The following is a 64,331-nucleotide window of genomic DNA, read 5'->3' as shown; positions in this document are numbered from 1 at the left end:
TACAGTATATTCGGACTATCGAACCTTATCATCTGTTAGGACTTTCGAACCTTATTGTCGATTCGGACTATCGCACCATATCGTCTATTCGGACTATCGGATTAATTAACCCTATTCTATTTTCGGACTAATGACCCTTCGGGCTATAGAACCTTCGGACTATCAAACCTTTGGACTATTGGGCTGTAACCATTAGTCCGATGATTCGTTAGTCAGAAGGTTCAATAGTCCAAAGGTTCGATAGTCCCAAGGTTCGATAGTCCAAAGGGCCCATTAGTCCGAAAACAGAAGAAGGTTAAATAGTCCAAAGGTTCGATAGTCCGAAAGACGATCGGGTTCGATAGTCCGAATCGACAATAAGGTCCGACAGGCCGAATGGACGATAAGGTTTGATAGTCCGAATGGACAAAAAGCTTCGATAGTCCGAATTTAAAATGGGATCTTATTGTCGATTCAGCCTATCGGACCTTATTTTCAATTCGGAATAATGACCTTCGGAGTAGAGACATTTTTTTCGGTTCGGACATTGAACCTTCGGACTAATAACCTTATTCTAAATTCGGACAAATGAACCTTCGGACTAATGAACCTTCGGACTATTGCTTCAAATGTTCGGATTAAGAAACCTTATTTCATTTTTGGACTAACAAATTCCCTCTTTTGGGAATTTTGTGCATTCGGAATATCGGACCTTCGTACTAAAGAACCTTCGGACTATCGAACCTTCGGACTATCGGGCGGATCCGATGAAAACGGGGATGCGCAGCTACCAGCCAATAATCCAGAACTAGACAATGTATGTCATTTGTCAAGCAAAGTGAGTGACGGTATCATTGCAAAATGAATCAGCCACAGTCGCAATTAGTTGCTGAATGCTGGGGTTTGGGTCCGCAATGAAGGGCTTAAACATTATCATCAGCGCGTGAAGCAGACAACACTTGTATAACAGGTCACACAGTGCAGTTGCTAATAACAGTCAGATTCAAAGTTCAGGCCTATAAAATCGGAAAGGTTTCTTTGAAAACATAGAACAAACAGCCCTCCGTCGACGAAGAACACTAAACGACCCACACGTACCGCTCTCAATGCAGACTGTGCGCTTACAGGACGTTAAATGCAACACTAGTAAATCAACGAAAGCCGGCGCAAACTAATGTGTTTGCAGATAGAAATCAATTTGTACGGCATGAGGAAGGATGTATAACTCATATTTCATTAAAAAGAAATTTTTGGAGAAAACAATCCTTGAGTTCGATATCTGGCCTTGAAAATAACACCTCCGTTTGTGGCTGCCTTGCTGTAGGTCGCCCCCAACGGGAGTTCATTGAATTCCAGCTCCTTTCCACCCCCAAATCACCCCCCCCCCCCCTTTCGCTCGATATTTCTGTAATCTGATGACGGTCTATCGGCCCCCTGCAGATTCGGGTGCATTTGTTGCGGAACCGCCAGTGGAAACCCCTTTCAAACGCTAACCACCTCCAGGTCAGGTCCCCCTGAAAAACCACTGTCGTGGAATATAAAGCGCATGCGGACCGCTATTTTGACAACGAACATGGAAGACGCCATTTTGAAATTACAAAGAAGCGAGGTTTTCAAAAATTCTGTACGGCATGAGGAAGGATGTATAACTCATATTTTCATTAAAACAAATTGGGAGAAAAAATCACTGAGTTCGTTATCTGGTCTGAAAACGACACCTCCATTTGCGGCTGCCTTGCTTTAGGGCGCCCACAACGGGAGCTAATTGAATTCCAGCTCCTTTCCTACCCCAAATCACCACCCCCCCCCCTTTTGCTTGATATTTCTGTAATCGGATGACGGTTTATCGGCCCCCTGCAGATTTTGGGCGCCCCCTGAAAAACCACTGTCGCGGAATATAAAGCGCATGCGCACCGCTATTTGGACAACAAACTTGGAAGACGCCATTTTGAAATTACAGGTTGCAGACCAGTAAATAAACTTCCATTGACCACAATGATAAATGTTCCCACTTCAGGAATTCGGGCAAAATACTCTTAACTCTCCAGGGTGTTCGAGACACACATCATATTAAAGCTTATTTCATCATCCTTCATTTTCTTTTCAATTTACGGGGGTCAACTGATGACTTTTAGGAGAAATTTCCATCTGAAGAAAATCACGCTTTAAATTAGTCCTGAAGCCCATCACCATTTTGAAAAAACGATGCATACACTCCAGTACAAGAAAGAGCGCTATTAAGGCCCCAATTTCATCCAAATTAAACGGAACTACGAGCTCACAGTCCTGTGCACGGCTTCCACCCATATTTTTTTTACAAACCCTCTAGTTCATGGCCCACACTATGCTCAAATAATGAAGATTCTGAGGACATGCAAATTGTGATTGGGACGGCGTAGGCAATTTTGGACCGATTTACTGGTCTGCATGCACCCATAGTGATTCACGTACAGTGTACTTAAAGTGCGCCCTCGGGTGTTACACATGTTAAAAACCAGGCTTCCAACATGGCTGAATAAACCAGGTGAGATCGTTCCAAATTATATGTCAGAACCCACTCAATATCTCACAAAACCCAAGCTGAAATGCTCATTGAGAATTCAACAATTAGTCAACAGTTTGCCTTTTTCTCCCCTGTACCACAACTGATCAAGATAATACCCACCAAACAGTGCGCAATAGCCGTTCATAAAAATAGGATATTATGTTAAATATGCCCCAAAGGAAAATTTCCGCTCAAAAAGTTCCCCGACATTGATGGAAGGATCAAGAACTAGTTTCACTGTAGACCTCAGATTAATCGCACACATTTTTCCCCGAAGGAATAATTGTTGAATTTCAAGTGAGCATTCAGTTGGGGTTCTCCCTTGCCTAGCGTGTCCGAAGACTGGATTTGGATATTACTGACCATTAATAATACAGCCCGTGATCATATCCGGTGTTTGGAACTTCTACATGCAGCGCTACCCAGGAAATTCTGAGCATACCTCACGCGTGCTGTATTCAAACTAATGCATGCGCGTGAGATGTGCTTGGAATTTCCTGGGTAGCGCTGCCGACATTCCAAAGACTGAATTGATCACTGATCTTTATACTGACTGGGCATATAACGTATGCCCGTCATGTCGTGGTATCATCTTCCAATGAGGGCGCTGTTCAAATCCGACGATCATGCACACTATAGCACAATAGTGTGCAAATACATGTACCCCTTTCCTCGCTGGCTGCGCCTCTGTGTCCGAGTGTTGGTGACAGGCGGACATTATAGATTATTATAATTACTATAGGTTTTGCCGGCTATTTAAAAAAAAAAATCAAATTCACCTAATCTAGCATTCCATTTCGTCCAAGATGGAAAATTTACCATAAAAACAATAGAAGTGCTCCTCTCGCAATAACTTCTCGAGATGGAACACTGCCCCTCGAAAGCACAATTAGTGTCCCCTCGCAACATTAAAATTGTGGCCCCTCTCAAGATGGAAAGCTGGCCAATTAAAATAATAGTGCTCTTCAAGCGAGTAAAATAGTCACTGAACTGGCCATCAAAAGCAGCAGTGCCCCTTTCGCGATAAAAAAAAAATGCCTCTACACATTTAGGTGAATGAAACACAAAGAGCAAGATGGACAACGTAATAATAATTTGTTCCTCGTCATAATAGATTTACAGCGAAATGAACGGGACCATATTTTCCACCACATTCACACCGACGCAAGGTGCCACTTTTTCTGAACGTTTGCCTCCTCCCCCCCCCCCACCAGTTTGAAAAGCGTTCTGCCGCCCCTGCTTTAGACAAGTGATATTTCACATTCTACTGTCAGAGGATTTTTTTTTTAATTTGGTTAAACTGCTCATTATCTGCAGCACTTTGTTGCCGGGAATCATTTATTCCTTTCGGTCTGCGCGCGTTATTGCTTTACGCCCATTTTGTGTCTGTTGTGTTTTTAAAACACAGGACACGCGTGATTCAATACTGAGGCCGTTGAAAGTATATTAAATCCGTTAACATCCTTTAGCCCCCACCACCCCCCCCCCCGAGAAAATGCCAAAGAAATTTCCTCTAAAGGTCAACGTTTTCTGAAGATCAGATCCTTTAAAATTGACAAGATAAAAATACCTTGTTTTCAGCCCCCCCCCCCCCACCCCCTTCAATCAAAACCATGCGTGCAAAAGTTACCTGAGCACAATGGACAAAAGCGCAATGATGGACAGACTCTTCAATAATTTTTTATCTATCAACAGTCGTAGAAGTGACACTCTTCATTTTAATCATCCATTTGCCAGAATCGATGCTTTGAAACACTCACTTTTTCTTAGATTTCGCGCACATGGAGTTCACTGCCAGAGCAAGTTGGAAACGATAATCTTTTTAGTTTTCACAGTTTCAAAACAAGATTAAGGCTGTTTTAAACCTGGCACGAACGGACTTTCGTATACACATTGATCCAAATAACCTCAGCCGAGGGCGCTTCCCTTGATCACTGTAGCGGTCACGAGTGAGTGCGGATATGGTATAGCTAGAGAACATTACGAACCACCGGCATGGAATTTAGCGGGTTTTCATTCTTCCATTTTTTTTTTACAACAAACGTTCTTTTTTGTTTGAAACAAGCTACCCGGTGATGTATAATGTATTTAATGATGAGTAGGCCTAATTTAGTAATTGTTTTTTGTTAAATAAAAACAGACTCTTCAAACTAAGGCGAGCATGAAACTTAAATAATAATTTTGAGTTATAGTTTGATTAACTCGAGAATTGTTAACGTGTATATACAAGCTGACTGGTCTAAGACGGTATTATTATAATACATGAAAGCATGAGAGCAAAAGAAAAGCGTGGCTTGAATATAAAAGTTCAGTGACATTTGGATGTAAAAGGATGTAAACAAATAATAATAACTATAACAACTTTAAATATTGTTCTGTGTACTTATACATTTAGGTTCTCCAATGGCACACAAACTAATTACAATGTACTTACAATAATTGACAGAAAGTGCAAACCCTTAACTACAAGAAGGGTTAATATGTACTTGTGCTTCAAAAAAAGTAATCCAAAACACAATGGGCTGATAATTATGTAAAATTTATGAAACTTGAAAAAGGTCAATGTGGCTCATTATATCATATTTGCATCTCTTCAGTTAAAGATGACCAAGCAATGTTGAATTCAAAACAAAATTCAAAAACCTCTTTTTCCAAGTTTGTTGAATAAGTGGCAATTTAAACTGTACGACAAAGAATGCGCTGTCACCGTGGAAAGTGCGCTAAAAGGGTTATGTTAGAGATGTTGGTTAAATAACATGGTACATCATGTAGTCCATAAATAATTAACCATTCCAAAGATTGTGTTTTTCACCGCAAACTAGCAATCCAGTTGTAAAAATCGTGCAAATTTTTCTTTGCAATGGGCATAACCAAAACAATGCCCAGTTAAGCCAACGCCGTAGCTCTGTTTTAAGTACCATTTGGTATTAGGTATTTATTATTTTAATGAGTGAACAAAACAATCTTTGAAATTATTGATTTAATCATGAAACATGATATTCTGAATATAACACTTCATCATCATCATTCTATTCTATTTGCGCTGAAACCTCTATTCTTATTCACAAAATAGTTTTATCACCAACCCCCTGTCTATTTCTCCATGAGCAAAGGCTTTATTGCCAAGGCGGGTGCGTCAACTTATTGGTCAGTTAGTAGAGGTCCAATCCAAATCTGCTCTACTCAATTTATTGGTCAATCTTCTATTTGACAGAAGATGATAATTATTATATTTCTGATTTTAATACGGTTACTCATGGTGTACCCCAGGGCTCACTCCTGGGCCCGTTACATTGTATCAGTGATATTTCAGCTACTTCTGATTTGCTTTCATTTATTCTTTATGCAGATGACCCTAAAAAAAAAATCTTTTTGATAAGCACCTCCCTACTTTATTTGATAATGCCAAATCAGCATCTGGTTAATGTTTGTGAGTAGCTGAAAGCCAACCGACTCTCTCTGAAGATTAAAAATGTAATATTATGATTTTCCCAGTAAAAAGAAAACTCTGCAATATTTCCAATCTTACTATTCAGTTGTTAAACGAACCCATTCAACGTGGTGACAAAACTAAGTTCCTTTGTGTGCTACTTGACAGCAAGTTGACTTCGACTCATCACATCAATGATATTCCTAGTAAGATTTCAAAATCCATTGGAATTATTCATAGACTCAAGCACATTTTTCCAACGAGAATTCTCTGTACACTCTATCGCTCTCTCATTCTCCCCTACCTAAATTATTGCGATTAAATAGTCCGGGGAAACACATGTCATGCACACATTAACAAGGTGTTCATTCTTCAAAAAGAAACGCCATTCGCTCAGTCTCCAAATCTCATTTAATTGCTCACACGGATCCTCTGTTCAAACAACTCAATCTACTCAAACATAGACACATTAATATATATCATCAGAACATCTTTATGTACAAATGCTACAACAAACAACTCCCTGCTCACTTCCAAACACTCTTTCAATTTAATTACAACATCCATAACTACAACACAAGAATTTCTACTAACTTTCATCTTCCAAAACACAAGACACTACTTTTTCAACACACAATTCGATATACTGGCGCAATCAACTGGAACAAACTTCCCAATGACATCAGAAACTCAACAACACTAATATATTTAAAACTAAAACTAAAATGTTCATGTATAACAAACTGCTCTTGGTAAAATACTTATCTGCATTACCTTACTGAGTTTGTTTAATCATATACATGATATATTGTTGTATGGTACCCTATTTAGGCTCGTAATAATTTAAGGCTTTTCTGTTTTAATAACCAACTCCAAATTGTGCCCTCAAAGGGGCTGATTACTTTGCCAGGAGGTAATAGAAAGACCCATCCCAGGTGTAGCGATTGCGACGCCACTCTGACCTGGTTGCTGTTGCTCCACGGTCAACGGCTCGTGGACCGAAGTAGACATTGGTGACAACCAGACGCTCCGTGGCTTCGTTTTTGCGAGGCAAGCCATCCTGTCCGCATAAGTTGCTAGAAGGTCCACCCAAACACATCACCCGATCTCCTGAGGAGGCGTAAAGTGAAGAACAATAAAGTATGAGTGAAGTTGGTATTATGCAAACTTCATGCAATGTGGGCGGGCAGGGGTTGGGGATGACCATTACTTTAAATAGAAAAAAGGAAAGGGGGGCACCACGTGACACTAGGTGCGCTGTTTGTGATATAAATGTACATAAAATGCCATCAACTACATGTATATACAATAATTTTTCACAGATGGTAAAATGTTTCAGGCTTGTAAAGTAATTCATGTTATTACGCATGCGTGAAACATGTCACGTGATTGAATAAATATGTCATGTGGTTTTAAAGAATTTTATAAACTTTATATACGGCGAAAAGTGAGGCACCACTCTGGCCAGATGCGTTCGACCGCGTGGTCATTATGCTGCAGCTTGTACGTTTGAATCCCTGGAATTCTAACTAGAAGTTCTGTCTTCTTTCTAGAAGTTCTAGCCAAGTCATAGAAAGACGAAATAGATTTCAACTTTTTTTTCTGATTCGTGAGTCTGGAGGATGTTTTTATAGTTAAGCGAATACCGAGAATGTCGTTACCAACTGACGCATTTGCATTATATGTTCATTATAGCCATGGCTGCAGAAAAAGTAATTTGTCCCATGTACACGCTGGGATGAGCAATGCATGACGGCCGATAAAGTTAAGATGGCCAAAGCGGTACATCTTTCACTATTAACAAATGAAACAGATAATAAATGAAACACGTTATTAACTGAACTCCAAGGTCCGACAGCCAATTAACCTTTTGTCAAGGTCAAATAAAAATAAATTAAACGCCAAGCATTGCAATCGAATTGATTTTTTTTGACTCCAATGCGATGGTTACCTTCTTCTTTAAACCGTAGCCGAGTGTTATCGTTGGATTTATCCATCGGGAGGTTGATAGAAACAGTCTGGAGCGAGGGCAGATAGAGGGCGTGCACGGTAGATGGGTTCTTGGAGTCGTCGGCTTGTACAGAAAAAGTCACATCGGTGCGGATCGTGAAGTTACTGAAGGGTAAGTTCTTGATAGCTTCAATCTCATCATCGGAGATGATACCGAGATTGATTTCTGCCTCATCTTCGCCTTCGTAGTTCCAGACCGACTGCATGTTGCCTTTTCCGAAGCGTGCCCAGCCGCCAGGCATCTCACAGTACACGGGATACTGCGGCCAAGGAAATCAGATTATAGTGCGCCTGTCAGGTTTTGGCAACTTAATCGTCTGGAGGTAGTATAGTTGTCAGGAAGTAAACATTACCTTACCCTAGAGATCCGTGTACATACTGTCGAATAAATTACCGTTTTGTTGCAGAAAAGTAATTTGTCCCATGTACACGCTGGGATAAGCAATGCATGTCGGCCGATACAATAAAGATGGTCGACGCGGTACATACTGTCCAATCAATTACCGTTTTAAAATCGTCAAAAGAAAAAGGAAAAATGAACCGTTTACTGATTACCGTTTTTTAATCTTTGTAAAGAAAAAAACAAAGCAAATCGTTTTCCAATTACTGTTTATGCATCTGTGAAAAGTAAAACAGAAAAACATTTGTTTTACCGTTTAAGGAGAAACAAATCCTTCACCAATTACCGGTGTTTTTTTTTTTAATTTTACCGGCTTTGAATAAACGCGTTTTCTTTTTCTTTACAAAGATTAAAAAACGGTAAACGGTAAAGGGTTCCTTTTTTCTTGTTTCTTTTGACGATTTTAAAAAGTTAATTGATTGGACGGTATGTACACGGATCCCTGGATATGAGTGAACCAAGTGTTGGCTGTGGGTGACCTCGATATAGTTTGTGTTTCCAAGAAGAAGTGAAATTCATGCTTCTGGAGTAACTGCTATACCCAGGCGCGGTTCCAGAGGGGGGTGGGGGGTCACCCCCCCCCCCCCCAGTTCTGTCCAAAAAAAAACAATGATCATACAAATTCCTAAAAAATAAGTCGAACTCCCCCCCCCCCCTCTGGTGACACCCCCCAAAAAGTTATACTGGTAAAATGTCCGCCTGTTCAAACTACGGTACACCATTCTGTAATTTAGTGTTAATAATCTTCAAATTTGAAAAGCACCCCCTATTGAAATATGGTACCAGGCCCCCCCCCCCTCTATTTTGGCTGATGAACCCCCCCCCCCCCCCCCGCGAAAATTCCTGGATTCGCCCCTGATACCGTCTTTCCGGCTATCAAGGTTTGTGCATTTTTTTGTAAAGATTTAAAGATTGTTCAGCAAAGAAGTGTTATATTAATTCTGCCAAACCAAACATATCGTCACCGACACCACGAAGTAACACTCTACCGTGTTAAACCATATTTTTTCGATTTTCATTTTTTTGGATTTTTAAACATTATTCATCAAGGCCTACCATTGCACGAAGTTTCAAAGCTGCAAGATGTTAACTTTAATAATTACGCTAAGTATCCATGGCAACTTTCGCGCAAAAGTGACAATTTTTGTTTTCACGAAGTAACACTCAAGTTCCATTTACCATTGCATGTCGCGCACTCTGCTCAAATGCGAGCAAAATCGTTTTCACGAAGTAACACTCTAGTTGTTTGAGCGCGCTGACCTCCGTTTCCACGAAGTAACCCTCTTCTAGTGTTGTTATACATTAAAGCGTGCTACTTCGTGAAAACGAAATTTTACAGTTTCGCAGCTTTTTTGGTTTCACGAACTAGAATACATCTTTTTTCTCTTATTTCTTGTTGTTTTAGTACACAAACGGGTCAAAAACAGCAAATTTAATAACAGCAATACATCAAGTGTCTACAACGAGAAACTCAACTGAAAATGCTCTGTAGTTTTGACGCAAAGTGTTGTTCTAGAAGGCGTTCAACTTTAGATGCCGTTTTCTCCGATTGCTAATTTTTACCGGTATGTGCATGAGTGTTACTTCGTGGTGTCGGTGACAATATAATCTTTTAAAATGCATCTTTTGGTCCAATTAACCCTCATTTTTGGACTTCGCATTGCCACTTCTAAGGTGTTTCGGGTTTTTTTCCCCCTTTTTCCAAGTTGTTTTGTTTTCTTGGGGTTTTTTTTGGGGGGGGTTATGCTAGTATAACTTATATGTTCATGATTGAGGCTACTTCAATAATCAAAAGATGCCAGATTTTGTGGTTTTTAGCTGTGGTAATTTTTCTACTTTATGATATTTCTTTGTTAATTTTTACACTTGAAAGACAGTAAACGTGCAAACATGTGTACAAACAACCCAAGTGAGCCTTACTTTGGGTTCATTTCATTTACAGAATGTCACTGTAGAGTATTTTCCTGAAGTGACGCTACAACAAGACCGCCTCACCTATCAGAAAAAGGTACGGAAATTGTAAACAGAAATTTACATAACATTCATTTTGGGACCCTTATTGTAAATTGCTTTCTATTTCTGTCACCTGTTTATTTCTAGCTCCGAGGAGGTAGTACACACCGCTGGGTGACTGTTTACAGACCTCCAGTATCTCACTGCATGAGGTGGCTGGGTTTTGCATAGTGCCATTTGCACATGGAGTTGGTGGCTCTGTCAAAGATTATGGAGGACTTAATCAAGGCATGTTTTGGACGTTGGGGTAAGAGAAAGCAGAACAGAACCTAACCAAACACAACATATCAGGTTACGACACAACGCGAATCACAATTCGCAGTAACACAACAAATTACATGTTGAAACACGACACTGTCAAAAATAATACAAAGTTACACCAAAATACATTACAGCTAGCTAGCCCGTAACAACTCGTCACAAAATATCACAACACAACTCAATCAACAATTAACGCAACAAAATCAAACTTTTTTGTTTCAACACGTTACAACACAAGAACATGCACCATAATAGTCGATTTGCATGGGATAGTTCGACCGCAGTCAGCGGTCAGTCTCAGCTGGACAGATTTAGTTAGTCAGTCTTTTAGCTGGACAATCTCAGCCAAACAACTCAGGGAGGGTTCCTTGTTTTGCCGTATGTTGACTCCACGGCAATCAAACTGCAATTTGGGTAAATATGCTAACGGACAGGACATGTCATAGGGACCTCATTCTGTTTAATGTTTACTTCACATCAATCAAACTGTAATCGGTCGTGAGCTACACTTGAGGCATTTGGCTTCAAGCTTTAGATTGCAAGGTTTGTACTTTAGGGCCGTGGCTTCAGGCTTCAGGATATTTAGGCTTTAGGCTTCTGTTATATGTCGTATTGCTTTTGGTTTACCTAGACCAAGACAAAGTCGTAAATGTTCAGTTTGAGGCAGTTTATGGCACCAGTCAGTTACTCAGTCGGTCAGAGGCTAAGTCAGTCAGCTGCTCAGTCAATTATTCAGCCAATTACTCAGCCAGAGACTCAGAGGACAGAAGATTTGCTCTTCGGGTCCAGCAACAACTCATATTTCTGAAACACTTTTACTTTGAAGTTGGACTCACCGGAACAATTCAGCCATTTTCGAATCTCTGTTTGGTTGCTGCTGTGCAGAAAGGTGTCATAATACTTGATATCGAACGGTCTGCAGGGGGCCCGAGTGTTGAGTGAGCCGACACGGACCTCAGTGCACTGACAGGGATCCTTTACCGGGATAACCCAACGGTACCTGTTTTGGGAGGCGGGGTCCGGCTCCTGGCCTATTTCACAGTACATCGCTATTAACAAGAGAACACAACGGAATACAAAGGTCATTCATAGCGATTTGCAAGCAGAGTTAATAGTGGTATCGAATATCTAGACACCATGTTTTGCCCCTACAATCGGATATAGACTCTGACCTCACCGCGCATGTGTAAAACATATAGCATAATTGAATAACACATCAGGTTATTTCAGGTAGTTTACATGGTCGAAGTACATGTAATATATCAGAAAATGTTGGGCCATTCAGATTTCCAAGCAAATAACTAGGTATGTCAAGTATAAGCTCTAGACCACATTTTTTGCCCCTGCAATCGGATATGAGACTCCGATTTCAACGCGCATGCCTGAAAGAAATTGATGATTGAATTATTGCATCAGGTAATTTTGAGGTTGTTTACTACCGCTACCGCCACCGCCACCATCCCCTCAGAGGACCGAAGTGACCTCCAAACTCCCAGGTCAGAAGCAAGGGACAAACAATCGCTGGGAACAGCTGGACGGTATCAGCTACCTGCTTCAGCCAGGTAAGCCAGGATGACCACTAGGTCTTTTCCAGTTAACAGGCCAATGACACTGATGAAAATGGAATGCAACATCCAAAGCAGCAGGAACTGTTTGAAGACGCCTTTCATGACCAAAAAGGGAATGCCGTCTCCAAGAAACTTCTGAGATAACACCCCCAACCCTGTTCACTGATTAACTTTCATGTTGGAAATAAAATCGATCTACCAAATACTAATTTTAAATGTGACAAAGACATTAAATGCGGAAGGCCTGAATATGCTGTTAAACATCAGGAAATGTTGACTGTTTAGGTAGTTTTCATAAGGTATGAAATTCCAGAGCCTCTTACTATTGAAGGCCTGGGCTAAAGGCACACCACCTTGTCCAGCTCTTTGTTATTTAACAGGAATGATCATGCATTTTGCCAAAGTTATATCCGGTGCCAATATCACATTCCTAGGAAAGCATCTCAACATTACCCTCCCAAAGACCAAAGTATGGGGAAGTCGTTCTTCTTTGGTTTAAATCTTACCTATGAGGATGACGCTGATCCCGTATTCGGGTAGGTATAACTCGATAGCTTTGGAAGGCAAGCAGCCAACAAGAGCAATTTTCCTTACAACCCCTCATTGTCTTGTAAGATGGGAAGAGGATAAGGCTAAGGAGTAAACCTGTCACATTTGCGAAGAGGGGCCTATAAGGCGGTCTGGTGCACGCACTCGAAACCTTTCCGCACATCCTGCAGCCTACATGGTACAATACTCTGTCCTCCTATGGTTCGTCCCGCGAGGTTGAAAGGGGGAATGTGATGACTGATTGACTGGGCAACAAACAATCTCCACAACATATGTCAAACGTCCGTCCTTGAGAGGTTGTACTTTTTGTAACGTCAAAAATAAAAATGCGCACAGCGGTACATGCAAGCAACAGCCCACGCCTATATTGGCATTGGATCTGTGTGCTACAGACTGCCTCTGCTCACTTCTATTGGTCAACCCTCTCCCACTCCACTTAAAGGCAGTAGTATGTCTAGTGGATAGATTGGATAGAACGTGAAGCCTTACTCAGCATATTTAATGTGGGTGCTTGGTACACCAGTTTTTCTCTATCAAGCTGGAACGTCAGAAAAAATGCATCCTGGTCTCTGTGATGAACTAGTCTACGATTCTACGACAATCATCATTGAACGTGAGCTCAAAGAATGCATCCTCATCATTGCATTCAATATTGAAGAATATAGATTACCTTTAGATAGCAGTCACGGATAGCACGAGGAAAAAGCCACGACAGCACGGCATTGGCTTCGCAGACAAATTGTTTTTGTCCTCCATTATGAACTGACGACAGAGACACTGCTCTTTAGTTTGCTCTTCAGTGCAGAGTTGAAGAGGTTTAACAGTGATCATTCTGGACACTGCCACCAGAAACGTATCAACTGCCACAGAGCACATAAATCTCATAGGAAACGTCAATGCTCCGTTGGAATTTTTATCACGACTCCTGGCCTATTTGCACCTCGGCTGCTAGAAGACTGTCTCATCATTGGGACCAGCTATATCTTGTAGTCAGAAGGACCTTGTAAATAACCCACTCATTGGTCAAGCAGTCAAAGCGGGGCTCTGTCCATGACTAATCCAACATTAGTACTGGCTTGGCTTCCACACTTGAAAAAGAACAAGAATGCCTCACCCTGACTTGTATGAAAGCTTCAATGATTCTATCGAGCAAGCCTCCTGGATTATCCCGAAGCCAGTACGTAGGAGAGATGGACCAACGACTACGATGCTATCTTTAGCATCGTCGCTAATGCAAGAATCGAGAAAATGAAGAGCAAAAGCATTCCTGTCACGGGTTATTTCGACGACGTGCCATTAATGGAGGAACTTAACAATGACGTCGAATCCCTTAATTGTAGCAATTAAGCTCCATGTGTACATATTGCAATTAAGCTCCAGGGGCAAATGACACCTGTCTGAGGTCTCCTGTCCAACAGGAAGATCTACGGAATTATGTACGTGTCACTGTTTTGAACAAGGGACATACCAAAGGAACTTCTTGATTCGAGCATCACCAACCCTCTACAAAATCAAACCTAGGGATGGTCTAAGGCTACTGTTGGCGTGTAATCTGAATCACAACTCGAATTAAGAACTTGAAGATGTAAACTGTTCATGATATTTCCCCCTAGCCAACAGCGGGGCACATGCCGTAAGCAGGGATGACCACTATACATCGCCTGTATCGGTCTGACAAAAGCCTCTGACCTGATCAACAGAAAAAGCATATTCACACTGCTTAGAAAATAGGATGTCAACCCATGCTCCTCATGATATTTACATAATTCCATCTTCTTTCGTAAGCTGCAAACAGGGGTGTAGACTTAGATCTTACTCTTGGTATTTGGCAGCCAATCTTGTGTGGGAACTTCAAAATTAGCCAAACATTGTGCTCCATTATGTGGTTGATGAAGAGAGCACTCCTTGATGATTACGTTCGTCGTCTGTTCTTCTGCTCCACAGTCGCATGCCAGGCTTGATGTGAATCCCCATGTGTACATATTGAAATTGAAACGTACCACTCCAATTCGCAGGCGGTTTAGCTTCAGCCATATGTGCCAGGAAAGGTGAGCCAGGAGAGGACTTCAATGGCTTGGAGATGTAGTTCTTCAGGGGCGATGATGACAGGTGCCACTGCTGCGACCATTTGTTGGCAGTCCGTTGGAATGTTGTTATCTTGGTGCGTGCCTGTGGCAGCAGTGACTGTTCCCTCTGGTGCGACTGGATGTCTTGAGTCGGGGTTGTCCAGCTTCTTCAGTGATGACCTGATGGAGTATTGGTGGTCTTGGTTGAGCGCACGGCGAGCCAATACCATAACTTGGGTTTTCCTTCTCAGGGCACCTGGTTACATTCCTGCTAGAACTGGGAGCTGTTACGCTTGGGGTTGGTCGCAGTCAGCTAGTTATGACACGGAGTGTGTTGTTTAGGCTCTTGTCTACCTGGAGCGTAGAAGTAGGGCCAGGGCGGAAGTGCGTAGTGTAGAGACGCTGGCTCCCCAACCTGTGCCTGTGAGGCGGTGTCAGTGCTCCACGTGCTGTGACCTTGTCACGCAGGCCTGCCTGATGTTTTTGGTAGGTGAGAGACCTGTCTCACTCCACTCCAAGGTATGTTGGACTGAACTGGAAGGTCAGTCGTCTATTGTGGAGATCCAGCTCTCGTTTGGCCTTGCTGTTGTTCAGGTGGAATGTTGCTGAGACCGTTTCCCCCTCGCTGAGCTTTAGGCGCCGATTCGTCAGGTAGGCTGACAAGGTGTCCATGTCTAGTCGGAGGGTTTATGGTGGTATGATTAAAATTTAATAAACTTCCACCAAGTACTTGCCGAGGTTGTATATGATAAAGTTGGCCTTCTCCTGCCGAGGCTTTATAAGTAATAAAAAATTGCATGCTACTGCTGAGGCCTACTAATTTAAAATTAAGCTTTGCTCGCAACTGCCGAGGCTTACCAAATAAATAGAAGACTTCCTGGAAACTGCCGAAGCTTCTAGCAGAAAAACGCCACCTATCCAGTTTTGGAGCCCACAGTGTTGAAAATTGAAATAAGCTAAATGTACCATTTCAATGCAAAAATCAGCTGCGAGTGGTTCTACTTTAACATCAGGCGCTGTAGCCATGGTTAATTACGCTGGAATGTAATGGTGACAAAAAATTTGGGAAACCCAATCTAGGATTTTTTCAATGTAGTGTAGTCAATCATAAATGAGTTGTACAGTTCCGAAAACCAGCGCTGTTTGAGCTTACAGCCACCGTGCAAGCCGTCGTATAAAGGTTCCAGAGCAGTAAATAAACTTCCATTGACCCCAATGATAAATGCTCCCACTCAGAAATTCGGGAAAAATACTCACAACTCTCCACGGTATTCGAGACACACATCAAATTAAAGCTTATTTCATCATCTTTCATTTTCTTTTTAATTTACGGGGGTCAACTGATGACTTTTAGAAGAAATTTCCATCCGAAGATGATCAACCCTTAAAATAGTCCTGAAGCCCATCGGCATTTCGAAAAACGATGCCTACATTCCATTGCAAAATAGAGCGCTTTTAGGGCCCCAATTTCATCCAAATTGAACGGAACTACAAGCTCACAGTCCTGTGCACGGCTTCCACCCATAATTTTTACAAACCCTCCAGTTCATGGCCCACAATATGCTCAAATACTAAAGATTTTGAGGGCATGCAAATCGTGATTGGGCCGGCGTAGGCAATTTCAGACCGATTTACTGGTCTGCAACCATAAGTGTGCAAAATGGTTTCTCGCGTTACGTGTAGTCTAATACTACGACGACTTCTCTTTTCGTGATTGCCCTTACACGTGATTGCCCTTACACGAAAAAGACACGAAAAGCATGGTGTTACGCTATGAGAGCACCAACACTCGCTTGGTTGAATGAGTCATACGTCAACCGTCAAAAGATTTCAAAGACTAAATTTAAGAAATTCTACTAAGTAAGTATTGAATGCTTCAAAACGAAATAGAATTCCCCAAAACAAAAACGAAATCAATTTTCGGAGCAAAATCTTGGTGTCTAAGAATTGTAATCGAATGCCCCAAAACAAAAAAGAAACCCCAATTTGATCACATGTGTAAAAACCTCGAGAAATTGAATGGCTGTTAATCAAAATGATTAGGAAAATTCGGAAATTGGCGATCAATCACCCATTTTCGCACGAATTTGAATGCACGTTGAGATCAACATTCAATTACCTAAATACACAAATCAATTTCACATTAGAAGCATGCGATTTCACATTTTAATTGTGCAATTTCAACAAAAGGGTCTTCAAATTAAAATTGCAAAAACGAGCATCCAAATTCGCCGGAGCTTCCAGCTGTGTAAGTTTGGTCATTCGAATTCACCATTAGGCAAGCATATGTGAAAAGTAAGCAAAGTAATTCGAAATAGGTCCATGTCGTTCCGGCGTTTGTTAGAATAAGATTGAGTGCTTTTGTTCCAATTTGGAAATGTAGATAAAAAACCTGTCCCCCACAAGACTCTGCCACTACTCTGATCACCATGCAAACTGTAAGATTAAAGCACTAGAAATATCAGTATGCCAGCTCAAGGGCGTTACATGATAATTTCAATTGTTGACCGTGCTCGTTTGATACCCAAGACTAACTTGAACTTGCAGGCAATCTCGGCATAAAAAAGGTCAATTGTAGCAACGTATCTGAGATCTGGCAGACGGGAAAACCTGCCAAGAGGAGGGGCCAGAAATACAAAAATGAACGACGACATGCAGCAGAAATAAAAAGGTGGAAGAAATGAAAAGCCTCGCATCGTATACCTTCACGTCTACTTTTATTTTGAATGAAAAAAGTGTTAAATAGAATGCGCGGAAATGAAAACGAAAACAAGAATCTCATCTCATGCAAATAACTCTAAACCAAACCGACTGCTAAATTAAATGATCACTTAAACCGAATGACAAACCTTCAATTTAGGATGTGTTTAACATGAAAATGTAAGGTCTTAAAACGAATTTGAACGCCTGAAACCTAATGCAAACCACGAGAGTGACGACAGGGAGCTACTTTGCTTCAAATTGGCCACTATCAAAATGAATTCGATTGCGATTTTTGCAAAATTGGCCGGGAAAACCTATATTATTATGAATTGTCTTTAAAATATCTATTGTTTTTTATGAATAATTCAATGAGCTTTAGAGAATTTTTTGAAAAATAAGATATTGACAATATTAGTTTTTTCCTTCAGCCAGACTTTTTATCAGGGGCAAAATCATGATAATTAAGACGAAACAAAATAGGGAACATAAAAACGAAAACATGTTGTGCCACTATTCATTCACACGTTGATGCACTGTTAAAAAAATAAGGCCTAGAAATTCACGGGACCAAATGCTCCATTCATATGCCTTCATGGCAATCACCTGTCCCGCCCCCTCCTCAAGATTCATCTGTCTGTGCCACTTTCACCTCCAAACCTGACTACGCGTACACTGAGTAGAATGTTTTTTGTAAGGGATTTATTATCAAACAAGTCCGAATTTTATCGAGAGTGGTGTATTTAGGTCCTCTTGGTACATTGTGACCTCCTCATCGTGTTTCTTTTTTAGTCAAACTTGGTCAAACTTGTTTTACAAACTTCTACAATTTCATTCAAACGGGTTTTTTTTCTCAAATGTGGCACTAATTTGTCCTTAAATAGTTATATATAGAAACAAAAATTTAATTCTCAAATTCTATGCTGCAGGGAGTTTTGACGTTTTTCGGATGAGTATAATTTAAAATTTGTCGCAATTTTTTTACATTTTTTTTTTCAATTGGATTTTGCTTATTTGAAGATTTGAAGATCTTGCTCATTCTATTTTCTTTTATTTTCCTATCCAAAAACTACTCTGTAATAAAGAAAATCGCGCTGGAATTATGAAAGCCGATGTGTGTCATATTGGATTTTTAGGTGTAGTGCGATTGCTTATGTAAACGGGGCTTTTTGTCTTATATCTCTTGGTGACAAAATGCACAATTGTTTTCATTGATATAAACATCAGCACAGAGGGACAATTTTTATTCCCCAGAACAATTTGGCAAATTTGCAAGAGATTTAGCGATTATTGGTATCCTTATTGGGCATGGTAACCGATTTTAAAAAATGCTTTTTGTAAAGTTTAGCCAGTTTAAATGAATGAATCCCTAGGCTCCTCGACTTAAAAACTCGACAATGGCCCCAGGTCCCCCTTATAAAACAATGCTGAGCAAAACTTGCAGCATCAAACTGAGCAAGAATGCAGCCCCATCCGATTTAGGGCACACTGGCTTTTCCGCTGCATGGGGTAATAATACACATTCTAACGTAGTTAATATGTTTTTACCCAAACCATTCATTGTTTTACATCTATCATTATGTTTTACCCCCAAGCTAAAGAAATAAATTAAATGGAGGGGGTAATAAAAACGACGTTTTTATTTGAATTGTCTTTACACTTATTGGTGAGGTGAAAAAGATGCAAATATACCGGTATTTTTATTTTCCAAACCAAATCAATGAGCCTACCTTGAGTCCCGCGAAGCCTTGCAATCAGCAGGATCACAATGCACGTCACCAGGAGGGCAGTACGAGCAAACGGCGGCATTTCCAGGTGAAGTTTCCCAGGCTCTTAGCAGTATAGACGACGAGTCCGCGACCCAATAAATGACGGAAAATACGTCTGTGACCCGATGCGACCACCAAGCTTTTCCCTGTCGACACCACTGACGAACGATCACTCTACTGTCAGCTAACTGATGTACGTCGACTCTTGTAGATAGCCCAGTATATTATTATATGCGATTTGTCGTTTCCATGGCAAATCACCTTTGACAGAGCTAAACACTGAAAAGCGTTGAAATCCAGCCTTTTCCACACATTTTCAATCACTATCTTTGGCGGAGCCTTTTAATAGTTTGTTCAAAGTAGTCCGCTTTCCTGACCGATTTTTTTCTGCATGTGTGTGGCTAAACTTTTTTGACATTCTCATTGAATCATGGGTATAGATGACAAACGAGTCATGCTGTTTATGCACAAACCTAAGGTGGCAGTGAACCAATCAGGTTTTAAATTATGTTTTTCTTCAGTAGTTTTCTAAAACTAACTGATCATCGATTCAGCTATTTATGGATAGAATATAAGAAGTATAATAAGTAAATAGTATTCAGTTTTTAAACTTAAGGGTAGTTTTTAAACTGTAAAAATAAGAAATCATGGAAACGACACCTCACCTTGACCAAACGAGGCAAACTTTTCATTTTTGGAACTTGCGAGTAGAAATGAAAGCAATTAAATAAACTTCATTACAAATTAAGTCTGCTCTGGATGAATAATTTAAAATTTGAGATTAAACATACCCTTATGTTTTAAGCCACATTTAAGAAAAAAATAAAGTGAGGCCACACACTCCAATCATAAGTCTGGCACCATTCCATTCAACAGTTTACAATTTATAAAATGGATTCAGGGAACACGATCAAAAATGGCTTCCTCATACATAAGGCCTATACAAGACAAATTGCATGCAGTCCGCTCAGTCCTAATTAACTTTGCCTCGAATTCCGTTGAATTACTCAGTGACCTGAAGTCGGCTTTCCACTTCAATTGAGTCTCGTTCAATTGTCTGCTGGTTCCGTCTCTTTTCCTTCCCAGTGCAAGCCTTTCATCGATCGATCGAAGCACAATTGCCATCACCGTACTAGTATGGTAGAAAGGCGATAGCATTGTTCATTTGATGATAAAAGCATGAAATTTGGCACACAATCAGAATATGTCATGAGAAAAGTATTTGGGCCATCGCAGATGTTTCTTAAGACATAGGCTGACCATGTAGGTAGGAAATTGGCATGCTTTTATCATCAACAATCCCCCAAATATTTTTAAGTTATTATTTTGGTTACTTGCTCACCAAGTCCTTTCATATCACAAAATCAAAAAACAAATGCCGAGGACACTTATATGAAATAAATACGCGGACCCACAATTGTTAAAACAATTGTTTTGATTGACAGCTTAGGTTACCAGTGTCAATTCAATGATTCTAATTGCACGTGCCTACGGACCACAAACCGACTCCTGATAATTTTGACAGGCTGCAGTATCTGATATGTTTAAACATGCCACGCTAGCTGGCCAGGCTGGCATGGGCATGGGTCATGTACACGCTGGGGGTGGTGATCAGTAAATTGCATTATTTGTCTTAATTGCACAATGTACACTAGTTTCTGCTAAGGACTACAACGCATGTAAAATATGTCACAAAGCAATTGTTTTGCCTGTTCTCGACTATTGTTCTCCTGTCTGGTCTCTGTACAGAGTTAAACACATTGATCAACTTGAAAAGTTCCAAAGGTATGCCACTCGTCACATCTTACATCAACGTAGACAAGAGCAACCTTACCCTGAGCGGCTCAGTGTCCGACGTCCCATTGGTCCGACGTCCCATTGGTCCGACGTCGCATTGGTCCGACGTCCCATTGGTCCGACGTCCCATTGGTCCGACGTCCCATTGGTCCGACGACCCATTGGCTCAGGTTGACTGACCCTAACCCTGAATCCTAACCCCAACCCTAACCCTTACCCTAACCCTCGAACCTATGGGATGTCAGACCAATGGGACGTATAGACTAATGGGCCGTCGGACAAATGGGCCGTCGGACCAATGGGTCGTCGAACCAATGGGACGTCGGACCAATGGGACGTCGGATCAATGGGACGTCGGACCAATGGGACGTCGGACCAATGGGACGTCGGACCAAAGGAACGTCGGACCAATGGAACGTCGGACCAATGGGACGTTGGACTTTATAGACGTCCCCCATTTAGGCACCATTAGCGCCAGGCGAGAGTTCTCATTCATGACATTTGTTTGCAAGCAATTGACATCTGGCAATTAGGGTGATTTTTGTACGTCTTTTTTCAATGTGAATTGTAGACATGCGCACTCCCGGTTGACCTTTCACCACCTGTATGCTCCATATTTAAATATTCTTTTCCCTGTCAGTTTGTTAGGAAATGGAGTACTTATCCCGATAACTTAATCTGTAATCTGTAATCTCATCCTCGATTATTTTTACTTAGACATAACTTGAAACAACCTTTTCACACTCTGCTGTTGTTTTTAGCACAATTTTAATGCTATTCTTCGTTGCTCATTTTTTGTTGCTCTGCTGGATAAATTTCTCCACCATACCCCTTTCCCAGCCCTCTCCTCTACAGTTGGTTTTCTCGCTTCTCTTCCCATTTCCTGTCGTAGCCCTCCTCTTCCCATTGGCCCTGTTTAACCCTCCCCTTCCTGGGTTTCCTGGGTTCTCCTTTCCACTTCCTTTTCTTAGTCTCCTCTGCCCTGCCCATATTTTGAATCCCATTATACTCCCTTGGACCTTTCCTTTCTTGTGCAATGTTGGTGTTTTTGATTGTTGTGTGCTTGGTCTGTGTTATGTGTCTGTCATTGTGCAGGGTTGGAGAGACACGCCCTATTGGCGGCAGTGTTTTGTTTCACTTTTGTTTTTCTCCTTGGCAGCCCTGCACTGTCCACGTTCTGTCTTTCGTGTGTACAGTTTAGTTGGTTTCTTATTGTTTGTATCCTTTTGTTTTAATATCCAATAAATGTATTTATTGTAATTGTGTGTATATAAATTTGCCGAATAAAGTATTATTATTAATTATTATAATTATATTTTTAATCATTATTATTGTTCAGAAAAATACAGTGCCCAGGAACTTGACCCCCCTTCGGTGGCGAAGGCAGAGGAGGGGTAAAGGGGTATCCCCCCCCCCCTGCCAATATTTTTAACGAGTGCCTATTTTTTTTTTTTTTTGTAAACAAGGGCACTAGTGAAAAAGGCACTCTTAAAGAATAGGGCACTCATGAAAACAAGCTCGATCGGAAATATCTCGGAAGCTGCGGGCAAACGAACTCGTGTTCATGCAGAAGTCACGTCATTGTGCCACGTTATTTCAAGAAGGAGTAGTGTTTTCAATAAGCTCTGGCCGTGTTGCAAGAAGTCTTGCATGAAATCGATCAAAAAGATCCCTGCCAGAGCTTCAAAATAAGACGCCGATGGCACATACGGAACACCATACTTTTGGTCAATTTTCGGTGACAGATAGATGGACAGAGCGACCGACCACCAAGTGACATGTAGAAGCTCCTGTCATAGCTTAAAAATCAGGTTTTTGACCCCAGTGACCCCTTAATGACCTTTAACCCTAGTTTGGTCATGTGACATATTTTGGGGCTGGGCTACTGATATTTTTGACAGAGTTTGGTTGAAATCGGTCAAAGTATGTAGGAGTAATAGACAGAGTCAACGTTTGTTACTAACCAACTAACTAACTAACCAGCGGACTTACTAACGGACTAACGGAGAGACATGATGATTTGTTGAGCTGCTACCCCGCAGCTAAAAAGGCGCTCATAAAAATAAGGCACTTGTGATAAAAAAACACTTATGAAAAAAAGGGTACTTGTGAAAAAAGGCCACCCGTGAAAAAAGGATACTTGTGAAAAAAAGGGCACTCGTGAAAAACGTGCACTCATGTATAAAAAAAGGCGTTTTTTTTTCATGAGCGCCTTTTTTTTACAATCGCCCTTTTTTACGAGTAACTTTTTTTAAGTGGCGCGAACGTCAGCAATTGTGCAACATTTAAATATTAAAAATGTGGATTTGGGGAAAACCAAACCCCCACAGGGATATAATATTGACAAATATTAAATATGTGGATCACTGAGCGGCATATCAGAAATCACCTCCCGGCATCCGCTAGCGCCTATTTTCCGTACCACGTATTCGCTATTGGCGCATAGCGAAGTACGCGAATGGACGGATTTCAGTATCGTGCATTACGCATACTAATAAAAGTCACGAGGTCATGGCTGTACCTGCGCGCTACATGAAAAGCCTGTGGCTGTTCATGTACGTATGTTCAAGACCATTATGTCCGTTTGGTCGATTACGTCCGACAACAGATTTTGACGAGCGACGGCCGATTGTGTCCGACCCATTATATCCGACAGCCGATTATGTCCGACCCGATATGTCCGACGTCCGATTATGTCCGACCCATTGTGTCCGACGGCCGATTATGTCCGACCCATTATGTCCGACATCCGATTATGTCCGACACTTTGTGTCCGACGTCCGATTATGTCCGACCAATTGTGTCCGACGGCCGATTATGTCCGACCCATTATGTCCGACGGCGATTGTGTCCGACCCATTGTGTCCGACGTCCGATTATATCCGACCCATTGTGTCTGACGGCCGATTATGTCGGACCCATTGTGTCCGACGGCCGATCGAGGATTTTGTTTAACTTGCATGTAGGTCTACATTGCTGATAATGTGGAAGGCAATTCTTATCTGTATCCCGTAGTGTGACAATGCGGCCGTATTAAGAAGCATTAACTCATGAATGTAAGATTGGATTTGAACAGAATTGGATACCAGGAATCTGATTTTCTGATTTATTTCATCCTCTATTTTAGGCTCTAGCTACTCTCACAAGTGCCTTTTTAATGTTCTAATTATGTTTTGCACTCTATGAAGGAATCTCTTCATAGAGTGCAATTTCCTCACTGAGTGCAATTGCAACACTTATCGGAATCAGGACCCTGTTAATGTTATAAAGGGCGGTTGGTAAAATAAAAGTGGGAAAAAAACATCCAGTGAAGCACCGCTCGAATGAGGGCGCCCTATCCACAGACGTGCCGAGGACTGCATTAACGAGAGGCGAGCTTTTTTCTATACCACAAAGTCGGTCCTACATGGATAATTGCAGCGTATGGCACAATACATGTACATGCAATAATATAATGAATAAAACGACTCAGTAGAAGGAGTCACTGATGTAGTCTAGTGGATACTACATTAACTGTCATTGATTTTCTTTTCATTCATTATTTCTTTAATTTCGTTCCCTTAAATAGGTTTTTTTTTTACAGTAATTTAAGGCATTTTTCTTTTGTAGTTTGGAAATGGGGTAAGGAGAATTTGGACAAGTATCGATAAATGTAATATCGTTTCAATTGTGCATAATAGTGGTAAAGAGCTGGCGATTTTTCGTTGAAACGGAGGGGCACCAAGTAAGAGACCTAAAATTAGAGATAATCGTGGAAGACAAGAAGGGTATAATACAAAAAAAGTCACGTATTGTAAGGTTGTGCGTTTACATTTTTTTAATTGATATTACCTTATATCAAGAGTGTGGTTTCGTTTTGGAATATACAGAGGTGAATCAATAACTATAGTGGCGAAAATGTGTAGGTACACGTTGACCTTTGGGCTATTTTTGCCCTTCTGGTAGCTACTTCGGGGCAACCTTAACCCAAAATTAACGTGGACAGTCCCACTAAAACTATTAAAGCCACTGACGACTTAGGGTATTCTGAATATTGATAACAGTGGTAACTGTATTTTGAATATTGATAACAGTAATAATTCAACGCAGTCCACAGAATTTTAATTCAATCGGTATAAGATAATAATAATAATAATAATTTGGGAGGCTAATCATCCTTACTCGCAGCTGGTATGCTGAATTGCGAAGGACGCAGCTACAACGTGGTCTGGCCGCCGGCACGTAAAGGCGCCTATGGCTGCCGGCCACATCGACCCATATATGACCACAGAGCACAGCCTGAGATCGAAAGTGTTTGATTTTTCCGGAGGGAGGAAAACCGGAGGGCCCGGAGAAAATCCCTCGTGGCACAGGAGAGAACCAACGCACAACTCTACTCACATGCGATCCGCGGCCAGGATTCGAATCGTGGTCACCTTGGTGAGAGGCGAGCGCTTAACGCACAAGCCATCAATGCCACCATCAAGAGTATATATACAAATCATCCACTGTCAACATTATTATCATCAACATCGACATTATCATACCGGTTTGATATTTACTCAAAATATAAATCAAACGATTAACCAAAAGGTATACCGGTTTTACAGAAAAGCCGATACAAATGTACCGTTAACGCTGGCAGAGGAAAATCAAAGAAAAACCAAAGAATTTGACCATTAAAACTACAACGATGACCGAACTTATTTCTTTAGATACTTCTTACTGTTAAATCAAATGTAATGCAAATCAAAACTGTGGTTTTATGTATGACCCATCTCCTTTCACTAAATGGTATTATTTTCATTAATAAAAAGTACTGATTAAACCAGATTTGTCTTACAGTGCCCAGATTTTTTTGTATAGACGGTTACAAGAAAAAATGATAACAAGGGTTGATGCTGTTGATGACGATGAAGTAAACAAAGAATCTCGCCAACTACAATAAGTATTGAAAGACTTCAATAAATTTTAACTACATAATAAGTTTTAACTACAAAACAAGAACTACATAGTAATAATAATAATAACAAGAGTTTGAAGTATTAAAACGAAACTTCAAGTAAAAACGTGAATACACTTCAATATTAAAATGGGAACAGTGATGCAATTGTTCATTTGATGATATAAGCAGGGAAATTGGCATGGCATGTCTTGAGAAAGATATTTGGCTATAGGGCCATTGCAGATTTGTCCTTCGAAAAAAAATATAGGTATAATAACAAGCAATGACATCCATTTAAAAAAATTAGAAGTTCCTATTCTACCTATAGTTTTTCAAATTACAAATCTGCGATGGCGCTATAGCCAAATATCTGCAGTTACAATCCAAAGATAATTTAATAATGTCAGTACACAACCGAACGAATCCGGCGTAATCGACCAACTAAATACAATAGGTTGGACGTATTCTGTCGTCGGACACAATGGGTAGGACATAATCGGCTGTCGGACATAATGGGTCGGGTATAATCGGCCGTTGGACAAAGGGTCGGACACAATGAGTCGGACATAATCGGCCGTCGGACACAATGGGTCGGACATAATTGGCAGTCGGACACAATGGGTCGGACATAATCTGTCGTCGGACACAATGGGTCAGACATAATCGCCGTCGGACATAATGAGTCGGACATAATCGGCCGTCGGACACAATGGGTCGGACATAATCGGCCGTCGGACACAATGGGTCGGACATAATTGGCCATTGCTCGTCAAAATCTGTTGTCGGACGTAATCGACCAAACGGTCATAATGGTCGGGAACATACGTGAAACGCCGACGTGTTCCTCAAAATGGTCGTTCGATTAACAAGTACTCGGACTCGTACTTAGAAATACAAGTACTCGTACTCCTCGTACTCGTACTCGTACTCCTCGTACTCGTACTCGTACTCGGAAGTACAAGTAATTGTGCTCGGAGACCAGTTTGGTACTTGTACTCGGTTGGCAAAGTACTCGGACTTGAATGGTACTCGGCAATCTAAGTACTCGGCAGTACTAAGGGATGAAGCTTGACTCGACTGCAGCCGAACGTGAGACGAAGCCAAGATTTCGTAAACTCTATGTATCAGGAGAGTTCAAAATAATGGTTCAGGGGCTATTGGCTCTTTTCGCGCTCCGCCATTGGGCATGCAGAGCCTCGATCTGGCAACTTTACACAATAAAAATAGCCGGTTTAGTGATCTGAGCCCCGACACGGAAAACACTGAACCGGCTATAGTAATTGTGTAAAGTTGCCAGATCGAGGCTGTGCATGCCCATGGCGGAAGTGTGAAAAGAGCGAATAGGGTGCACTTAATTATGTTGTTTTTCAATCGTTTTGATCGGGGAATACAAAAATACAATTAAATTTGATATCACGTTATCTCCCTTTGAAAAACACAACACAACGGAAAACACATTATACATGTACATAAAATACAAAATCCGAAGTTATATATTGCCACTACTAGTTCAAAAATGATAAACGGCAGAAATGGAGTGCGATAATTTTCATGGGAGTCGGTAGGGCCCTATAATGGTGTTCATAATAGGATGCTCCTGTTTTGCAACTCTATGATAATGCACGTCAGCGTATTTTAAAGTATTTGTTACAAAAGTGTTCAAGATATTTAACCTCTCAGTATCACCCAACCCTTCAAATCCAATCCCCATTTACCCAGTCACAAAAACTCAAACATAATCAGAAAAGAGGGTTCAACAAGTTGCTGAATAGTTGCTTGGGTTGTGGGTTGTACATTATTTCACATCACCCTCAAAACAAACGCGTAGCAGTACTCCGTTTTACCATTGCATTTGCACTGCATGTACATTTGTCGCTTCTTCTCCAGATATTCAAACTTTCCTTTGGCGGCCATCTTGTGAATGACGTCATCCAACCGGCCGTTCTTAAGAACGTCGTCAATGGTGAGGTTTTCTCCACGCACATTGAAAATAATGTATCCTCCTGTAGACAAAAGAAAGAAAATTCGTGATTATATTCATGATTATGATAGTTTCTTGGAAAAAAAAACAAGTGACATGAACATATTAAGTAACCGATATATTAAGCTCCGCCCACTGTGTACGTGAGTAGTGCAATTCGCTAATGCAACGCTACATGTTCTAGCCGCGCGCGTCACACATCAACACGCATGCGCATTGGACCGTTTGCAGCCGCAATCATGGTCGTGATTGGTCATTTTATCACGGGCGGGGCTTAAATAATGAATGTCTTATCGCCTGGGCAAACCATACGATCTCAATGATCAGCGCGTGAAGCTGTTTCTTTGTAAACACTAACCTGGTTTAGTGATGCGAACCAGTTCTGGGAAACAGTCGGGACGGACGTGGGCTTTCCCCATAGCAGCACACATGCAGATTCCGTCATAGGTATCTACATCAAGAATCGGGAAGGATACAAAGGTTATTAAAACAAACACAGAATGAGAGAACAAAAAAAGGCAGACACCGTTGATCCATAATGGCTCAGATCGAACATACTTTAATTTACTTACTTTGTACTTACCATCGTCAATGGCCAGGCGATTGGGTCCCAGATACTCACAGAGGTAATCAGTGTATACCTGTTTCTCCCGGCTGTAATCTAGAGATTCCTTAGATGCGTCAAGAGCATCAATGCGAAGGAAACCGCGTTTCTTAAGCTGCGATTGAACACAAAATGGCGACGTTTAGAACCATGAGACATTAGTTACGCATGGTTGAGTGATGGACTTTGACTTGTGATTGGCTTGTGATTGGCTTGTGATTTGCTTGTGATTGGCTTGTGATTGAGTCGTTATTGACTATACTGATTGATATGAGATTAACTTGTGATTGAAATTTACTTTTAATTGACTTGTGATTGACTTAATTGTGAACGATTTGTTCAAAATCCGGTACAAACTTAGCATTAAACTTATACCTTAAAGGGAATATACAACATTTGCAAACATCGAAAAATATAACTACCCAGTTTTTAATATTTGATCTATTATATTAATCCCTCAAATAGTTCATTTCTGAAAATTACAGCAAAAGCCAATTATGTACATTCCCTTTAATTGAAGTGCCCTATACAACATTGATCTATCGCCAACCCCCACCCCACGTACTCCGCCCCAAGGACGACAACCAGACAGACATCCCGATGAACAAACAGACCTCTTGCCCAAGGAGACCGGTTCCAGATGCACAGTCCAACAGTCGACTGGTCCTATCTGGGATGAAATGTGACACAGTCTCTGCTAATTCAATGTGGGCGGTGAAACCAAGGACTTCCATATCCTGCAAAACAATGCCGAACATTCAAATGTAAAGAATCCGCACAGAGAGCTTGCAAAGAGCGCCCTCAATGCGGACGGGTTTTGTGATTAAATTTCAGTGACAATGAAAGTTCAAACTGTCTACTTGACTCATGCGCATCAAAGAGGGGTGCAGGCCAATAAATAACCCCGAAATTGTCTACGCCGGCCAAATCACGAAGTGCGCGTAATTATCAATGAGGTATACTTACTGGCCTGCAAACAGAGGAAGAAAGACAGTCCTGTCCGCAGTGTGCCTTTTATAACTTGTAAAAAAAAATGGTTCTTGAAAAAATGGCAAAAACGGACAACTTAAATTAACTAATGATCGTAGAAAAATTATTTACAGTTTTTTTCTTTTCTCAAAAGTGGTGTGACTTAACTGGTACCTTTTTTTTTTAAGTACTTTTTTACCCCTACCGATTTTTCAATTTATATCGAATTTTTCTCTGGCAGCCAACAATTGAATTTCGTGAAGACATTAAACGTGGGTAGATATTCTGTTCGTTGTCTCATTCAAAAGTGCTATCTAAAAAACCAAATCTAGTTTTCGAGGTGAAACTCGAAAACAGCACGGAAATGCACTTTTAATAACTTCCGACAATACTTGACAACAAAATATCTGCCCATTTAGTTGCTGGCCAGGTTAATTAATTCGATCACTGCATTGTCCAAACAAAGCTACACCCATACTGCTTTAACAATGCGTTATTTATTTATATATACTAATTTCCGGTAATGAAACCAAGGATTCCTCAAAAGCACCCTACGGACACTGTAGCCCGAAAGTATTAAGAAAACCTACAAGGCAATGAGAAGATATTACAGTTTTAAAGGTGGGAGGAAAAACAACAGAAGAATATTTTGGGTGAAACCCACGGGATTAGGTAGGGACTGAATACCCAATCCACATGTAGACCAGGACAGGAATCGAACCCGGGTGACAGCGGTAGAAGGCGAGGACAGTAACCACTGCGCCAACCTGAATCCTAATGGCGAAGTTAGAGAGCATTGGTATTGTGTTGCTATAGGCAGGAGTAAACTTATCTTTAGCACGGGGGGGGGGGGGGGGGTAAGAATCATTGTTACTTAATCAAAACAACAAAATAAGTACCTCTCAGATATCTTCAACGCATAAGGTCAGTCAAAACCTACTATACAGTTTTTGGGGTGTTTTTTTTGGTTTTTGTCAGAGGGTCTTTTTGTGAACACACCTTTTCATAGCCGTCATTTTTGATCCAGTCTGCGTACATTTCCTGCAGCAAAGCTTTTAAATCCTCTGTGGAGACCGCCTCGTGGACTCTCCTCCTGCAGAATGTTCGCCTCTTTTCTAGCTCCCCCTCGATCCTCTGCAGATCACCGTCGGTCATTGTTGAAGTTGATTTAATTTTCTCCGACGGTGACGAGGATGATGATGTTTTTGTTGATTAGCGGGGGAATGATCTGAACTTCAAATTGGAACTTACTTCAGGGTGAGTCAAACAGAAAGTGACCAAATTTGAAAAAAAATATTTTTAAATATTTGGCTTGCTCCATTTCATTAAAAAAAAATTGAAACAAAGTACATTTTATTGACTTGTAACTGTGAAACTTTCACGTAATTTGCATACTCTATTCCCAAGTTATGTCTATTTTAATAAAAAGATTACAAAACTCGGCTGCCCACCACTGATCATTTAGCGTGCTACGAACTGATGAATACCCATTGAGTACATCGAAAAATGGGCGTTTCTCAAATCTCGATGAATGGGGGAGGACTTGCAAGGAAAACATACCAAAATCGCCATTTATAGTTCAGAAAAAAATTGATGACTTGTTCCTCATAATCCAAACTCAAAATCTTGTCATGTCTTAAACTTTCTCTGAGACAGGACAAGGTCTGGCTTACCACATGACCTGCAGGTAGAATAGTTCGTTTAGATGATGGTGAGCAATATAACCTTATATCGTGCACGTACAAAGAATGAAAAGGTACAGCCAACGTAAAACTAGTCAAATTGTTACTAGGACCCGTACATTGCAGTTAGCCGTGACAGCTTTAATTTGTATAGCTGAATGCATTTTTACTGTCACTGTGTTAGATTAGCTGCACCCATGGGCGTCGCCAGGATTTTTTCGAAGGGGGGAACAAAGCAAATTTTCCGCAAAATTCCTTAATTTTTCCATTATATTCTCGATTTATCATTTTTCCGAGTGTAAGCAGGGGAGAATTTGCCCTAACCCCCCATCAAATTAACAGCAATATTGGTTCGCACCTGTTTTTCCTCTCCCCCCTCCCCCTTTTTTCTTTTTTTTTCTTTTTTCGTTTTCCGGTGGGGGGGGGGGCACCCTCCCCCCGCGACGCCCATGGCTGCAGCAAACTGCTCATAAACTATAAAATGACCGTACAGGTTTTCTAGGTCAGAATGATTTTCAAAGACAAATATACAATGCTGCTACATGTACAGGATAGAAACAAAAAGCCTTACGAAATAATTATGTGAGAATGTAGGCCTAATATTAATTATATATTTATACGCACCGTCCCCTCCTCCAACACTAAGCAGTTTCAATTCCGTATCCTGTGACATCGACACTGCAATGGCGTCGGCCAACAAATGTGTATTTCCACTGAACCATTCGACGAGAGTTTGCTTTCTGTTGCTCAATCTACTGTACACACTATAGGCTTCATGATTTGTGTTTCGATAGCGCTTGCAAAATTGTATTGTATTGTATTGTATTGCATTTAGCTAGTGCACTGACCCGTCACCCATGCACTGTACTACTGCACATCGACTCGGTCGTTGGAACCCAATAGAAAAAATACCATCGGCCTTGTTCGGAATTTGGTGTCTGGACAGCAGAAAGGCGACCAATATGGTATACTGTGCTTTGTCAACTTGAGACAAGAGATGAAGCTTGACTGCAGCCGAACGTGAGACGAAGCCAATATTCCGTAGTATTATATCAGGAGAGTTTAGAATAATGGTACAGGGGCTATAGGGTGCACTTAATTTGTTTTAAATCGCTTCTGTCGGAGGAATAAAAACTACAGTTCAATTTCATATCACATTATTTATCTCCATTGACAAATGACTAGACATTATGTACAAATACAATACATTACAAATACAATACAGCACAATGAAATAAAATAAAAGCATATGGGATTACTGCACGATTGTAAAGCAACTATACTAAATATTGTACAACTATTACATGTACAGTTCAACCTCTCATTCATAAATACCTAATACAGTTTACCCATTCCTATTGGTCGAGATCCCGTCACGTGGCCACTCTTTAAACAGATGATAAAGACATGACTGGCTGGTTTTAAACACTTTCCAGTGTCACATGAGATTTGGACTCCCATGAAATCCGGTGCCCTTTCATTGGTTGAACGTTCACATTTCTCACGTTGGCATGATCAATACTATACCACGAAATCACTCAACTTTGTCACTTTAGTAAATCATGACGTCATCAGGTGTTAGGTTACGTCACATTGAAGATGCATTTTTCTCCCGGGTTTTGTACACGTTTTTCTTCAAACCATACACTTTGGCACTTTTATGTCTGATTGACTTCACACTTGGCAGACACTTAGGCCAAAACCCGAAGATGGTGCCGATGATTTTCGTAGCGATGACGTCATCATGTGTCACGTGACGTCATATTAAATGTGCATTTGTTCAAATCGCTATAACTTCTGAAGTACAAGTCTGATTGGGTGGAAACTTGGTATTATGTTGGAGATGAAAATTTTGACGTCACTATGGCGTCATCACATTAAATGTGACCGTACGTCACATTTAAAGGGCAATTTTATAAGGCCTATTTCTAGAGAACCATCCGATTGCATTTTAATTTGATATGTACCCACACCGGGATGTGTTATAGATGAAAATTCAAGTGATGGCATCATCAAATGTAATTAGACATCAATTAAAGGGGCATTTTTATATTAAAGCCGTATATCTACAGAACTATACATGCTCAATTTGGTTGTAACTTGATATGTACGTATAATGTGTTGTGTTGCGACATTTAAAGTGGCGTCATCAATTGTTCATAACGTGCACAGAGTATTTTAAATATCCGAAACAGCTTGTGTTTGTCCACAAACACATTTCTAGTTATTATTAATGGTTTATTTAAGTTTATTAGCAAAGGACATTGCTAATGCATGGGATCCAAAAATCAAATCCCTTGCTAAACAAGGCCGTCTCCTAGAACTTATGGAAACGGAAAAATCCAACATCACTTGGAAATCAATAATGTATAATTTACCTCGGAAAATTCTTCGCTTTGGACTCAATGCAATCATAGATACTCTACCAGTCAATACTAATCTCTGCCTCTGGGGTAAGTTAGTTGACGCCAAGTGTACATCCAAAGAAACATTGTTACATATCCTCAATTACTGCCCAGTAATGCTCAATCAAGGCCGTTACACCTATCGCCACAACAATGTTTTACTGGAAATCTGTAAATCCCTAGACAAAATGTACAACAGCTGCTCTTACCGCAAACTCTTTGCCGATCTCGATGGTAAACACGCTCCTGGCTGCAATACCATCCCACCATCCATACTACCAACCACACTTGAGCCAGACATTGTCATAACAGACGAACATAACAAAGACATCACCATAGTTGAATTTACGGTACCATTCGAAACTAACATAACTAAAAGCCATGACTACAAAATGCAAAAATATGCCAACCTAACACGAGATTTGTGTGAGATAGGCTTCAACTCCAAACTCATCGCCTTGGAAAAAGGAAGTAGAGGCTTCATAGACGAAAACAACAAAACACAAATCCGCTCCCTATTCAATCTGATGACAAAAACCGAAATACGGCAACTCACCACTCACCTGTCAAAAACAGCACTGGTCTCATCCTTCGTTATCTTCTACTCAAAATACAGCCCCGTTTGGATTGATTCTCAAGATTAAGGTATTCTTTCATATCGCCCATCCCACTCATCAATATTCCCTTGACCTAGCCAAAGCAATCGTTATTCCCTGGTTTATGCTTTTCTTGTTATGCTTTTCTTGTTATGCTAAATTGTTAAGTATTTAATTTGTCAATTCTGCAGACCTTTTTTTTGTCTCTTACTTCTACATTAATTTCTAGTTCCTTGCTTCATTGACATTTAGACTGTTTCTTTTGATTCGTCTTTCATGTTCATGATGTTCTAGGTTTTCTCCATGTCTTTTGGTTGTTGTTGATTTATGATTAATGAATAAAAGACATGAATTAATAAAAGACTCTCGCAGCCATATGCTCAATTATACTTAATTTACATGAAAGTTCAGAATTAAAATACTTAGCATAGCAATAACATTAGCATAAAATACATAAAAATTGCCAGCCGACGGAGAATCCACTGGCACTAAACCTACACAAGGACACAAAAAAACATCATACATTATTCAAAGACATAAACGAGAATTTATAAATAGCACGAGAGTTTGGGGAATCTACCAGGCCGTATTATCATGAGCTGTGTATTGAATAAGCGAGATAAAAAAAAAACATGATACAATTAAAATGTTTGGTAATCTACCAACCTATAATCAAGCCCAAGGGCGTCAATCGCTTCTCAAAATTGGGGGGGGGGGGACCATACATTTGATCAGAACTAATGCGAGCGCGAAGCCATGAATGCTGGGTTCGGGGCCAGCTTCAGGGCCCTGAAAAATGTTGGATTCTAAACGATCTGTGGTGCGATCTGAGACAATTTCTGACATCTATACCCATTTTACTAACAAAGATCATTATTTAAACATCAAATTCGAGTTTGGAGTCGTTGAATAACGTATTCTAGGCTATAGAATCAAACGTAGGCTGCAAATTTTATTGGGGACGAAAAAAGTGGAGGGAAACGATACATGATATCCCCAATTTTAAAAAGTGCCCCCCCCCCGGCCCCCACCTATCGAGCCCATGTTAATCACAGGCCAATCACAAGTCAGATAAGGAGGGCAAATCAAAAGTCCATCACGGGCCCAGTCCACAAGTCGCACGGGACCAAAAATTACCAAAAATGCACAACTTGTGTCCACTGTTCCGAAAGCCCGCCACATGGCCCGAGACCTATGGTGTTCTATAGACGCCAAATCTGCGTCGCGTCGTGCTTTCACGTCGTGCCGTCGCGTCGTACCGTCGTCCGTCGCGTCGTACCGTCGCCCGTCGCGTCGTGGCGTCGCGTCGTGCCGTCGCCCGTCGCGTCGTGCCGTCGCCTCTTAAATTACCGTTTCTAAGCACGTTCACTGCATGAGGAAGCGACGCACCTTCACACGTCGCGTCGTGCCGTCGTCCGTCGCGTCGTGCCGTCGTCCGTCGCGTCGTGCAGTCGCCAATCGCGTCGTGCCGTCGCCTGTTACCTCGGTGCTTCTAAGTAGACTGCTTGAAGAGGCGACGCACACATTGCCCGTCGCGTCGTGCCGTCGCCCGTTGCGTCGTGCCGTCGCCCGTCGCATCGTGCCGTCGCATCGTGCCGTCGCGTCGTGCCGTCGCCCGTCGCGTCGTGCCGTCGCCCGTCGCGTGACTGTATCTTTCTTGGCAATAGGTGGCGCCTTCATTCTTCATGTACTTGTGTTTAATAGGAAGGGGCGTAATCATACATGTCGCCACTACATTTTAACCCTAAAGGGGCCGGGTTATTTTGACCATCTCTCAGCCGGGGGGGGGGCGGATTCCATCGACTGACGAAAAATGTTGAAACTCAGCGCATGCATAGAGCAACTCTTCCTAAACCTACCCAAGAAATTTCATTACTATAGGTCAAAGTGTTTTGGAATTATGGCTAATTAATTATTCATATGGACAAATGGCAATTCTGCTCTGTGTACACGACGTATATGCGAAAATTCAGTTTTCACGGCGTATACCGCCGGAAAATTTTTCGCTACGCGGCAACCCGTTGTCTGATTTTTATGTTTTTGGTATCAAAAGATGTGCAAAGCTCGAGGCTAAAAAGTCATAACAGCTCGGGTCGCGAAAAATTTTAGAGGCTATCGCGGAAAATGTTGAGGGGGGGATTCCGCCCCCCCCCCCCCCACCCCCCGGCCCCTTTAGGGTTAAATGGAATGGAGTTTGGCCGCCACCATGCATTAAAGTTTTTATCAGACTTGTGTTTTCTTAAAAAGAAGTGGTTTTCTGGCTAGGAAAATAGCAAGGAAGAACCAGTTTTGTGCGAGCAAAATTCAGGGAACAATCTGTTGATACTAATAACTTGTTGGTACCAAAGTAATTCCAAGAAAGTTGCCGCCGTGAATAAGGGCTTAAAACAAGGGAGGAAGATGGGATTGATATCAGCATTTTTCATTCAGGGCCGTTCCTCATTCTTTTCTTTTTATGGGATGTATGATAAAATTGGAGTACGAGGGGCTCTGCGAGCTGATGAATCTTTTTGAAAACATTGTATTTGCAACCAGCTAGAGAAGATTTCCGTTTATTTAAGACTTAGAAGCACTGGTATGGATACCTGTGTAAGTATATGACTAAACTGCCTAGAGCGTATTTGTTAAGGTTTTTTTCTTTTTTGGAAATTCAATACGCATATAGGGAGTAACATCAGTTCCACTGCTGGGTTGCGGTGATGGGTGGGTTACAACTTGTCAACACATACCTCGCCAGCGGGCCCATTAAATTGGTGATAACCGGAGAGCGGGAGTTTAAAAAAAACTCACCCGGTGTTTAAGCGACGCAGGGACTGGTTTGTGTACATGTGGTTTTTGTTTTTAGTTCACTTAATGATTTGATTTATACCGGTGATAATATGCCGTCCCACCTGTTTTTTCTTTTTTTTGTGTGTCGGGGAAACAGTGCATATTTTCTGTGCCCTTTTTACGCACTTCATCAGTCACCCTTTGTTTAATTCTTTTATACGTATTTACTTTATTGCTAATGATGGTTAATAATATTATACGCGTTAGCATTTCTTGTAATGATCAGATTAAGTGGATTTCTTATTTTTTATTTTTATTTCGAAATCCATGCCTAAATGACCATTATGTTTGTTCTGTTCTTCAAGAAGTTCCAAAAGGACTTGTACGTTCTCCTCATCCAAGTTTTTTTTCTTGGTTGGATGGTGGAGATGGGTTAATCCTTGATCGGACCAGGGCATATTTCAGTGTTTCAGAAGGGCCTGCTTAAGAGCTGGGTGTTTAATTTGTGGGTGGTAGGGTGAAACAAAGACCAGCGGGATATTCTTTTCGGTTTTTGCACGCTTTTTAGAGTTCACGCGAGTTTCGCCTTTTTAGGGAAGAAGGGCTAAGTCTTCTTGGTTGTATCCGCGTTTTTGAAGTTTGTCTTTGAAGAATTCAGCCTTCTCCTCAAATTATTTTGAGTGTGTGCATATACGGTCATATCTCATTAATTCTCCCTTAATCAAACCGCCAAACACTGACTCACGGTGGGCTGAATCTCGAGCAAGATACTGAAAGGTATCAGTTTTTTTGGTTGCTACTCGAGTATCCAGTTTCCCTTCTTTTTGGAACCGTTCGCCTTTGTAGATGACGAGGTCGAGGATGGTGACTTGACTGTTTGAAATCTCTGACGTGAACTTGAGCGTGGGATGAATTTGGTTTAGAGTTTGGACGAGGTCACCGGCTTGGTCTTCGTTACCGTTAAATATTATTAAGACGTTGTCCCTGTATCTCATGTAACTCACAATGGAAGGATTGCAGGGTTATATCGCATATTTCTGGACTGCATTCGCTTCCCATAGCCACGCCAATTTTCTGTCTGAAGAACTTTCCATTGAATTCAAATATGTTTCGATGCATGATAAGTTCCAGGAGACAGCGAGCGTGTTCTCTTGTAGGTTTGGGTATTGCGTACATACTGCTATCGGTAACTTCAAGCATGGAGGAAGGAATAGCTTCAAGTGCATCGCAAACTGATTCAATTTGAATGGAATGTATTAGGACCTGACTATTAGGGAAGTCAGGTTGGCGTAGCGGTACTTTCCTCGCCTTCCACTGCTGTGACCCGGGTTCGAAATCCCGCCCGGGCCAATATGTGGATTGTGTTTTCAGTCACTACCTGATTCCGTGGGTTTTCCTCAGAATATTCTTCTGGGGTTTTCCTCCCACCTTTAAAACTGTAATTTCTTTTCATTGTCTTCTCTCTACAGGTTTCTTCAGGCTTCCGGGCTACAGTGCTTAAGGCACTTTTGAGGGACCCTTGGTTTCATTACCAAAAAGAAAGAAAGAAAAAAAAATGGACACAATATCCAATGTGATCAATAGGCTATCCTGCTTCAATGTCACGTTGTTTAGTTTTTCAAGCTCATGCCCGGAATCGCGTGTATATGTGCTTTGTTGTTTGGCAATCGGAAGCAGAAAATAGTCTATGTATTTTGAAATTGATTGAGTAGGACCTCCGCAACCACTAATAATAGGCCTCCCCACAAACCGTGTACAAACTGTACGACATATCGCGACATAGAGTACAGGTACATGAAGAATGAAGGCGCCACCTATTGCCAAGAAAGATACAGTCACGCGGCGGGCGACGGCACGACGCGACGGGAGACGGCACGACGCGACGGCACGACGCGACGGGCGACGGCACGACGCGACGGGCAATGTGTGCGTTGCCTCTTCAAGCAGTCTACTTAGAAGCGCCGAGGTAACAGGCGACGGCACGACGCGAAGGGCGACGGCACGACGCGACGCACGACGGCACGACGCGACGTGTGAAGGTGCGTCACTTCCTCATACAGCGTACGTGCTTAGAAACGGTAATTTAAGAGGCGACGGCACGACGCGACGGGCGACGGCACGACACGACGCCACGACGCGACGGGCGACGGCACGACGCGACAGACGACGTCACGACGCGACGGTACGACGCGACGGCACGACGTGAAAGCACGACGCGACGCAGATTTGGCGTCTATAGAACACCATAGAGACCAGAGTAGCGAAATGCCCGCAGTGAGAATCGAGACGACCAATGATGACATGTGCTGGTTTGATAAACAACTCTGATTATTCGAGTGACGTTTGTTCACGACCATTATTTCCGTGTATCCGAATGCAATTAAATTTCAAGGTTTTTTTTAATGCAAACAGCGAATTTATTGTATCAACTATTTTTTTTTCTAAAGCATGGTAGGTACCAAAAAAAGTGTATACCCGGAATACCCAGTTGCTATCCATAGTGTCGACAAATTGCATTCTACAAACCTCGGGCATTTTCGGAAACGGGAGGCATTCCTCCCGCCTTGGTCACGTGCCGTGGTGGCTACCTGACCTAAAATTTATCAGAAATAGTCAGATTTTTGGGGGTCTGGGAACCAGACTATAGATCACATGTGTTGTCCAGCTAGTGTTAATACATGTTGGAGCTGATAATGTTAGTTTGTATTGCTGTACTCAGGACACGAGACACAAACATGTATGGGTACATTGAAGGATTATCATCTATTTAGTTACTTGCTGCCTTATGTGGCGCAACAAAAATAAAAGTAATAATAATAAATAATAGTGATAAAATATTGGTAACTATCTAGTGCCACATCCCACCCCATCTCGTACCCTGGTACAATAGGATTGGGTCCTATTTTGCAGCTTAGTGGTTAAAGGGGGATTATTTATAATTAGCTTTAAAATGGAGACAATTCTCTTCATTTCTTTCGCCATCTAACTTAAGTTTCAACATCTTGTGCAATAATTGACCGGTTTGTTTACATTTACGGAGCGTTTAATTTTGAATAATCGAAATTTTCTCCAGGCATTATGAATTAAAATGTTCAATGATGACTCACGCGAGAATTAATAATTACCTTGCGGAGAGTTCCATCTCGACAAAGACTACAAGTTTGAAGAACGTTTGCAGTCACTCGAGTTTCGCTTTCTGTCCTTGTCGAAAAGACTGGATTTCAACGTTTTTCAGTGTTTGGCTCTGTCCAAGGTGACTTGCCATGGAAACGGCAAATCGCATTATAATAATGTAATGAGCTCTCTCCCGTTTAGTCGCAATATAACAGCTGTAGAGGGATCGTTAGTCAGTGGTGTGGACGAGGAAAAGCTTGTCGTATTAAGACACAAATTGTATTTCCCGTCATTTATTGCGTCGCGGACTCGTCGTCTATACTGCTTAGAGCCGGAAAAACTTCATCTAGAAATGCCGCCGTTTGCTCGTACTGCACTCCTGGTGACGTTCATTGTGATCCTGCTGATTGCAAGGCTTCGCAGGACTCAAGGTAGGCCCATTGATTTAGTTTGGAAAATAAAAATACCGGTATATGTTTACATTTCTTCACCTCACCAACAATGCAAAGACAATTCAAATAAAAGCGCTGTTTTAATTCCCCTTATATTATTATTTGTTTAGTTTTGGGTATTACATAAAAAAAAAAAATGCAAAACAAATTAATACATTTTATTAAACTTTATTATATTCCGTGATGAGGTTTATTATTACCATTTTCTGTGGGAAACAATTGTGTTCTGAATCTGATGGGGCTGCATTATTTCTTACTTTGATGCTGCAATTATTGTTCAACATTGTTTTATCACTGGACGCCGGGGTCAAAGTCGAGTTTTGAAGTCAAGATGCCAAAGACATTTAATTCATTCAAAACTTGCTAAATTTTACGAAAAATTTAATCAATTTTGTTTATATACTTTTTTATAAAATGGTTACCATCCCAAACAAGGAATTTCACAAAAATTAATTTGGGTTTCATACTGACTTAACCAAGATGCCAATGATCGCCAAATTTCTTGCAAATTTGCCAAAACCTTCAGTGGAAATATAAATAAATCAATGAACGGCATTCAGCATTTTTGTCACCAAAAAAAAAGGTTCTCCTTTCCCGACGAGGGCTGGTATAAGACAAAAAGGCCCGTTTGCATTAGCAAATGCTCTGCAACCTGAAGTCTAATATGGCATTCATTACCCAAAAAGCCATTTTTATATTTCTTTCATTTGAGAATTCTTATTGGATCAGAAAATTAAAACTAGTAACAGATAACAAGATCTTATCATTTCTTTATATGAGTATACTTTTGTTTAACATAATTCAAATTTTTTCGACAAATTTAAACAAATTGATGCTCAAACAGAAAGTCAAACCACCCTGCAGCCTCGATCTTATGAAAAGAAAAATCTGGTTAATTATATATATAATTATTTAAGGAAAATGTGTGCAACATTTTAAACCAACAAAATGTATAGATCTAAAAGGATTTGCATACAATTTTATAAAACTGAATCACTAAAAACATGTGTCGAGGGCACAATGTACGCAAGAAGCTCCAGAATACGCCAGTTCTGATAGGATTCAGAATTTTAACAAAGGTAGAGTAGATAAAATTTTGTCATTGGTGCATTTTTTTCGTTTGACGCAACAAAAGTGCTCAACATCGAATTTAACAACTAACCCGTTAGCTCTGTGAATGCTGTATATTTCGAGAAAACACAATATTCTGGAAAAAAAATATTTCAATTCAAAAGTTACTGAGTAATGACCATTGGTGTCTATAATAATTAAATAGCGTATTCCCATACGCCATACATTTACTTATTTTTGCTTTTTGACCAGTTCCCCTGGTCTTCCAAAAATGGCCACCGATAAGTCATACGCGTACAAACAGTGCGCGCTGTATCCATAGATATGAATTTAATGAATGAGTGCGTTCGAATACTTCCCCCAGCTTACTCGCGCCTGACTCCTCGCGTAATGACAGACATGCCCAGCGTAATGACAGACATACGCAGAACGGTTTGGGGTTAAGTTTCGTGCAAGAGCTGTAAACATCGGCGTCGCCAGGATTTTTTCTATTTTTTTTTATAGGGGGGCAAAACATATTTTTTTAAAAAAATCCTGTTTTTCTCAATTATTCTCGATTTATCAGTTTTAGAGGGGGTCGGGATATTTTGCCCCTCCCGCACCCATTAAAATTACACCAATATGACTTCTCGCCTCTTTTCTCTTTTTTTTTCTCTCTTTTCTTCTTCCTTTTTTTCCTTTTACGGGGGAGGAATGTTGCAACCTGACACCACTTTTTTCTACACATATCATCTCAATGAAGATCATTCATTGCAAAAATGATGATAAGACATGAATCTGGGACTGAGAAATATTTCCATTTCTGTTAGGAAAAAAATGTCTTGACTCTCCATAGACTTTGTATACAATCGTGGAGTGGCGTCAGGTTGCAACATTTTTCCGATTCCGAATTCCCAGGCTGCATCCGAATCAATTCTGTCTAGAGCACGTCCACGCCCAGTGAAAATACGCGGGGACGCGCTGACAATAATTCGTATCCGTAGCTCCGTGCATAGAGCTATATAGGGTTTGTAGCTCTATGCTTCGTGGAAGCCCGTTTCGGATTCGGCCTGAGGCGCCCGCTGGACGTTGCATGGCCTTATGGGATACCTACCCAAGTAACCGGCTCGGCGAGTTGGTCACTTGGGCCAGGCTCGAGTAAGCGCGAGAAGTCACGGAGAGGTAAATCGAACGCTGTCGCGCTTGCACGAGTAAGCGTGGGGGAAGTAATCGAACACACTGCTTGAGAACTGCGGCATTCAACAAGTGAACAACGACGTTTAAAGATATAGTCCATCATTTGTAATTTGTGCATTTTGTTCGTTTGAAGCAACAAAAGTGTTCAAAATCTAATGAAGGATACTGAAAAACTAACCTGATGAAGTTTCAGCTCAGCTTTAGCTGTATATTCCGAGAAAAACAGCATTCTAGGATCTCAATTTCAAATCAAAAGTTGCTGAATCATGTTTTGAATTGTTTTGAATTGCAGCTATAGGCCGCTTGCAGACGCGTTCGATAATTGACGCGCGAAGGTGCACGACGCCATGTTATGGGACAAAATGTGCATGGATAGATATACGCCTGTCCAACAACATGGCGTCGCGCGCCTTCGCGCATCGATTATCGAACACATCTGCAAGCGGTCTATACGCGATGTCGCGCACTGATCCGACGAATTATAGAGGGCGCGCGCGCCTGTGCGTCGTGCCAATGCTTGCGCGCGCTGCGCCGAATAACAAAATGAACTACTAAATTAAATTTTCCTACGGTGCGTTTTAAGACGCACCGTTGGAAAGGCCTTCTTTCGTTGATTACTTCAAAATGATAGCTTGCCAGAAAGATTAATTTCATAGGGAGTTTAGTCCACTTATTATTTTTTAACCAAGTATGTTTTTCAACAATAATACGCCAGTTACTTTTTCGGATGGCTGCAAATGATGGACTATAGCTTTACAAAAAAACTGCGAACCGTGGTCAGTGGTAGACAAAAGGTAAACCAGGTGAACCACGATGTTACAAAAGTGAATCACAACTGAAGACTGCAACTTGTCCTTTGTAGAACACCAACCGGACCTCCCCATCACGGCTTTAAATAGCATTCTTCTGTGGTTCTCTGTATGCTAGGCCAAAAAAGGTCTCCGGTTTCTGGTATGCGCGCGCGTCGCCGTAGTCATGCGCGTCGGCAAAATTAAAAAAAAAAACTATTTCAATGAAGATGATGTCTCAAAACTGCCAAAACTCTCTGGTTTGACTGGAATCCTGCTGCTGCACAATTTTAACGTGTTTTTAGATGGGTTTACGATCGAGTATAAGCTTTATGTGGCCTTTCTGGACTCCCATATATTTTGCACTAAATGTAGTCGGGCACCATTTGCAGTCATCAGCCGACATTTGAAGAAAAAAAAGTAAAAAAAAAAAAGCCGCGTCGCCGCACCACTTTTTGGGCAAGCTCCATACCAGAAACCGGAGACTTTTTCGGCCCTATCTAGTCTTTATACTATATCTTCTGTAAACGACATTTTTGGTTCAAAGCAATACTTTTGGCATTATTCATGCACATTTCGGTCAAATACTTATAATTTGGCACAACGTTCTTAGGCCAATTTTCATTCAATAAGTTAATATTCGGCATCCTTTGTCTCTGTTTAAGGGTGCTATACGCATTTGGGAGGGGGGCAAAATCATGATTTTTCAGGATTTTGTCCCCAAATCCCAACAAATGATGTAGTTATGGTTACACAAAAAAGGATGATCGTAATGGTACCATAAGTTTATCGTTTGTGGGGATTGGTAGACAAAATCATTACAAAACAATGATGATTTTCTTTATCCCAAAAATATGGTATAGGGGCTTTGGCAGTGGCATATGCTATTGAATGCAAATTAATTGAAAGAAACTGATCCTAAGAACGAAATAATTTGAATAGAAAGTAAGAGATATGCCCCCCAAAAAACAGTTTTTGACAAAACGTGGGCAAAAATGACTTTCCTGTCATTCACAGCAAATCGCCAAAAATGTCCATGACTGTCAAAATGTACTTTGATGTTCCTCTGGTCTCATTGGTCCATCTAAGGTGGTGGTTTGCTTTATTTCATCACCAAAGTCTCATGGGGTTCAGATTTGGTACACATGCTGACTAAATGTTTGAAATTCGCATGGCCCTGCATTGCTGAGAAATTCAGCTTAAAATACAATAGAACCGGGTACTCTTATTCAAATTGTGGAACTTATATACTTTGTATGTACAGAAGAGTCATTAATGGTATCATACTATCTGATTTGATGCATTGTTTTCCATCATGTGTTCCTTCTTTTCAGTGAACCCAGAATTAGCTCCATATCGTGCCTCACGATGAGCCCTTTCTAATTAGTCTTGCTAATGAGCAACGCACGCGGCCTTGTAACGATAATTAGTATTATGAGCAGGCCAGCAATAAAGCTAACTGCACCTTCTCTTATAATTTGCGCTTAAACCTCTTTTAAACTTACAATATGCGTGTACAATGAGTTATAAAGACAAGAGACACTCACGGGCATTGATGAAGCAGCTTAATTTCATCTTTGCAAATTTAAAGGAGTAATTAGTTAGCTGATGACCACGACTGCGTTAACGACCAATTAAAGCTGGCCATCGACACGATTCAGTGAACATGTGTTTTCTGGTGTAAACGCTTAATTTTCACAATGATTATTATCCTTCACGAAGGACACTACTCTGCAGCAATTTCTTGCTTAAAGGGAATAAACAACATTTGCAAACATCGAAAAATAAAACTACCAAGTTTTTACGAAATACCTTACTAGGATGTTGGTAAATGACAGTATTAAGCAACCTGTAAAATTATGGCACCTGGTGTGAAGTCATTTTCAAGAAAATTGTATTTTTGTACACATTTCCAACGCTGGTCGGCCGACCATCGTTGGAAAAACCTAACTATTTTTCGACTTCTGCTCCAAATTTACCCTTTCTTTCAGTCCAAATTTTGTTTGCTATTGGTTACATGTTCATGAACAGGTGCAGGCCAGCTAGACAGGATCCCCTTACCTTACAATTTTCTGGCGTCTATAAATGTATCCATTTTATCTTTAGTGGAGTCCGGGAACCAGACTACTTGAAAATTTTTGTTTGTCTTGATTTTTCCAGCATTTTCGAACACAAAATTTCAAACATGTCAGTTTAACAATATTTGATCTATTATACTAACCCCTCAAAAAGTTCATTTCTGAAAATAACAGCAACAGCCAATGATGTACATTCCCTTTAAATGAAACTTAACAAAAGCGGACGTTTCGGCTTTGTTAAGTCCAAACGGGGGTGCATGCTGTGCTCTATTGTGTATACCCAATCCATTAGTGACAATTTTCTCATATAGCTTCACATAGTGGTGCGATGGTTAACTCTCTAATTTCACGGAATATTTTTGGCAGCAGCGTCGCCAAATATTTGCAGTTTTCATATCTTTTTTGTAAAGTTATCTTACACCAAAGTTGAAAAAATACGCTTTCATCTGTTATTGTTTTTATTTGCAGTTTAATGTTTCTCTTACCCTTTCTAACATAAATATTGTACTGTGTAGAAACAAAATCCCCGTAAATTCTTTGTCAATCAGGTTTTAAAAATACATATAAATTTACAGTCACACTTGGGCTCCAAAAAATTAACGAGTATCACTCTCCAATTTACCGTATACTTTAATGAAACGAATGGTTGCAGCTAAGAGGCAGTTGAAAAAAACGCGGTTAGAGGTTTCGAGAAAGTGAAGGGTTGGGAAGGTTAATTACGTCCATAAGCGCTGTACTTATGCAATTACAGCTTTATGACTGCGAAGGCCGATTTGTAAGGGTTACGTAATACTTTATTTTGAAAGAATCATTATCAAATTTCCGTTGGCCCCCCTCCCCCGGATCCGCCTTTGCTTGCAGCCAGATTGGTGTGATGCGGATGTGATCAAAACCAATGGATATAGCAAATGATGTGAATCCTGCACTCTGAAATGTGGACAGTTGTGTTTGCGAACAAACTGTGGGCAGCGCAAGGTTGCGAAGATTTTGTCAAGCTTGGGGATGAAAAATTTTGCATAGGTGGAGCTTGTGATTTCAATATCAGGATAACGACTGTAGTCGTCGATCACGACAAGCAGGTAGTCACCTGTTGGCAGTTGTTTGAAGTCGATACTGAGATGTGTCCACGGTGCATCAGGTAGATCATGTGAAGCGGTTCTCTAGTGGCTTTTTCCACGGTTGTGGCTTGGCATGGTAGGCAATCAGCTACGGTGTTTTCAACTCGTGTGTCCAGTCCGCGGAACCAAATTTTTTGTTGGAGAAATTGTTTGGTTTTTGACCATGCCTTGATGGCCTTCGTGTGCAATGTCGATTGCGCGTTGCTGAAGCGTGGTAGGAATGACAATGTGACGATCGCGAAGTGCAATGTGTATCAGTGTTGCTTATCGTAGTTCCGTCGGCTGTCTTGGTAACCTGGTTCCATGGGTTGGTAAGTTCCAAGCACCCTAATGAAACAGGCAGACCACGGCTAGTTGTGATTACTATCAACTCTATCCAATAGGCAAACTGAGAGGAGTTGGCAAGGGCTGACAAATAGCAGTCTGTAGAAGCTGTCTGTATCGCAAAATTAATGGCCACGACCAATTGGTGTGAGCTATCATTTGAATTAACTGCTGTCCCATGACTTTGCAAACAGTGACACTGTATGGAGTTACATCTCAAGGACGGACGCTTTGAAATAATTGTCTGATGATATTTTTTTTGTCCTTTAGTCAGAGTGCCCCTTTCGGCCTCACTAGGTGGCCCAAATGACAGAGCAATAAATTGGACACACGCGGAACGGGTGTAGAGTCGAGCATCAGACCGCCCTGGAAGGCGCCTCTTTGTATTTTTGACAAATTTACTCCCTAGCGTTACCCTTTCCCGAGAAACTTACAAGACATATACATTGAGGATTGTAATGAATGTTTTGCTTCCTGGCAGACTGCCATTCCAAAATATCGAGTTTTGGATCAGAGTCATCCTCTGAGTTCCAATCTTGACTACTTGGGTCTTGAGTGGGTAATGCTTAGATGCCCTTAAATGCTTAGATGTTAGTTACAGGGGGAGTTGTTCCACTCCTCATTGCATCTCAGCACTTTATTAGCCAATCTGCCCCCTTTTCAAAAAGGGGCTGCCCGATAGTCCGAAGGTCCAATAGTCCGAAGGTTCTATAGTCCGAAGGTTCGATATTCCGTATGCACAAAATTTCCATAAGAGGGGGTTCGTTAGTCCGAAAATGAAATAAGGTTCGTTCATTCGAACATTTGATGCAATATTCCGAAGGTTCATTAATCCGAAGGTTCATTAGTCCGAAGGTTCATTTATCCGAAGGTTCGATAGTCCGAATTTAGAATAAGGTTAATCGGTCCGAAGGTTCAAAAGTCCGAAACGAAAATAAGGTTCATTAGTCCGAAGGTTTATTATTCCGAATTGACAATAAGGTTTGATAGTCCGGAAAGACTATAAGGTCCGATAGTCCGAATCGACAATAAGGTCCGATAGGCCGAATCGACAATAAGGTCCAATAGTCCGAATCAACAGTAAGGTCTGATAGTCCGAAGTGTCATACTGACGAACCGTATTGCCCATTCGGACTATAGAACCTTATCATCAATTCGGACTATCGAACCTTATTGTCAATTCGGACGATCGAACCCTACCGTACATTCGGACTATCGAACCTTATCATCTATTCGGACTATCGAACCTTATTGTTGATTCGGACTATTGAACCCTATCGTCTATTCGGACTATCGAACCTTCGGATTAATTAAACTTATTCTATTTTCGGACTAATGGGCCCTTCGGACTACCGAACCTTCGGATTATCGAACCTTCGGACTATTGAACCTTCGGACTAACGAACCTTCGGACTAACGAACCTTCGGACTAATGACCCTTCACACTAAAGAACCTTCGGACTATCGAACCTTCGGACTATCGGGCTGTTACCTTTCAAATTACCGTGGCAAAATGCATGGTCATTCCTCACAAATAAATTGGAAATAATAGCAGTTGCTGGTCATTATTTCCAACGTTCCGGCGGCGCCTCCTTGTTCTGGTAAATTGAATACAATTATACATTTCTATGTATTTGTTTATTAAGTGTTTCTGAACAAAAGTACAAACAGGCAGAAGAACAGATGTCTGAAAAATTAGCAAATATTTCATGGTCTTGAATAGAACAAGGAGGTGTACAAAATATTACCCAAAGAAGTCTGTCAATTTGATGTATGGGAAATCAATGTAAGAGACCAGGCCCTCAATGGTTAGAGGCTCTTGAATTTTAAACTTTTAAACTACCCCAGTATTACGGGATGTATTACTTTAATCATGTAAACTACCTCAAAATTACCTGATGTATTATACAGGGTGAGTAAAAAAAAAATGAAAAACTCAAAGGGCAGGACCATTTTCTGAATTGAATTCTGCATGTAGAACTTGTAAAAGAAAGCCCAATTATTATTAAGCTTTCTTTTAGTACAAGAATCATTTAAATCACTCATGTACTTTTCAAGTTACTGATTTTTAAACACAACCACCGTTTTAAAGTTTTGTCCACGGATCACAAAACAAGGTGTGTGTTCTGTCTGCAAAAGGAAAAAAAAATCACACACATCCCTATGTAAATTAATTCGTTTTAATATTGAAACATACGAAAGCCCGTTAGTGCCATCGAATGTATAAATTGCTCTTTTGCAAGTATATGTTTGGTGAATGTTGTTTTTTGGATGTATATGTTTGGTGAATCTTGTTTTGTGGATGTATATGTTTAGCAAGTGTTGATTTTTGGATGTATATATTTGGCGAGCCTTGTTTTTTGTGCATACATTTAGTCTTGCTTTTTGGATGTATATGTTTGGCGAATCTTGTTTTTTTTGCAAGTATATGTTTGGCAAATCTAGTTTTTTGCAAGTATAAATTTGGCAAGTCTTGTTTTTTGCAATTATATGTTTGGCGAATCTTGTTTTTGCAAGTATAAATTTGGCAAGTCTTGTATTTTGCAAGTATATGTTTGGCGAGTCTCGTTTTTTGCAAGTATACATTTGGCAAGTCTTGTTTTTTGCAAGCATAAATTTGGCAAGTCTTTTTTTGCAAGTATATGTTTCCCAAGCCTTGTTTTTTGCAAGTATAATATGTTTGGAGAGTCTTGTTTTTTTAAGTATATATTTGGCGAATCTTGTTTTGTGTAAGTATTTGTTTGGCAAGCCTTGTTTTTTTGCAAGTATGTTTGGCGAGTCTTGTTTTGAAGTCTATTTTTAGTAACAGTCTTGTTTTTTGGAAGTATATGTTTCCCGAGTCTTGTTTTTTTGCAAGTATGTTTGGCGAGTCCAGTTTTTGTGAAGTCTATTTTAGTAACAGTCTTGTTTTTTACAAATATATGTGTTTTGCGAGTTTTGTTTTGGAAGTATATATTTGGCGAGTCTTGTTTTGTGCAAGTATACGTTTGGCAAGTCTTGTTCTTTGTGAAGTCTATTTTTAGTAACAGTCTTGTTTTTTTGGAAGTTTATGTTTTTTGAGTCTTGTTTTTTGCAAATATGTTTGGCGAGTCCAGTTTTTGTGAAATCCATTTTAGTAACAGTCTTGTTTTTTGCAAGTATATGTTTTTGCAAGTATATGTTTGGCGAGTCTTGTTTTTTTTTAAGTACATATTTGACAAATCTTGTTTTGTGCAAGTATATGTTTGGCAAATCTTGTTTTTTGCAAGTATGTTTGGCGAGTCTTGGGTGGTTTTTTTAAGTTCATATTTGGCGAATCTTGTTTTGTGCAAGTATATGTTTGGCAAATCTTGTTTTTTGCAAGTACATGTATATATGTTTCCTGAGGAGTTGATGATCCTGATAAGTTCCACCGCATGATGGAAGATACTATCCTCAACTGTCAGGGTTTTGGGAGAGTATAACCATCTGCCCTCCATAGAAATTAGTTGTTCTTTTTCACTGTCTCACATCCTATTTCATTACAATTACAACTTACTCACTACTTAATCATTCAATATTTAGTTACCAAATATCCGGTCCGAGTATTTACGATCTAAAGTTTTTAAATTATGTGATTTTCAATTGTTAGAGATGATAGAGATGCATTGATTTTGAATTGTGCTAAAGACAGAGTACAAAAACATTGTGAAGAGAAATATCTTGCGTGAACTGATGTATTAGATGTTGCTACACCCCTGAACTTTTATGACCCATCCAAGTTCATCATATGTCCAACACTACCCCCTACATGATGATTAATAAAAGTAGACTTGTTTGTTTGGCTTGTTCTTGTCCTATGTTTAATTACATATTGTATTAAACTTGTTACTCATTTTGAAGATAAAAGTCAGCGGTGCATTGTCTCTTTATGAATAGTAACAGTATACTTAGCTTAATGGATAAGACATGTTTTATGAAGGGATACAATTGTGGAGAATACTTGTAACTCTCTCAACTGGGAAAAATGTTTGGAGTATGTTTAAGAAAATTAACAATGCCAGCAGTGATCAGACAAATTTAAATGACAAAAGTTTTTTTTGTCTCTCTCTCTCTTTCTCTCTCCCCCTCTTTTATTACCAGACCCCCCATGAAACCTTGTCGCCCCTCCCCCCCCCAGTCGCACCCCCCTTGAGATTTTGAGTTTCTAAAAAAAGTATCATTGATCTACATGACGCCCCCCCCCATGAAATGTTGCATCCCCTCCCCCCCCCCCTGAAAAATTCATGGCTACGCCACTGACTGATACCACTCTGAACGCATCGCAAGTGCATCCATCTATAGCCATGCAGTTGCCCAGACGTTTGCAACTCACCTTCAACAGTATTGAAGGAGAGTAAGGTGGCGACGTCTACAATATCGGGTGTGATTTTTTCGCCGGAAAAGACCTAGAGCTCGCAGTTTCCGGATAAGATGCCGTTTGCTTCTGCTATCGGCATGGCTACTTTCATCACAAACAACAGCGCCCTCATGCACATCGCCTAACAGATTTAAAAACAACAAGATTCGCCAAACATATAATTGCAAAAAACGAGACTCGGGAAACATATACATCCAAAAAACAAGACTCGCTAAATGTATACTTGCAAAAAACAAGACTTGCCGAACATATAGGCCTACTTGCACAAAACAAGACTCGCCAAACATATACTTGCAAAAAAAAAGACCGTTACTAAAAATGGACTTCACAAAAACTGGACTCGGCAAACATACTTGCAAAAAACAAGACTCGGGAAACACATACATCCAAAAAACAAAGACTGTTACTAAAAATAGACTTCAAGAAAACAAGACTCGCCATACATACTTGCTAAAAAACAAGACTCGCCAAACATATACTTGCAAAAAACAAGATTCTCCAAACATATACTTGCAAAAAACAAGACTCGGGAAACATTATACTTGCAAAAAAAAGAGTCTTGCCAAATTAATACTTTCAAAAAACAAGATTTGCCAAACATATACTTGCAAAAAACAAGACTCACCAAATTTATACTTGCAAAAAAACAAGATTCGCCAAACATAGTACTTGCACAAAACAAGACTCGCCAAATATTAAACATCCAAAAAACAAGATTCGCCAAACATATACATCCAAAAAACAAGATTCGCCAAACATATAAATCCAAAAAACAAGACTCGCCAAACATACTTGCTAAAAAACAAGACTCGCCAAGCATATACTTGCAAAAAACAAGATTCTCCAACATATCGTCACCGACACCACGAAGTAACACTCTACCGTGTTAAAGCCTATTTTTTTCGATTTTCAGTTTTTTGGATTTTTAAACATTATTCATCAAGGCCTACCATTGCACGAAGTTTCAAAGCTTCAAAAGCTTTACTTTAATAATTACGCTAAGTATCCATGGCAACTTTTGCGCAAAAGTGACAATGTTCGTTTTCACGAAGTAACACTCAAGTTCCATTTTCCATTGCAATGCATGGCGCGCACTCTGCTCACAAGTGAGCAAAAACGTTTTCACGAAGTAACACTCTTCTTGTAACAAGTTGTATGAGCGCGCGCGCGCTGACCTGAAATTGCACTTTCCTCGTGTTAAATACATTGAAGAGTGTTACTTCGTGAAAACGAAAATTTACAGTTTCGCAGCTTTTTCGGTTTCACAGACTAACACTCATTTTTTTCTCTTATTTCTTGTTTATTTAATACACAAACGAGTGAAAACCAGCAGATTTAATCAATTCAATTCATCAAGTGTCCACAACTAGAAACCCAACTGAAAATACTCTGTCGTTTTGACGCAAAGTGTTGTTTTAGAAAGCGTTCAACTTTAGTTGCCGTTTTCTCCGACTGTTAGTTTTTACTGGTATGTAGATGGGTGTTACTTCGTGGTGTCGGTGACGATATACTTGCAAAAAACAAGACTCGAGACATTATACTTGCAAAAAAAAGAGTCTTGCCAAATTAATACTTTCAAAAAACAAGATTTGCCAAACATATCCTTGCAAAAAACAAGACTCACCAAATTTATACTTGCAAAAAAACAAGATTCGCCAAACATAGTACTTGCACAAAACAAGACTCGCCAAATATTAAACATCCAAAAAACAAGATTCGCCAAACATATACATCCAAAAAACAAGATTCGCCAAACATATACTTGCACAAAACAAGACTCGCCAAACATATACATCAAAAAACAAGACTGTTACTAAAAATAGACTTCACAAAAACTGGACTCGCCAAACATTCTTGCAAAAGACAAGGCTCGGGAAACATATACTTCCCAAAAAACAAGACTGTTACTAAAAATAGACTTTACAAAAACAAGATTCGCCAAACATAGTACTTGAAAAAACAAGACTTGCCAAATTTATACTTGCAAAAAACAAGATTTCCCAAAAATAGACTTGCAAAAAACAAGATTCGCCAAACATACACTTGCAAAAAACAAGGTTCACCAAACATATACTTGCAAAAGAGCAATTTATACATTCGATGGCACTAACGGGCTTTCGTAGAAACAACACTTTACGGTACCTTTTTTGTGATCCGCGGACAGAACTTTAAAACGGTGGTTGTGTTTAAAATTCCGTAACTTAAAAATTATATAAGTGACTTGAATGATTCTAGTACTAAAAGAAATCTTTTTAATTGGGCTTTCATATCAAAGATATTGATAGTGCTACATGCAGAGAGTATTGGTTCGCCCTTTCGGGTTTCCTTGTTTTGACTCACCCTAATTAACTTCATTCATGAAATATGTCATATACACGCATGCGCGCTATGAGGTCAGCGTTTACATCCGATATTATGGAGGAAAATGCGGACCAGAGCTTCTAATCTCCATTCATATTAGGCCTAACTCTGCTTGGTAATCGATTTGTGAATAACCTTTGTATTATGTTGTATTATCTTGTTGATATAGCGATGTACTGTGAAATAGGCCAGGAGCCGGATCCCGCCTGCCAAAACAGGTACCGTTGGGTTATCCCGGTAAAGGATCCCTGTCAGTGCACTGAGGTCCGTGTCGGCTCACTCAACACTCGGGCCCCCTGCAGACCGTTCGATATCAAGTATTATGACACCTTTCTGCACAGCAGCAACCAAACAGAGATTCGAAAATGGCTGAATTGTTCCGGTGAGTTCAACTTCAAAGTTACAGTGTTTCAGAAATGTGATTTGTTGCTGAGTCACTGACGAGACTGAGTAATTGACTGAGACGCTGACTGACTGAGCAACTGTCTGACTGATTCATTGACTGACTCATTGACCGACTGAGTAACTAACTGTTGCCATAAACTGCCTCAAACTGAACATTTACGATTTTGTCTTGGTCTAGGTATACCAAAAGCAATACAACATATAGCAAAAGCCTGAAGCCTAAACCGTGAAGCCTAAACCTTGCAATCTAAGCTTGAAGCCAAATGCCTCAAGTCTTGCTCACAACCGATTACAGTTTGATTGATGTCAAGTAAACATGTAACAATATGAGGCCCCTATGACATGTCATGTCACTATCACATTTACCACAAATCGCAGTTATGATTGCTGTGGAGTCAACATACGGCAAAATTAGGAAGCCTCTCTAATTTGTTTGGCTGAGACTGTCCAACTAAAAGACTGACTAACTAAAGCTGTCCAGCTGAGACTGACCGCTGACTGCGGTCGAACTTTCCAATCCAAATCGACTATTATGGTGCAGTAGTGTGCTTTTTGTTGTATGTTCTTGTGTTGTAATGTGTTGAAAAAACGTTTGATTTTGTTGTGTTAATTGTTGATTTAGTTGTGTTGTGATGTTTTGTAACGAGTTGTAACGGGTTAGCTGTGATGTGTTTTGGTGTAACGTTGTATTATTTTGAACAGTGTCGTGTTTAAACATGTAATTTGTTGTGTTACTACGAATTGTGATACGCGTTGTGACGTAACCTGACATGTTGTGTTTGGTTAGGTTCTCTTCTGCTATGTCTTATACCAACGTCTGAAACAATGCATTGATTTGTGGCTTCCATAATATTTGACAGAGCCACCAACTCCGTGTGCAAATGGCACCGAGCAAAACCCAGCCACCTCATGCAGTGAGATACTGGAGGTCTGTGAACAGCCACCCAGCGGTGTGTACCACCTCCTCGGTGCTGGAAATAAACAGGTGAAGTAGAAAGCGATGTTGGTTTAGGGTAAGGGGTAGGGTTGGGGTTAGGAGTAGAGATAGGGATAGGGATAAGAATATGTGCAGTCGGAATATAAGGGTGTGAGAACATATAGGGGTGTCGGAACATAGGTTGAGTAGTCGGAACGTAGGGGTGTCGGAACATAGGGGTGTAACCAATTGACACTACAGCAAGGCCACCTTACTGTCTTGAAAAAGATACGTAAATTGTAACCAAAAAATACAAATATTTTACAATCATTATTTCATACGGCATACAGAAATGCATTTTTACATACAATATTCAGAGTAACATTCATTTAGGGACCCTTATTATACCCCTAAACCTAACCCTTACCCTCACTGGGAGTATGTGCAGATTGTCGGAACATAAAGTTGTCGGAACATATATAGGGGTGTCGGAACATAGGGTTGTCGAAACATAGGGGTGTCAGAACATAGAGCAGTCAACGTGTCAATTCAGGAAAACATTCTACAGGGATAATCTGTGAATAAAAATGAACTCGAAATAAGGCTCACTTGGGTTATTATAAGATGGAATTTTGCGTCGGGGTGATATAAATCAAATTAGGTTTTGCCCTTCACCAACGTTTAAACACTGTATACTCAGTGTGTTACCTCCCGGCGAGTGAACGTTGGAAAAAAACCGCTACTATGTACATCAGATTCGAACCAGCCAACCGATCACGTTAGCTCGGTGGTCGAGTGGTAAGACATCTTCTGCACTAAAAAGCAGGAGATGGTGGGTTCGAGTCACACCCGAGTGATTTTTTCCAACTCTCACTCGGGAGGTAACACACTGAGTATACAGTGTTTAAACGTCGGTGAAGGGCAAAACCTAATTTGACTCACTTGGGTTGTTTGTGCATATTTTTTGCATGTTTACTGTCTTTCATGAACTAAATTAACAAAGAAATAACACACAGCAGAATGTTTACCACAGCAAAAAACTCACATCTGGCAACTTTTGGTTATTCGAATAGCTGTGATCATGAACATATAATTTTATTAGCATAAACAAAAACAAAACAACAACAAAAAAGGGGGAGTCCAAAACACCTTTGAGATGGCAATGCGAAGTCAAAAAAATGAGGGTTAATTGGACCGAAACGTGCATTTTTAAGATTATATATATATAAATATATATATATATATTGGCAGAATAAATAGTGCACTATTTTGTTGGACAATCTTTAAATCTTTACAAAAACATTAGTCCGTGGGACGAGGCCTTTTTTCGCTCGCCACGCGGTCTGGTTCGCCGAATTTTATAAAACTTCACATACATGTAGATTATGGTGTACCATATCAAAAAAACTTTGTTCCCCGATCCACAGTTTGTTTGAGAATGAGAAAATCTGGGATAAAAACGCCGAAAATGTTACATGAGAAAAACAAACATAAACAACAGCGCCCTCTATTGACAAAGTCAGAAACCTTTTCTCACGCAATGGCCGTCCGAGTTCGGGCGGTCTGTTCTTGACGCGGGTATTTTCGTTGTTCTCGTGCTCGATCACGGCGGGAACACGACCTACGAACACTGCACTCGGAACATAATCCCACACCACCTTTTAGTCGGGGTTTGCAAGAATGATATACCTGTGTCAAGATCAAGACCCGCCCAAGCTCGGCCAATGAGTGCTTGCTCAAGTTGCTAGATGATATACTTCTTTCATATTATATTCTAGATTTTTTTATTTCTCATCGGTTTGCCAAAATATCTTCGTTACAGTTTTGTCGAACATGAAATGATCAAGTTTTAAATTTAAGATCGAATGTATTAGCTACATAAACATCGATCGGTATGATTAAACCCCAGATCAGAATAATTTTGAACTCTTATCCCAGGGTAACATGTTTTCAATGATAATAGAAGTGCGTGGCATCTGGTGGAGCATCTGAACTTCTGATATGAATTTGTGTTTTCTTTTAAAAATGTTATGCCTGAAGTTAAAAAAAAAACACGTGATACAAATTTGATGCAGCCTAAAAAATGGAAGCGGGTGGGCCGTTGGTGTTTATTGGTGGTTCTCGCGGAATGGATGGAGCAACAACAAAACATGAATCGGTTCTTAAAACAATTATTCAAAATAATAAAAAAGGTTAGACGGTTTCAGCTGAAACAAATTGCAGTTGTAATGCTGCCACTCAAAGCTTCCAAATAGGGGACTATAAATTATTGTTCTCTTCTTCAAAAAGTTTGCAAACAGAAAGTGGGTTCTTTCAATTTGATGAGACTTTTGGTGCATGTTACAACAATTATGTAATCGGCCTGGGATGTGTATACAGGTGCTCACATAGCTCGTTTTGTCAGTCGAAAATAAACTAGTAACTACAGTCAGTATAGATTAAACAAACTTGTCATCTAAATACCATTCTTCTTGTGTGGGGAAAAAACTGTGAAGGTTCAAATTGCCTCCCCCCACAAAAAAAATTAAATAACTGAAATACAATTAGATTATGTCAAATAAATTTGTATTTCTTTTTGTGATTACTTAAACCACATTGCTCCTGGAATATAAGAAAATACCAAAACAGTATTTGCAGATATTGCCTTCTTTAAGTTTTTTGAGTCTTTTTTTTAAAGTGTAATCAAAACTAAAATCAACCTAAGTACATTTATGAGAACTTGAGATGTCATTTTTGAGTGGTTTTGTAATAAGACGCTTCAACTTATCTGATACATGTATATACAATCCCTTATTCAAATTCTGCGTCACTACTATTGAAAGGGGGGGAGGTCTGTTTAAAAAAAAAGTCAAGCATGACAATTTTTCTTTAAGACAAACTAAAAGATGTTACCATGAGATTCTCATCTGGGGTACGGTTTAACTATACTTTAATGTAGTTAATACATAACGTTCAATCTTAAAACTTGATCATTTCAAGTTGGACAAACTGTAATGAAAAAGGTTTGGCATCCTGATGAGAAATAATAACAAACATCTAGAATATGCATGTAATATGAAACTTGAAAGAAGTATCATCTGACAAGCACTCATTGCGTTCCATCCTGTTTGCAGGGCGGGGGTACGAGCGAATCATTGCGTGCAAAAAGGTTTCTGACTGTGTCAATAGAGGGCGCTGTTTCTTATTTTTTTCATGCAGAATTTTCGGAGTTTGTTATCCCAGATTTTCTCATTCCCAAACAAACTGTGGATCGGCAAACAAAGTTTTTTCGACATGGTACATCATAATCTACATGTCTGAACAGTTTTATAAAAATCTCGAAACTAAAGCGTATTCGGCCTCTCGTTCCACGGACTGCATGCACAAAGCTTGTTAACCGGAAAGACGGTTACTCTAAGCATACATTTCACCTCCTCTTGGAAACACATTCAAACTATACCGAGGTCACCCTCCAGCCAACACTTGGTTCACTCATACCAGGGTAAGGTAATGTAGACTACCTAACAACTACATGTATACTACCTCCAGATGATTTTGTTGCCAAAACCTGACAGGCGCACTATAATCTGATTTCCTTGGCAGTATCCCGTGTACTGTGAGATGCCTGGCGGCTGGGCACGCTTCGGAAAAGGCAACATGCAGTCGGTCTGGAACTACACAGACGAAGATGAGGCAGAAATCAATCTCGCTATCATCTCGGATGATGAGATTGAAGCTATCAAGACCTTATCCTTCAGTGACTTCATGATCCGCACCGATGTGACTTTTTCTGTACAAGCCGACGACTCCACGAACCCATCTACCGTGCACGCCCTCTATCTGCCCTCACTCCAGACTGTTTCTATCAACATACCGATGGATACAAACAACGATAACACTGAACTACGGTTTAATGAAGAAGGTAACCATTTCATTGTATTAAAAACTAAGTAAATTCGACTGCAATGCATGGCGTTTTAATTTATTTTTATTTGACGTTGACAAACGTTCCATAATTGCTGTCAGGCCTTGGAGTTCTGTTAATAACGTGTTTCATTTATTATTTGCTTTATTTGTTACTATTGAAAGATGTACCGCGTCGACCATCTTTATTGTATCGGCCGTCATGCATTGCTTATCCCAGCGTGTTATGGGACAAATTACTTTTTCTGCAACCATTGCTAATGAATATAATGCGCATGCGTCAGTTGGTAACGGAATTCTTGGACTTTGCTTCCTTTAAAAAAAATCCTCCAGAGGCACGAATCAGAAAATATATATTACTTGATTAAAACAATAAAAAAGGAACTATTACTTTTTGAGAAAAGTGAGGAATATATACTTTGAATTTCAGGGATTCAACCCGCAAGCTGCAGCATTGTTACCACGCGATCTAACGTATTAGGCCAGAGTTTTACGCCGTATATTAACTATGTAACATTGACTTTACTCACACGATTTTGTTCAATCACGTGACATGTTTGACGCATGCGTATTAACATGAATTACTTTATTAGCCTGCAGAAAATATTTTGCCACCTGGGGAGAAATTATTATATACAGTTGATAGAATTGTATGTACATGTACATTTGTATCATGAACAGCGCACCAAGTGTCACGTAGTGCCCCCCCCCCCCCACCCGCTTTTCGAATTTCAACGGCCGGGCAAATTGTTCGATTTAACTGTATGGTCATCCCCAACCCTGCCCGCCCACAGACACGGCTTTACGCCACTCACTCGGGATATTGCATGAAGTTTGGACAAAACCAACTTCACTCATACTTTATGGTCTTCACTTTACGCCTCCTCAGGAGATCGGGTGATGTGTTTGAGCAGCTCGAATACTAATAGGAACTTATGCGGACGGAATGGACTGCCTCGCAAAAACGAAGCCACAGATCGTCTGGTTGTCACCAATGTCTACTTCGGTCCACGAGCCAATGGCGCTAGCGGGTACAACTTGCAGTGGCGTTGCAATAGCTACACCTGGGATGGGTCTTTCTATTACCTCCTGGCAAAGTAATAAGCCCCTTTGAGGGCACAATTTGGAGTTGGTCTTTTAGAAGAAGAAAAAATCGTTTACCAATTACCCTGTATGCATCTGTGAAAAGAAAAACTGAAAAACAAACTTTTTTACCGTTCACCGTTTTTAAATCTGTAAACAGAAAAAAAATACCAAAACTAGAACTATGTGGTTGTGAGTGAACAACCACAGAGCTGTTCCCAACATGTTTTTGATTGTCTATTGCACAGTACAAAATGATTCAATGATTTGTTCTAAACAAATTTTACTATTAAATTGAAATTATAATATGAATCGGTGATGGTCTTGTTCGGGACACATTTTCCGAAGAGAAGCTGGTTCTAAAAAATATATTTTTGGGAACAGGTCTGTTTGTACGAGATATAGACATATAAGTAGAGATCTATGTCTGTTTGCAACAGAAGATGCGGCTTTTCCGCATTATGATTTGTTTTTATCAATAATACGTGCCTGACTATGCATGAACATAAAATCTGTCAAAGCTAGCCGAAAATCGGCTAAAACGGTCACTGTGGACAGGATTTGACCTCAGCAACACGTGCGCTGCGCGCGGGCTGACTGACATACGATATGAACAACGTACGTGCATGTACATGTACATGTACATTGTGGACGTCCTGTGCATGTTTTAAAGCAGAGGTATTGTCAACCTGAAGTTTTAAGCGTGCACAGGGCATGTCCGAGTTTGCTTATTGCCTCGAAGCTTTGAACTGTTTTAGACCTACCCTTCAATAGACAATTAAAGTAAAAACTAATATAAAAACTGCCATGGTTGATTTTTCAGGAATTTTCTAAAAAAAAAGGGTCTTTTAATTATAACTTCCGGTCTGATGACGTCATGCACCTAAAACTTCGCACACGTCTTAAGTGGGTCAAGGTCATCATATACACCAATATTTAGGCAATTCCGACAAACTTCGCCACACACATCTATTCAAAATACATTTTTGCAAATTTTCAACCTGTCGCTAGAGGGCGCTCGAAGATTGCATGACGTCAACGGTAAATGATTTGAAGAATACTTTTAGCCAAGAGACTAACACCGTTAAAAGCAAGTTCATATCTATTACCACTGTTAAATAATAAGCCACTTCCGGTTTTGGCCTTTTTCGACCGGAAGCAAGGGTCACGTGATTTCACGCACACTGAATGAAATAAAGACCTCAACCTACTCTACCACTTGCCGGCAACAAAATGCTGCGGACGCGTACGGTTGATTTCTTATGCATTTTTAAATATTAAAAGTGTCACAATTTAATTGCCTATAAATAAACACCGGATGACGTCATCATGACGTCATCATTACACAATGTTGTTTGAATTAGGGTCTTTGCTTGGACAAAAATTGGTGTAAATGAATTACTGGCAAAGAGTCGAAAATGCCCTCTGAAAATTGACATTTTAAAAAAAAATTCTGTGTACAAAGTCTATGGGGAAAATTAAATATTCAAAATTCTATAATAAATCACGTGATGACGTCAGCATGACGAAAAGTTTCGGCACACATCTTCAGATGATGCTTAATAACTATGCTGAGTTTAAAGTTGATCGGATTTAAAATAATTGCCAAAGTGGCTTGTAGAATAAAAACGTGTACAAAACCTATGGGAAAAGCGGAAAAAGAAAAAAAAAAAAAAAAAAAAAAAAAAAAGGAAACTAGAGGTCTATGTCTGTTTGCAACAGAACATAGGGCTTTTCCGCATTATGATTTTTTTTAATCAATAATATGCCCTGAATATGCATGAACATAAAATCTGTCAAAGTTAGCCGAAAAATCGGCTAAAACGGTCACTGTGGCCAGGATTTGACCTCTGATATTCTGACTCTTGAGAATATTTTCAATCAAATGGCAAACGATAAAAAAATACGATTTCTTTTTCCTTCTCATAGTAATTCTCGGCTGAAGTTCAGAACTACTCAGTAAGATATATCAGTGTTGTATAGGAAAAGACTTATAGAGAAAGCAGTGTACATAGTCTATGAGAAAAATTAATTATTCATGAATCCATAATAAATCACTTGATGATGACGTCATCATGATGTCATAGTCTTGGCATAATTTTTGTATGAGGCTCTTCCTTGGCTGTAACTTTGATGACGATTCCAGATCGCCAAGTTATGAAAATGGTGGCTTGAAAACGTGTACAATGTCAATAGGTTAAAAATCCCACAGCAGAAAAACTGCACCTTTAAATGCGTGATTTTCCTTTCAACTGAAACATTTTTATAAAATATTACTTGCTATTCTAACTCTTGGGAATATTTTCAATCAAATGACAGGCGTGAAAAAATACGATTTCTTTTTCCTTCTCATAGTAATTCTCAGCCGAAGTTCAGAACTACTCAGTAAGATATATCAGTGTTGTATAGGGAAAGACTTGTGGAGAAAGCTGTGTACAAAGTCTATGAGAAAAATTAATTTCAATGATATCTGACAAAGATTAATGCCAAAAGTGCTATAATACGTCCCTGTCTATACGCATGCATGAACAAAAAATCTGTCAAAGTTAGCTGAAAATCGGCTAAAACGGTCACTGTGGACAGGATATGACCTCAGCAACACGTGCGCTGCAGGCTGACTGACATACGATGTATGTGCCTATGTACAACGTACGTGCATGTACATGTACATTGTGGACGTCCTGTCCTGTGCATGTTTTGAAGCAGAGGTATTGTCAACTTGAAGTTTTAAGCGTGCGCAGGGTATGTTCGAGTTCGCTTATCGCCTCAAAACTTTGAAATGTTTTAGACCTACCCTTCAATCGACATTTAAAGTAAAAACAAATATAAAAACTGCCATGGTTGATTTTTCAGGAATTTTCAAATGAAAAAGGGTCTTTTTATTATAACTTCCGGTCTGATGACGTCATTTGCCTAAAACTTCGCACACGTCTTAAGTGGGTCAAGGTCATCATATACACCAATATTTAGGCGATTCCGACAAACTTCGCCACACACATCTATTCAAAATACATTTTTGCTAATTTTCAACCTGTCGCTAGAGGGCGCTCGAAGATTGCATGACGTCATCGGTAGATGATTTGAAGAATACTATTGGCCAAGAGACTAACACCGTTAAAAGCAAGTTCATATCTATTACCACTTTTAATTGATAAGCCACTTCCGGTTTTCGCCTTTTTCGACCGGAAGCAAGGGTCACGTGATTTCACGCACACTGAATGAAATAGAGACCTCAACCTACTCTACCACTTGCCGGCAACAGAATGCTGCGGACGCGTATGGTTGATTTCTTATGCATTTTTAAATATTAAAAGTGTCACAATTTAATTGCCTATCAATCAACACAGGATGACGTCATCATGACATCATCATTCCACAATGTTGTTTGAATTAGGGTCTTTGCTTGGACAAAGAGTGGTGTAAATGAATTACTGGCAAAGAGTCGAAAATGCCCTTTGAAAAACGACAATGTTTTTTAAATTTCTGTGTACAAAGTCTATGGGAAAAATTAAATATTCAAAAATCTATAATAAATTAGTCGATGACGTCACCATGACGTCAATCTTCGGGACACATCTTTGCTATAGGGACTATGCTTATGCAAACTTTGAATGATGTCTGACAAAGATAAATGCCAAAAGTGGCACTGAGAAAAAACGTGCACAAAGTCTATGGGGTTTTGGCGACAAAAAGAAGAAGGAAAAAACTAGAGCTCAATGTCTGTTTGCAACAGAACATAGGGCTTTTCCGCATTATGATTTTTTTTAATCAATAATATGCCCTGAATATTCATGAACATAAAATCTGTCCAAAGAATTTTGCATTTTGCATGTTGCGTTCGGGAGATATGGCTAAAAGGTCCAAACAAATAAATATTCATATAAAATCTCAGGATGACGACATCATGACGTCACCTCATTTTTAATCTATAACACATCCTGGTATAGCCACATACCAAGTTTCAACCCAATCGGACTTACATTTCTGTAGATATAAGACTTCACAATATGTACGTAAATTTTCAAAAATCAATAAAAAAATTAGGTGATGACGTCATCGTGACGTCATAGTCTAGGCAGAATTTTTGTATGAGGGTCTTCCTTGGCTGTAACTTTGATGACGATTCCAGATCGCCAAGTTATAAAAA

At 40.2% G+C, this 64,331-nt stretch overlaps 3 protein-coding genes across 3 annotated transcripts; 1 reads left to right on the top strand and 2 right to left on the bottom strand.

Annotated features, from left to right (window-relative positions):
* Positions 1-6,852: 6,852 nt before the first annotated feature.
* LOC119731933 lies at positions 6,853-12,308 on the bottom strand. Its single transcript, XM_038205234.1, has 5 exons — positions 12,188-12,308; positions 11,475-11,687; positions 10,451-10,575; positions 7,906-8,224; positions 6,853-7,064 (listed from the first exon to the last, which is right to left on the bottom strand). The coding sequence occupies exons 1-5, from the start codon at positions 12,306-12,308 to the stop codon at positions 6,853-6,855; spliced, it is 990 nt and encodes a 329-aa protein (XP_038061162.1).
* Positions 12,309-25,406: 13,098 nt separating this feature from the next.
* Positions 25,407-30,837, bottom strand: LOC119731590. The gene is made up of 5 exons (XM_038204784.1): positions 30,565-30,837; positions 29,211-29,333; positions 28,576-28,711; positions 28,351-28,443; positions 25,407-28,014 (listed from the first exon to the last, which is right to left on the bottom strand). Exons 1-5 carry the CDS (start codon positions 30,718-30,720, stop codon positions 27,812-27,814), a joined length of 711 nt encoding a protein of 236 aa, XP_038060712.1. The 5' UTR covers positions 30,721-30,837; the 3' UTR covers positions 25,407-27,811.
* Positions 30,838-40,483: 9,646 nt separating this feature from the next.
* On the top strand, positions 40,484-60,202 carry LOC119731931. Its single transcript, XM_038205230.1, has 5 exons — positions 40,484-40,562; positions 54,047-54,259; positions 55,143-55,267; positions 58,781-59,099; positions 59,991-60,202. The coding sequence occupies exons 1-5, from the start codon at positions 40,484-40,486 to the stop codon at positions 60,200-60,202; spliced, it is 948 nt and encodes a 315-aa protein (XP_038061158.1).
* The last annotated feature ends 4,129 nt before the right edge of the window (positions 60,203-64,331 follow it).

The sequence above is a fragment of the Patiria miniata genome, unplaced genomic scaffold (genome assembly GCF_015706575.1).
Source record: "Patiria miniata isolate m_02_andy unplaced genomic scaffold, ASM1570657v1 HiC_scaffold_24, whole genome shotgun sequence".
NCBI lineage: Eukaryota > Metazoa > Echinodermata > Asteroidea > Valvatida > Asterinidae > Patiria > Patiria miniata.
This window is presented reverse-complemented; position numbering and strand designations above follow the sequence as displayed.

Excerpts from the sequence above, each read along its gene's own strand:
- LOC119731933 (XM_038205234.1), bottom strand. The coding sequence starts at position 12,308 with ATGAAAGGCGTCTTCAAACAGTTCCTGCTGCTTTGGATGTTGCATTCC. Across the intron at positions 11,688-12,187 it reads GGCTTACCTGGCTGAAGCAG|CGATGTACTGTGAAATAGGC; the intron begins GTAGCTGATACC and ends TCTTGTTAATAG. Across the intron at positions 10,576-11,474 it reads AAAATGGCTGAATTGTTCCG|AGCCACCAACTCCATGTGCA; the intron begins GTGAGTCCAACT and ends AATCTTTGACAG.
- LOC119731590 (XM_038204784.1), bottom strand. The coding sequence starts at position 30,720 with ATGACCGACGGTGATCTGCAGAGGATCGAGGGGGAGCTAGAAAAGAGG. Across the intron at positions 29,334-30,564 it reads AAAATGACGGCTATGAAAAG|GATATGGAAGTCCTTGGTTT; the intron begins GTGTGTTCACAA and ends ATTGTTTTGCAG. Across the intron at positions 28,015-28,350 it reads GGTTCGCATCACTAAACCAG|GAGGATACATTATTTTCAAT; the intron begins GTTAGTGTTTAC and ends TTTTGTCTACAG.
- LOC119731931 (XM_038205230.1), top strand. The coding sequence starts at position 40,484 with ATGCCGCCGTTTGCTCGTACTGCACTCCTGGTGACGTTCATTGTGATC. Across the intron at positions 54,260-55,142 it reads AAAATGGCTGAATTGTTCCG|AGCCACCAACTCCGTGTGCA; the intron begins GTGAGTTCAACT and ends AATATTTGACAG. Across the intron at positions 55,268-58,780 it reads TCGGTGCTGGAAATAAACAG|TATCCCGTGTACTGTGAGAT; the intron begins GTGAAGTAGAAA and ends TTTCCTTGGCAG.